Below are 72,089 nucleotides of genomic sequence, written 5' to 3' on the forward strand. Positions count from 1 at the left end.
TGCGGTCGGACCGATTTTTAGCAGGTTTTAGGCTATTTTTATATTTTTCACATTTTTCTCCATATCTTCAGTGTTTATGGTCCGATTTTCAAAATTTTTTCAGTTACAGATATCAAAATTAAATTTCCTGTCGTTTAAAGAAACAATCATGAAGGCCAGACTGCCTTTTTAGCAGGTTTTAGGCTATTTTTATATTTTTCACATTTTTCTCCATATCTTCAGTGTATGGTCCGATTTTCAAAATTTTTTCAGTTATAGATATCAAAATTAAATTTCCCATCTTTTAAAGAAGGCAACCATGACGGCCAGACTGCCTTTTCAGCAGGTTTTAGGCTGTTTTTTTTATATTTTTAACATTTTTCTCCATATCTTCAGTGTTTATAGTCCGATTTTCAAAATTTTTTCAGTTGTAGATATCAAAATTAAATTTCCCGTCTGTAAAGGAAATAACCATGACGGCCAGACTGCCTTTTTGGCAGGTTTTAGGCTATTTATAAATATATTTAACACTTTTTTCCATATCTTCAGTGTATATGGTCCGATTTTCCAAATTTTTAAAGTTTTTAAGGATTTAAAAATTAAATTTTTTGTTGTTTCAAGAAAACAACCATGGCGGCCAGACTGCCTTTTATCAGGTTTTTGGCTATTTTTATATGTTTTACATATTTCCCAAGATCTTTGTTTATTTTGATCCAATTTTCAAACTTTTATGGGATATCAGTATCAAAATAATTTTCCCCATTGTTATGAGCATCTTTTATATAATTTACTTTGACCATCGTCATCATACAAAATAAAACAAGGTTTCATATTTATCTTATCCAATAAATCTATTCTTGATTTTAGTAAAAACCTTTTAAATCTACCTGTACGTATTCCCATCTACGATTTTTTGTGCTTTGCTACTTATGGATGTTGTCATCCTTGTTTCTTTGATATTTATCAGGGATCTAATGGGATAAGATAATAGCCGATAAATTGATGTACATAAATTTTGATAATTATAGAGTTTTAGTTGGTTTCGAACTTGTTGTGCCCAAACTTCAATCAATTCAATTAATGATATTATTCCATATTTTATTTGTCAGCATTGTCTAATCTCTTAAGATATCTGAATTATACCTTACCACTTAATGGCAGGATTCTCCTTTGATTTTTAAGTCATCATCTAGAGTTGTTAACCGAAAAAATATAAAAAAAATAATTATGAAACTTTGGGGACTAGTGTAATAAACAGCCCAATGTCCCATCCCTCCATGAAAAAACTCGTTTATTGGTTAGCTCAAAAACTTTGGATACTTCTATTAAATTTTGATTGTTTGGTTTTAAAATAGGAGTTTTGACTAATAATTCATTTATTTCTTATCATTAACTGATAATTTCTCGTCCATTGCCTTATTCCTTTAGATTCCTGGTTAAAATGAAAATTTAGTATGAAGAAAAAACAAGAAAAATACACCTATAAAAAAATTAAAAAATATAAATATTGACGCTTTCACTTGAAGTACCATTGTGAGCACTGAATTTTGGGTCCGGTTTGGTAAGATTGTATAAGGAGGTGAGGGTGTGGGGGGGGGGGTGTTGCCATAATTACACTGGTACCCAAAGTTTTATAACAATATAACTACTTTTCAACAAATAATACTATTACCCTTATGTATCCTTATAATAAAGTAACAGGATGTGTGTTTGTCTGTGTGTTTGTCTCTACCGAAGGATCTCACCAACAACTGAACCGATCGGGTTCTCCTTTACAGGGTAGCTTTTCATAGGTCCCAGGAAAGTTTATAACTATTTTGGGGGAGGGTACAACCACCCTCCCAAGAGAAATCGCCCCTAGAAAAGAATTACCTACCCTCCCCCCCCCCCAAAAAAAAAAAACTAAATTAAAAAAATAGGTTTTGGAATTAAACTCCCCCTTCCTCAAGTGCCCCCAGAGGCCTCTAGGGGGCGTAGCCGCTATCCTATTATATAAAGTAATAAGCGTTTTTTGTCTGTACCAAAGGATCTTGCTAACTGCTGAACTGATATTGTTCTCCTTTACAGTGAAGCTTCTTATAGGTCCTGGGAAGGTTTTGAACTATTTTTGGGGAGGGTGTCTTCACCCCCTCCCTCCCAAAAATATTTTAAAAAAATTTTTGAAACTAAATTTTAAATGGGATGAGATCGACGTTCCCCCTACTTCCTAAGTGCCTCTAGAGGCTTCTAGGGGCTTAGCGGCTAGTATTGTATAAAGTAATAATTTTTTATCTTCTGAATCTTAAGTTCTAAAAAACTAATAAACTGATTGAGTTCTCTATTTCGGGTCTATTTCGGATAAGCTTTACATCAGTCAACAAATGAAATACTGTATTTATAATACTTTAGGTACCAGTGTAATCAAGAGTCCAATGTCCCCTAACTCTCTGGTAAAGGCTATTACATCGTTTTTAATATAAACATGACATTACAAGATTAATCTAAGACATGTTGGCCCTGAAGGTCCCAAGCCCAGAGCTAACAAAATTTTTATTTAGCTTTCTCTTACTAAATTAGAAAAATTTGAATCTTTTATGACAAACTTGTTAAGACATTAGTTTCTAATAAAGTTGACCTTTTATTTGCTTTTGACACTTTTTATTTTTAGGTTTTCAATATTTTAAAATATAACTAGCGGCAGCGCCCATAGCATCTAAGGGCTATGTATTCAAAGGTTTTGAAAAATAGATTAAAACCATCTTGAAGTCTTGAATTAGAATAATAGCTTAAAACCATCGCGGGACCATGTTATAAGCATCTTTATAAATATGTCCTAACAATGTAAGATGTCCTGGAGCAGTATCATGCTTATTCAGTTATGCCACTCTTATACAATTGTTAATGTTCATTTCAGACCTTCAATTTTATGGATGTTGACATCCTTGTTTCTCTGATATTTATCAGGGATCTAAATGGATAAGACAATGGCCGATAAATTTAAATACATCCACATTGATGGTTAACATAATTACCCATTCTGTAGATTACAATTAGGGTTGGAAACGTTTGAACACTAAAGATAATAATGATAGATTATTGAATTTTGATTAGTTAAGTTTCAAACTTGTTTGTAAAAAGGTAATTTTCATCAAAATATCGTCCATTGTCTTAGTCTTTAAGATTCCTAGTTAAAACGAAAATTTAGTTTAAAGTAAAAACAAGAAATATAAATCCATAACTGCAATGCTCTAAAACAAAATATTGGCGCTTTCACTCGAAGTACCTTGATGAGCACTGAAACCTTCAATTTTGGGTCAGGTTAGGATAGGTTGTATAAGGAGAAGGGGGCTGGCATTTTTCTTGAAACGTTTTTAATTTGAGGCACATCTTTGAGCAAATAAAATGAAGTTTTCAACGCATTATTCTAAAATTATTTTTACTCTTACAATTATACATTTTAAAATCCACGGAATGCTGTTTAGTGTATATAATATGATGCTATAAATAACTATTTTAGTGTGGCTACGAATCTAAGTTTTCCCTCTTGATTTGATATGTTTTGAGTCAAAATGAAAAAAAAATATTATATTGTAGAAAAACAGAAATTTACTTGCGCGATAACTGTTTACAATATGCACAATTACAATTATAAAACGGGACCACTTTTGTAGATTAAAATAATTGGTGTAAAAGTTTGAACACTGCCTTTTTGTAGACACACCATACCCAGGGATGTAGGGATCATTGAGCAGTAAATTACATTTTTACCCAAGGAGTGAGGGTACAGTGACTATATTTTCAAAGGTACCCAAAGTTTTATTACCATCCTCGCCTATATTTAGCATAAAAACTTTGGGTACCTTATTTAATTTTGATTGGTTGGTTCCAGACAAGTATTGCCCAATCAATGATTTTAATATACAATAGGGGTTATTTTATTTTCAGTATGGCTTTGAAACCTATTTATATCCGCAGGATTAGAACCGGTTCAAAGCCATACTAAACAATTTTATATGAATATTAAAATGAAAAAACATAACATCAATACCAGATTTGTAAGCCCAGGACTTCGGCTCCTCAGGGTTAACAAAACCGTAATTAATCTTTTAAATTTACTATCCGCGGAATGCTGTCTATAATACGATGCAATAAATAACTATTATCATCATTGGGGATGTATTTCAATTAAACATTCATTGTCTTATCCCAATTAAAATTGTAACTTTCACTCAGGATACCTTGTTGAGCACTAAATCCTAAACCTTTGAAATTTAAAGGACAACTCTAACATGCCTAAATTAACCAAAAGGTATTGACAGACATACAGACGTAAACAGATGGACAGACAGACAGATGGAGAGACAGATAGACAAATGGGCAGATTGACGGAAAGACAGACAGACAAACTGACGGACAGACAGACGGACACATACTTTTAAGAATATTTTGAGTGTTAATTAAAATTATGCATTAAATTAAATTAAAATAGGCACGTCAGAATTTTTCTATCAATTTCAAAATTTGTATGGTGATTCTTGTGGTTGATAGGTAGACTTCAGAAATCGTAGGAATTCTATAATTGTTACCTGAATGTCCGTACGTCCATTCTAAACAGCTAATTTTTGTGTTATATAATTTTTTGATTGATCTGATTTTTGAAATACTGATTCCTAGGACAACAAAGTATAATTTTTGTAAGCCCAGGACTTCGGCTCCTCAGGGTTAACAAAACCGTAATTAATTTTTGAAAATTTTTAAGGGGGGGGGGGTAATTTGTCGTTTGGGGGGGGGTATTTACCCCCTCCTAACTGGTTAGAAGTACCTGCAGCACCCCCAAGGTAGGGGTAAATTTTACATGGGGGGTAAAATGAAAAATATTTTTGCACCCCCAAATTCGTAATTACCCCTTTACCCCCTTCCCCCATTGGACGACCTTACTTGTTTTAAATGGTTGTTATTTTAAATTCATTACATTCAAACTTAAAGTTTGTGAATACGAGTAGACAGATTTAAAGATAAACCTAACCCTTCTACTATTTTTTTCAAAATAGATATGTAGCGGGAGTGTAAATATGTTTAAAATGTCAAAAAAGTGTATAGGACAATTGAGAATGAAAACTTCTGTTTTTAAAATATATATTTGGCCTGTACAAAGATGTTAGTTTGATAAAGTAGTCTTGGGTTTAGATGGATTAATAGCTTTTAAAAGTATTTTTTTAAAGGGAGGTGGTATTCTAAGTGCTAAAGTTTTTTTGTAATTTTATCTAAAATATGTTAGATATAATTTCTTTCCAATGTTTTAAAATTCAAATAGTACACAAATGAGTAGGTTTTTATCCCCATCCCATCCCATTTCCTTTACTTTATTTCTTTTAACCAAACCCCAGCCTTATATTTTGACTCCGCCTATTTCCTTCCTTACAACCAAATCGTTTACAATAATATCATACGAATATCAATTAACAAGGATGACAACATCCATAAAAGCGAAGCACTGAAACGGTAGGACAAACGGACATTAACACTTGTATAGTGTCTGAAATGAATAATCAGAATATAAAAGTATAAGATTCGAAGCAAAATTGTAAGTAAATTTGTTGAAAAACTGCTTGATACAGGATAATGTTTATGGACATACTTACTCTTTAGGACTTGATTATAGAGTTGCTTCGCTTAAAATATTGTTCTTTGTTATACCAGGAATCAACATACCAAAAATCAGATCAAACGGATAATTAGATCACATAAAAATTTGTTGTTAAAAAAGTAGAAAAATCAACATGTTTAAAATGGACGTACGGACATTCTGGTAATGATTATAGAGTTGCTACGCTTTCTAAATCGTACCTAGTTATTATAGTAATCACCATGCAAAGTTTGAAATCGATAGGACAATTCTAACATGCCTAAATTAACGAACAAAAGCTAACTATCTCGGACGGACGTACGGACGGACGGACGGACCGACCCTAATTATAGAAAAGCTTCGCTTTTAACAAGGATGACAACATCCATAAAAGCGAAGCACTGAAACGGTGGGACAAATGGACATCAACACTTGTACAGTGTCTAAACTGAATAATCAGAATATAAAAGTATAAGAGTCGAAGCAAAATTGTGAGTAATTTTCTTGAAAAACTGCTTGATACAAAATAATGTTTATGGACATACTTACATTTTTAGGACTTGATTATAGAGTTGCTTTGCTTATAATATTGTTCTTTGTTGCCCCAGGAATCAATATACAAAAAATCAGATCAAACAGCTAATTAGATCACATAAAAATTTGTTGTTAAAAAAGTAGAAAAATCAACATGTTTAAAATGGACATATGGACATTCTGGTAATGGTTATAGAGTTGCTACGCTTTATAAATCGTACCTAACTACTACAGGAATCATCATGCAAAGTTTGAAATCGATAGGACAATTCTAACATGCCTAAATCAACGAATAAAAGCTATCTATCTCGGACGGACGTACGGACGGACGGAGGGACTGACGTACGGACCGACCCTAATTATAGAAAAGCTTCGCTTTTAAAAATCATAAAATTAAAACCAGTTTTCTTTGTATGTGTGTGTGTGTGTAGCGTTAAATTACAAATAGACTGCATTCCGCGGATAGTAAATCCAAATATTAATTCCGGTTTTGTTAACCCTGAGGGGCCGAAGTCCTGAGCTTACAAATTTAGCATTATTATTGTGGTTTTTCATTTTAATATTCAAATAAAATTGTCTACATTACACATTTTTCCAGTATGGCTTTGAACCGATTCTAATCCCGGGGATATTAATTGGTTTCAAAGCCATACTGAAAATAAAATATCCCCTGTTGTAGATTAAAATTATTAATTGGGCACTACTTGTCTGGAAACAACCAATCAAAATTAAATAAAAGTACCCAAAGTTTTTAAGCTAAATATAAGCGAGGATGGTAATAAAACTTTGGGTACCTGTGAAAATATAGTCCAATATACCCTCCCTCCTTGGGTATAAATGTAATTTAGTTTTCAATTATCCCTGGGTATGGTGTATCTACATTAGATGAAAAATGTTTTATAAGCGAAGCTTTCAACATTGGGAGGGATTTAATTTCACTGGTACCCAAAATTTAATTTCATCTGTACAAACAGGCAGTATCCAAACTTTTCCACTGCTTATTTTAATCTACAAAAGGGGTCCCATTTCATAATTGGATAATTTTTTTCTGTATGACTAAAAACCTAATTAATCAAGAGGGAAAAATTAGATTCGTAGCCACAACGAAATAGTTATTTATAGCATCGTAAGCAGCTTTCCGTGGATTTAAAAATGTACAATTGTAAGAATAAAAATATTCTTTAAAACAATGCTTAGAAAACCGGATATAATACGATACGATAAATGATTTTTCAATATGACTTAGAACCGCTTTTAATCCAGCGGATATTAATCGGTTTCAAAGCAATACTGAAAAGTATTTTACTAGACCTATATATACCCCTACCTTATATATACACAAGAAGTTTGCAACAAGTATATTTGTATTTTTCTTTGTTTGTTATGGTTTATTTCTTTAAAGTGTGATTTTATCAACATTGCATTATTAACATAATAAAACTCAAACAATCTCATTCAATATTTGAATTTTAAAATGTTTACAGCATTGTCAACATAATAAATCAATAATATTAATTTGCTTTCACATACAAGGCTTTGAATTAAGGATTTTAAGGATATAACTTTTAACTTTAACACTCGCTCAATGTTTCACTTTAGGCAGGTATAACCAAACTGAAGATCTGACCCGCACACAGTGGCGTAACACACACTCCTACACACACACACAAACACACATATACAAACAAACTAATGCAACCATCGCATTGAATGCTAAATGTACATTTACACTTTTAGTGCTAACAAAACTCATGGATGGAGTCGTTTTACGGGCGTCATCTTAAAATACAATATTGTAAAACTGACCAAGCCTGACCAAAGTTAAATTCTGTGTCACCTGCCTACAATGCTTCTTTACGGCAATAGCGGCAATTTTGAACGGCGTAAACGCGGTTCGAAACTTTTCAACCCATAAAAGTAGTCTTGGGAGTTATTTTAAGGACTTGACTTAGAAATACTTTTTCAAGAACTTAAAGCGCCCTACAAAAGTTGTTATTTGTAGAATCTACGTAAGACGCACAATTACGGCGTTAGTGGCAGATATAAGTAACGATTTTTTTGTTTTCATCAAATGACGCGCCATGCCACACAAGTACAAGAGCTCAATTATGTGTTGATGTTCATAAATATTCCTAGTAATGTCTACCTGTGTAAGTAGGCAAAAAAAAAGTAAAATGTTATTTATTGTGTCATCTTTGTGGTAAATTACTGATCAGCCACATAAATATAAAATTCTTACTTGTCAGCAAATTACAACAATTTGGTCTGACTTGTGAGTTAAAAGTGGGTAGAGTAAATAAATCCTCAGTCATTTATAGTAAATGTTGCTTATATCATTTGAAGTGAAGTATAATGAGGAGTAATAATTAATCACAAGGGCATCCAAGCTTATTTATTGATTATTGAGTTGATTTATCTATTTATGGAAGCTAGACAATGAATTTTGATTTAAACATTTTTTTATACATTGTTTAGACACACCCAGTACATTGTTTAATTAACCCATTAGTGCCAAGCGCCACTTTTATGGACCGATCGAGCTGAAAATTTCAGGGAAGCTTTATTATGGTAAAAACGGAATTCCATTTTTTTTTTGCTCTAGTGGCGTCCACAGGAAAGTTGCAAATAAACCCGGTTCGGCTTGGTTATAAATACCCATTGGGCATAGGGACCGGTTTTTGGGTGGTTTCCCTCAGTATTCAAACCCGATTTTTACTAAATACTCAGTTTTTTGGCCCAAAAAATAAAAAATGTAATTTTTGAACGTCCAAAATGAGTTGTAGAGTGGCTAAACTTCGATACGATCCGTAATTGAAAACTACATAACCTCATGTAACTTATATAGCTACAAGTAAGATATGAAACGATTTATATCACATTTAGTGTTTTGGCTATAGGTGCCACCCTTTTCAGTTTAAAAAGCCTGTTTCTAGGAGTTTTAAAACTTTCATATCTAATGGTTGAAAAGTTAAAACCGGGTGATTATAACCGAGCCAAGCAGGGTAATAAAACTAGCAGGCTTTTTTAACCAAGTCGAGCAAGCCTATATAGAACGTAAAAAAACGATAAAAAATTCATATAAAAAATAATAATTTGAATAAAACAAATTCACAAATGGATGCACTTGCCAATAAACTTTAGATTTCACGAAAAAAATCAGCAACTTTACTTGATAAACAAAAAAGTTAGGAGGGGTATTTTGAAATCACCTTGTTTTTCTTTGTTTTTAAATTTTGTTGAGCTATACCGGCAAACGGAAGTAAGCATAACTGCCTGCTCCAGGGGGAAATGAAAACCAGGGTAGTAGAGGGGGGATTCATACTGAGAATGATGCAATTGAGAAACTGGGAACCGGTTATTTTTACAATTTTCTGTAACTGGGCTTTAAAAACCTGTTCGTCACTAATGGGTTAAAGGGCCATTGCAAACCATTTTTATCATGGTTTAGAACTGTTTTAAGCTGGTGGAACTATATAGTCTTTTGTTTTTGGGTGGTAATACAAAAACTTGAAAGTGGAAGTAAAAAAGCACACAAAGTTTGCCAATATTTTTTTAAGGATTTTATTTTTGGGGGTTAAATTGGACAGATTTTTAGAGGTCCTAAGGCACCACCAAATTAATTCCAGTTTTGTTCATTTTATTCTGAATTTTGATGGTTTATGGAGTTGAGTGTATAAACATTTTAACCACTAATTTTAATCTACAGAAGGGGTAATTTAGCATGTCATATTAAGGAATGTGTCTTATCTATTTAGATCCCTGATTAGTTTCATAATTTTATTTGTTATCTTTGCTTAAGTGAATGCTTTTTATTACACAACAACAACATAAGTTTTAAGTACCATGTATATGTTGTAACATAGAATATAGGCCAACATAAACTTATTGTTGGAGGGATAGGACAATTGCAGATTGATTTTTATACATTTTTATATAAAAAAATCCAATCACAAGCTTGTATTCAATCAGTCAATAGTTAAATAGAAATTGTGAAAGAAAATTCCCTTTCGTGAAATTTTGTTGTATTTTCACTGCAACTTTTCTCCTCTTTCTATTCCTTGTGGGGCCAATTGCCTAACCTTGTGGGGGAACAACCTAACATAACCTATAAAAGCTACTGTGAAAATATGGCAAAACGCCCCTTTGGTGGTTTGCCATGAAAGGGACCCCAAAAATTCTTCTATGCTTGATGTTTCAGACGTTAATTTATTTAACTAATTTACAATAGAATTGTCATTGGTATGACTGCAATCTGATCTTGGACAAAGTAGCCTCCGGACAAAGTAGCCTCTAGGGAAAGTAAAAGTTAAGACTGTAGGAGACTTGGTGTTGCTTTAAGTTCTGAACCTCTCCATGCACCTTGCAACATACTCCACTTAAGAGTTAGGTGTAAAGTGTTCATTCACCCATCAGTCAACCAACCCTTTGATTGTCTGAGAAGACCTACAAGGTAATGAGTTGCGCCTGTTTTAGGCCAAGGCATTCCTCCTAAGTGCTGTGGACATGACCTTTATTAACAGTGGAGGCTACTTTTCTAAAAGAAACCCTGCAAGAAAAATTATTTTTTAGTACAGTGAAAATTTTGAAAGATTTGCATTGCTCTTGATGGAAATTTCAATATTGAAGCAAAAGTAAAAGCTTTTTTTGTCAGAAACTTAGGCTGCCAGTAACTAATAATATTTTTACAAAAAATACACCTTTTCATAGTCAAAATCTCTTTCAAAAATTCGGTTTAAATTGCATTTGTACTCATAAAGTCATAGCGGAAAAGAATGAAACTAATGTCAGTAATACAGATGACCAGCTGTGATTGGTTGTTCAGGGAACTTAGCGAGGACTTAGACTTCTGATTTGTTCTTGATCTACCTATAACTTTATATTATAAAGGATTCCTTTTTGAACAATACATACGCACACTGGTAAGTTGTACAAAATTATTCAAATGGAATCTAATAAATAGTGATATTTGTACTAAATGTTATGTAAAGAATGATTCAGATCATGCAATTTTTTTCTGCAAATTCCCGAAATACTTCGCCCATTGTCTTGCTATTTTTCTAGATGAAATTTACTTCCAAGGTTGCCCTGAGTTCATTTTCCTTAAAGAAAATTTCTTTCTTTTTAACATCTTTTATGAATGCTTTAAAGGTGACAATTTTGCTCAAATTTCGATGCTCATTTTAGCAGCTAAAGACAAGGCGCTAAAAATTAGTAAAGAACCTTGTCTATTAAGATGGAATGAAAACAATTATTTTTCTCAAACATTGCTTTTAGCTCAATTCTGTTCAAAATTATTAGATAAAGGTCTCCAAATATAACTAGTTAATTTTTTTACAATATATTATAATATCGCTTGTTATTAACAATTTATGTGCTATTTTATAAACTGTATATATTAATAATTCAAGACTATGTGATTTAATTATGTATAGTTTGTCCTTAAAGGAATAAATTATTAAATAAGACAAGACTTAGACTTCTGATTGGCTGGAAAGCCTAAAGGCTGTCATTCTTACATTACAGTACTACCAGTACAATGCAAATTAAACTGAATTTTTTTCAATGATTTTGAATATAAAGAAGGGTGTTTTTATTATGAAAATGATAACAGTTACTGGCATCCTAAGTTTCTGCCAAAAATAAGCTTATAATTTTCTTTATATGTGATGTATAACTTTTTTGTTATTGAAGCTGGAGGCTTCAAATTTTGGGTATTGGGTCTACTCATGGTGGTCTTTCAGTAGTTAAATTGGTATATTTTGTGCAGGGTTCCTTTAAGTATTTGTCCCAAGCTGCTTTGTCCTAGAAGCTACTTTGTCCAAGGCTACTTTGTAAAAGATCCCAGCATTCACCACTTTTTTTAATAACTCTTTACAGTTGAATATTAACTATATATGTAATATTAACAGAAGATTTTACTTAGAAACCTAGCAACTTGGAGATCTTTACAAAAAGTCTGTAAGTCAATTCAAAACATATTTCAACATTTTTTATCAAATTTTTTGCATTTAATAATTATTCTACTCATCTAATAATAAACAAACAAATAATAAGCTAGCCCCTACCATAATTAAATTATAAATTATTTTCTCAAAACATTTTATTATTAAGGGGAGATGGAGGGTTTTAGTACTCAACAAGGTATCCTGAGTGAAACCACAAATTTTACAATACATCATACAATACAATGGAAATACATCCCCAATGTTATTGCATCATAATATAGACAGCATTCCAGAGATAGTAAAGTGAAAAATTATAATATTGATTCTTGTTTTGTTAACACTTAGGAACTAACAAATCTGGTATTGATATTTGTATAAAATTGTCTAGAATATATTATGTTACATGATTTTCCAGTATGACTTAGAACCGGTTCAAATCCATCAGACATTAATCAGTTTTTAAGCCATACTGAAAATTGAATTACCCCTGTTGTAGATTAAAATTATTGATTAAATTAATTGAAAAATGTGCACTACTTGTTTGAAACCAACAAAATACAATGAAAATACCCAAATTTTTTAAGCTAACCAAGCTAAGAATGGTAAAGAAACTTTGGTTACCTGTGTAAATACAGTCCAATATACACTCCCGCCTTGGGTATAAATGTAATTTACAGATCAAAGATCCATGGGCATGGTTGGTCCACAAATTGGAAAAAGAATGTTAAGGTTTTTATTTAATCTAAATTTTTGCATATTTGACTCATATAACAAATCATACTATTTCTTGATAAATTAATTATAAGCAATCAATGAAAACTTTTACTTATTTGGCTTATATACCAAATCATGCTATTTTTTGATAAATTACTTAAAAGTAATCAATCACAATAAATGCTTATTTGGCTTATTTACCAAATCATGTAATTTTTTGATATATTACTTATAAGCAATCAATCACAATAAATGCTTATTTGGCTTATATACCAAATCATGCAATTTTTTGATAGATTACTTATAAGCAATCAATCACAATAAATGCTTATTTGGCTTATATACTAAATCATAAAATTTTTTGATAAATTACTTACAAGCAATCAATGAAAATGATTGCTTATTTGGCTTATATACCAAATCATGCAATTTTTTGATAAATTACTTAAAAGTAATCAATCACAATAAATGCTTATTTGGCTTATATACCAAATCATGCAATTTTTTGATAGATTACTTACAAGCAATCAATAAAAATAATTGCTTATTTGGTTTATATATAGGGATGCATATTCTGCATAACTACTCTGCTAAAAGGGGGAGAGAGAAAATAAAAAATAAGTGGTTGGGGGAAAAAAGTTAACTAAAAACAGTTTACTATTTTCCTCCCCTTCTTGTTGAAAAAAAAAATATGTGGGAGAGGGAAAAAAATTAATGAAATATAGAGTTCTTTAAATATTTTTTTCATTCATCATGCAATTTTTTGAAAAATTACTTACAAGCAATCAATTACAATAAATGCTTATTTGGCTTATATACCAAATCATGCTATTTTTTGATATATTACTTATAAGCAATCAATAAAAATGCAAATTACTTATAAGAAAACAATCACAATAAATGATTATTTGGCTTATATACCAAATCATGCAATTTTTTGATAGATTACTTATAAGCAATCAATCACAATAAATGCTTATTTGGCTTATATACCAAATCATGCAATTTTTTGATAGATTACTTATAAGCAATCAATCAAATTTATTGCTTATTTGGCTTATATACCAAATCATACAATTTTTTGATAGATTACTTATAAGCAATCAATCACAATAAATGCTTATTTGGCTTATATACCAAATCATCCAATTTGTTGATAAATTACTTACAAGCAATCAATCTTAATAAATGCTTATTTGGCTTATATACCAAATCATGCAATTTTTGGATAAATTACTTATAAGCAATCAATCACATTTGTTGCTTATTTGGCTTATATCAGCCAAATCTTCTCTTTTTTTCATAAACTGCTTACAGGAAGGAAGGGATTAATTATTACTCCTCCTTCTTTTTCTTCACTTCAACTTATATAAGCCACTTTTACTGTAAATGACTGAGTATTTATTTACTCCACCCTCTTTTAACTCACAAGTAAGACCAAATTGTTGTAGAATGCTGATATAAGTAAGCAATTAGTATTCTTTATGGCTTATCAGTAATTTACCACAAAAATGGCACAATGGCACATTTAAGTAAGCCAAAAAAAATGTTAATTGCTTACTTACACGTTTTGAGATTACTAGGGTTAGAGTAGACAAAAGTAAACTTCAATAAATAAATGTATATAAATATTGTATTTGAAGAAATTATGTAATTTCTTTTGCTTTAACTCGGAAATAACTTAAATTTTGCCTCTGTTAACTTCTAATGTGCATTTGGTAAGTACGTCTTGCTGTTTTGGAGGAGCGAAGCTACCCTATTTTAAAAAAATCTATAGAACTTCATAACTTTAGTTAGGATAGGAATATTTTAACAAAATCAACGTCTATGTAAATATTTCTTCAATGCAAACAATGTTTGTGAACAAGAATATAGCGTCAGGTGCACCCATTTTGAGTCCCGGCATTTTTAGGTAGGTCCAGTATAAGTAAAATAGGACGCTTATAAGGCATATTTTCAAATATTTTTTTTTTACAGATATAAACAACAATAACATAATTTTCAAAACACTTTTGATTTTGTGTTAATACCTTTATTCTAGGTCTAGCTATCTTCATTTAAAGTTTGTATAAGAATATAAGCATAATTACTTAAATTATATTCTCTCTCAAACGTATATTTCTCTCTCTCTCTCTCTCTGATGCATATAAAATGTTTTTGCAATATTATAATTAATCTCCAAATTTGAATTTCTGCTGGACCAAAACCAGTTAGAACTACAAATTTTTTTAGAACACATGAAATTTAGCAAATTTAATTGCTAAAATAAAAGTATTTTTAAGTCATCTTTATTTAACGACTCCTTTATCCCTTAACCCTTTACAGTCGGGCCCCTTGCCGCACCTTAATCAGTCAGGGGGAGGGCGTTTAACACCCCCCTTTTTATCTCAGTTCCTATTAGAGCTAGAGGGCTAAATTTTTTTGTGCAAGTCCCCTGTTTGATAATGAATTTCCGACCTTTTATAAGTCTAAGTCAATTTTCGCTTCCTTCACCCTTTTATTTAACAACCTTTGTTTTTAGGTCCTTTTTTACTTAAAAATTTCAACCGGCTGTAATTTTCTTATTTTTGAAGCTAGAAGAAAATTTTTTTTCCAGAAAATGTTTATCTTTATGTAAATTTTACATTAGAAATATCTAATAATAAATTTTAGCGGCCGCAGCTGTTTTTGGCAGCTGCCAGCCGCCGCAGTCGGTGGTCAGCGGGAAAACGGCAGCGGATCTTCATGAAATTTTAATACGTTATGTAGACATGTCAGAAAAGCTTAAGTTTAAAATTGCGGCCACAGGAGCCTTTTAAAGATTTCTGGAGACCTGGAGGATCAGGACCTGCAGGATCATACCTGGAATCTGAAAGTGACTTGAACACCTGTATTTTATATAAGGATGTACTACTAGAGGATTTTTTAGTATTTTGGTATGATAAAATGCTTTGTTTTAGTCAAAATAAATATTTTTGCTCTTTACCTGGATGACCCTGCCAGGTTTGCTGGCATCCTGTGCCCGCCAGGATGGAAATATTCAAAAAATTCCAACTCTCAGTTATGTGTCATGCCCATACTTAAAAAGTTTGGGCTCTTTATCTTTCACACACAAAAAATGAGATAGAAAAAACCGGATGGGGGGGGCATTCAACGCCCCCCCCTTCCGACCGTTAAGGGTTAAATGTCCATTAAAACCGCGTGAACGGCAAAAATCGTTAAAAATCACGCCAACGGTGGCAAATAACGGCGAAACGGTTCGCCAGAGGCAAATGATGCATAAGTCAAGAAAGATCCGCCTTAATAAGTTTGAGAGATGACTTTGGGCTCTAAAATGACTCCTCCCCCTCTAACGGGGGAAAATTTGAAATTAACAAGAATGAAATTGTTCAAACCATGCAATGTAAAATGCTCAATTACTCAAAAACGGACAAGAGGCCCCAGGTTGTGAAAACTGTTTTATACACAATACATGTTGTATATTGATATTATTATTGCAAAACCCGGGGCCTCCTGTCCGTTTTGGGGTAAAATGGAGAAAACTGATTTTTTTGGGTTAAAAATCTTAATATTTTTGGTGAAATTTTCTCACAAAATGTCAATTTACACCATCAAAAAAATATTTTTTAAAATTTTTACTTTAATTAGACATTGGTACAGGTATCTGAAAAGTACCTCAATAATTTTTTTTTTTTCATAAGATGAACATAAATGTATTTTTTGTTGCCTTGAAAAAATTGTGTAAAAAAATCTGGAAAATCATCAAAACTGAAAAGAAATTTTTCACTACCTTTTTTAAAAATGGCATAAACCCGCCAAAAATTAATATTTTTTAAAAATTTCTTTTCTAGCTGTCTACTTACAGCCATTATTAGGTCCTAGGATAGATAAAAGTCGATTTTAGATTTTTTGGATGTCCCGATTTTTTTCAAAAGATCCCACTGTGGTTAGGTTATATAAACCGCAATAGGGGTTTATAAAAGTTCAATTACAACAACGCTCTCTTATTTATTGGCTTAAAAACCTCAGAGGACTTTTATTTTATCCTGATTGAATTTAGGGTCACAATACAGCTTTTGTATTTGTTGGCGTAATAAGTTTTGGGACTTTTATTGAATTTTGGTTGGTTCCTTATGTTGATTGTCAAAACATTACATTCAATAATTAATCTACAGAAGAGGTAATTTTTTGAATTATCATTGTGGTCATTGCCATATCCCTTTAGATACCTAAGAGAAATGTATAAAGATTAGTATCACGACATCCAGCTATATCTGATTCAATACTAAACATTACAAACATTAACCCAGCTAGCACAATAAGAAATCTTTCTATCTACCTATCAATACCAGGGAGGGAGGGGACATTGGACTATAAATTACACTGGTATCCAAAGTTATTCTTACGTGTTCTTTCATCCGTTCAGTTAAAAAGTTTTGGTACTTTTATCAAATTTTGATGATTTACAAAAAAAATCTTCCATTGTCTTATCCCTTTACATTCCTGATAAATTTTAAACATTAACCTTTTACAATAAGAAATCAGATTACAAACAATTGAAAGTGAAAGGAAAGTGTTATTAAAAACAAATTTTAGAAAATATGTTTGGCTTCGAAACCAATTAATATCCAAAGGATTAAAACTGGTTCACAGCCATACTGGAAAATACTGTATAGCATCGTATTACAGACAATTTTGTAATGATATTCAAAAAAAAACATAAATTGATACTAGTTATTTAGCCCGAGCTTTCGGCTTTCATTTTGATATCCGCAGAAAGCTGTAATTGATACGCTTCGTAAGCGTACCTAACTGTTATAAGAATCATCTTATTATTTAGTTTAAAATCTATGGGACAATTATAACATGTTTAAGTTTACAAATAGAGCTATCCATAACGGACCTACTATAGCTTTAAAAAATATTAAATTAAAATCATTTATAGACACGAAATAAGGAGGTCTATACACGAACATAACTATATCATAAACTATAATTTCTTCATTATTTACAACAAAGGTAGATAGATTATTTCAATATTTATCACTAGCACTAAAGATTTTCACTATAATTTACCAAAAAAAAGATTAATTCTAATTTATATTAGAAAATATTGGTACCATTTGTAATTTTCTAGAGGAGATTTCTCTTCGGAGGGTGTTGGTACTCTTTCCAAAAATAGTTGTAAACCTTCCCAGGACCTAAGAGAAGCTTCCCTTTAAAGGAGAACCATATTTGCTCAGCAATCAGTAATATCCTTCCGTACAAACAAACAAACATCCTGTTACTTCATTACATCTGTATATATATTCTTGATTAAAGCTTACTAATAAAGAGGTTACCAAGGTTTCTTGTTTATATTAGTAACTACTGATGTCAAAGATACTCTATATAATTATTAAATCTGTATATGTATCCTAGATTAAAGTTTACTAATAAAGAGGTTACCAAGGTTTCTTGTTTATATTAGTAACTACTGATATCAAAGATACTCTATATAATTATTATATCTGTATATATATCCTTGATTAAAGCTTATTAATAAAGAGGTTACCAAGGTTTCTTGTTTAAATTATTAACTACTGATATCATAGATACTCTACATAATTATTATATCTGTATATATATCCTTGATTAAAGCTTATTAATAAAGAGGTTACCAAGGTTTTTTGTTTAAATTGTTAACTACTGATATCATAGATACTCTATATAATTACTAGCAGCTATGCCCCTAGAGGCCTCTAGTGGCACTTTAAATGTTTTTGTTTATCAAAGTTAATCTTTTATGTACAATACCTCTTTATTTGACGTTGAAGTCTCCCATAAATTTTAAAAAATTTCGATTTTTTTGTCATTTCTCTTGGGAGGGTGGTGGTACCCTCCCCCAAAATAGTTATAAACCTTCCTGGGACTTATGAGAAGCTACCCTGTTAAGGAGAACCCGATCAGTTCAGCGGTTAGCGAGATCCTTCGGTACAAACACACAAACACTCAGACATCCTGTTACTTTAGTATAAGGATTATATCTGTATATATATCCTTGATAAAAGCTGACTAATAAAGATGTTACCAAGGTTTCTTGTTTAAATTATTAACTACTGATATCATAGATACTCTATATAATTATTACATCTGTATATATATCCTTGATTAAAGCTTACTAATAATGAGGTTAACAAGGTTTCTTGTTTAAATTATTAACTACTGATATCATAGATACTCTATATAATTATTATATCTGTATATAATATATATATTAGGGTTGGTTGATTTTGGACATTTTTTTTCTGAGGCCAAAGCGGGGATCTGCAAATGATTTGTATGAGTATAATAGACCTCTGGATGATTTAAAATTTATCCTAAGTCTTAAAACCGCTGACAACCAAACATTCAATTGTATAGCTATTTCTAAAAGAGAGTCAATTTTTTTAAATCAGAACTATGGCTTCATGGTGCTCCCAGGAAAGGCATTGAGGAGTAGAATCAGGAACTTTTGACCGTTTCAAAAAATCTTGTTCCTAGCCTGAGAAAATCTAAAAAACCTCTACAAATTAGACAATTCTCAATAAACCTTAAATTTTTTTGTTTTTTTAGTGATTTCTAAGGCTAGGAACGAGATATTTTGAAACGGACAAAAGTTCCTGATTCAGCTCCTCAAGGCCTTTCCAGGAAGCTTTATGAAGCCATAGTTCTGATTCAAAATTTTTTTTTGAATGTCGTCTTTGCATATTTATAAGTAATGAAATATATTTTTTATAGGTCGCGTTCTAAAACTCAATTTTTTAAAATTATTTTTCGGCCAGAAATGTTTTTAAGGTAAATTTTATCTGTTGCATATCCCCTCTTTGTCTAATTCTGATATGAACCCGCCCTAATATATATCCTTGATTAAAGCTTACTAATAAAGAGGTTAACAAGGTTTCTTGTCTAAATTATTAACTACTGATATCATAGATACTCTATATAATTATTATATCCATAGGCGTCCAAGGGGGGGGGGGTAATGGGCCATTTGGCACCCCCAAACGATTTTGGGGGTGCCACCCCCAAAATTTTGTGAACAATACCCCCCCCAAAAAAAAATTACCCCTACGATTTTGGGGGGGGGTATTTACCCCTCCCCAAACCATTTTGGGGGGTGTAATTACCCCCCCAAAATAAATGTTCTTTAAAAAAAAATTTTGGGGGGGGGTATTTACCCCCCCCGAAATTGAATGTTCTTTAAAAAAAAATTTTACTGATAGTTTATTTTAGGATAGGTTATATTGGTTTAGGTGATTGCCCCACATGGTTAAGCAATTGGCCCCCCGCAGAGGCTAGAAATAGGAGAGAAGCTTGTGTGAAAAAAACGAAGAAACGCCCCTTAAAGAGCGTTGCCACAAAAGGGACTATACCCCAATATAGTCCAACCAGTTAAAACAGTTTTTAACCATGATAACAAAAAATTTAATAGTTTGATTATGTTTTATTTGCTTGGGCCTTTATAAGGGCTAAAACCATCCCGGGGATCTATGATGTAATTGTAAAGCACTGAAGATTCCATAAAATAGATACCTAACTAAATTAAATATTTCATTAAATAATGAAAAAAAATTTCTTTAGGCGATTTCTTTTGGGAGGATGTCAGGAAGTCTCAAAACTAGTTATAAAACTTACCAGGACCTATAAGACGCTTCACTTTAAAGTATAATCATATTGGTTCATTGGTTAGTGAGTTAATTATTGTATTTTTATGTTCTAAAGAATGAGATACTACTATATATTTGAATAGTAGTGGCGCCCTTAGCATCTAAGAACTCGTGTTTTCTAAAGGGTAAAAAGGGAGGAGAAAAATAGCCTAAAACCACTCAAAGGATTGACCTATAATAGTGTGGAACCATCATGGGATCTATGTGAAGCTTTCCTAAAAAGGAGAACTCAGTATTAAAAGTAATGAAATCTGAAGCTATAGTCAAATAAACCTTACTTACTACTTTATGTTATAGGATAGTACTTATTAACTTAATAGATTAGGTAGGTGCTTTTTTTACATAATTAAATTACCCCCCCCAAAAATTTTACCCCCGGGGTAAATTAGTTTGGGGGGGGGTAATTACCCCCACCCCAACAGATTTGGGGGGAGTATTTACCCCCCCCCCCAACAGACTTTAGGGGGGGTAATTACCCCCCCCCAAGCTTCGCGCGCCATTTTACCCCCCTCAAACACGAATTACCCCCCCCCCCCTAAAATTTTTTACCCCCCCCCCAAAAAAAAAGCTTGGACGCCCCTGATTATATCTGTATATATATCCTTGATTAACCCATTAGTGCCGAGCGCCACTTTTATGGGCCGATCAAGCTGAAAGTTTCAGGGAAGCTTTATAATGGTCAAAACGGAATTCGTATTTTTTTGTTTTGCTCTAGTGGCGTGCACAGGAAAGTTGCAATAAAACCCGGTTCGGCGTGAGTAAAAAAACCTTGCGGCATTAATAACCGTTTTTGGCCCTTTTTGGTGCTTTCCCCCGGCATTAAAGCCCGTTTGCGACCTAAATACCCGGTTTTTTGGCGCGAAAAGTTAAAAATGTAATTTTTGAACGCCCAAAGTGAGATGAACACTTTTTAGAACTTTGATACGATCCGTATTTGAAAACTACACAACCTCATGTAATCTATAGAGCTACAAGTAATATACGAAGCGATTTATATCACATTTAAGATTTTGGCTATAGGTGCCGCCGTTTTCGGTTAAAAAAGCCCATTTCGAGGAAGTTTTAAAACTTTTGCTAATATTTGTATTGATAATAATGGGAGGGATATTGATAATGTAATTGTTGAACGTCCAAAGTGAATTATAGAGAAGCAATTATTCTATTACTATCAGTAATTGACAAATATATAAAAAAATGTAACTAACTATCTATCTATTGTATTATCATTGAGGACCAACATCAATTTATCGTCCATTGTCTTATCCCTGTAGATCTGTCTATCTATCTATCCATCCATCCTTTTATTTATCTATCTATCAATTGTAATATCATTGAGGACCAACATCAATTTATCGTCTATTGTCTTATCCCTATAGATCTGTCTATCTATCTATCTATCCATCCTTTTATTTATCTATCTATCTATTGTATTATCATTGAGGACCAACATCAATTTATTGTCCATTGTCTTATCCCTATAGATCTGTCTATCTATCTATCTATCCATCCTTTTATTTATCTATCTATCAATTTTAATATCATTGAGGACCAACATCAATTTATCGTCCATTGTCTTATCCCTATAGATCTGTCTATCTATCTATCTATCTATCAATCCTTTTATTTATCTATCTATCAATGATATTTATCATTGGGAAATAAAGAAATTTTTACATTTGAAGAGAATAATAAATGATAAAAAATATCTAATATATCTAATGGTTGAAAAGAACCCATTAGTGCCGAACCGGGCAATAAAACTTTCGGGTATTTTTACTCACGCCGAACCGGGCCTATATAGAACGTAAAAAAACGATAAAAAAATCATATAAAAAATAATAATTTGAATAAAACGAATTCACAAATGAATGTAGTTGCCAATAAACTTTAAATTTCACGAAAAAAATCACTAACTTTACTTCATAAACAAAAAAGTTAGGAGGGGTATTTTAAATCACCTTGTTTTTCTGGGTTCACACATTTTCGATGAAAGATTGTGGCCGACATAATAGATAGAAACGCTTCTCTCTGGGGGGAATGGAAAAACAGCGCAGTAAAGGGTAGGCTCAAGCGAGCATGATGCAATCTTAAAACTGGAAACCGGTTTATTTTGGCATTTTCTGGAACCGGGCGTTAAAACCCGGTTCGTCACTAATGGGTTAAAGCTGACTAATAAAGAGGTTACCAAGGTTTCTTGTTTAATTTAGGAAAGATTTTCTTTTAAGTAGCCTAGTTAAATAATAAATTGATTAACTTTTTAATTCAAGTATAAGGTACTATTCTGATTGTTTATTAATAAAATGAAACATTTAGATTTTAAATATTACAAGCGGCTGCGCAGTTAGCATCTCGGTTTTCTGTACTAGAAGAGGTAGGAAAGAACAGAAAAATATCCTAAAACCATCTTAAGACCTTAAACTTAAAGTAACATGGCCTAAAACCATCCCAGGACCTCTGTTAAACTTTCCTTTAATGAAGAACTCGATCGGTTCAGTAGTTATCAATGTCTTTAGCTACATACAAAAAAAAATTACTACTTTAAATAATAGGATGAATCTAAACGTTTTCATCCTTGTTTCATGTTAATCAACACTTGGGTAAAATTTTGTTGGGGGTTTAATAGACTAAAATCTATTAAAATGAAGGCCATGCACAATCAGCAATGGGTTCAATTATTACAGATACTCAAATTATAAGTGCAAGTTTAGGCTAATATTTTGATAGATTTTTGTCTAATAAATTTTTTTAAAGCCAGGGATTTAAAGGAAAAAGACAATACCAGTAAATTCCAATTACATCCTCAATGACGATACAAATAAATGATGAAACATTTGGACACTCAACTCAATGAACCAAAAAATTCATTAAAAATCCCCAAAGTTGTTAAGCCAACGAACAAGAAAACGTTATCAAAGAACTTTAGAAACTAGTAAAATAAACGGTCAAATGTCCCCTACCTCCTTGAAAATTGCTGTTTTTTTTGTGTTCTAGTACTCTTAATATTATATACACTAGAAATCTAATCTAAGGTTGAGTTTAAAGGAAGCCTGCAAGAAATACCCCGCTTTAACTGCTGAAAGACTGCCACAAGTAGATCAAATACCCGAAATTTGAAGCCTTCAGCTTCTATAACAAAAAAGTTCTAGGCATTTTAAAATGACATTTTATGTACAATGAAAATTTTGAAAGAATTGCAATGCTCATGTTGAAAACTTTTAAATTAAACTACATGGCCTAGAAACAAAATTATAAGCTTATTTTTGTCATAAATTTAGGTTTCCAGTAACTAATTATATTTTTACAATAAAAATACCCATTTTTATAGTCAAAATCATAAAAAAAATTAAGTTTTACTCGCGTTGTACCGAATGTACTGTAGCCAATCAGAAGGCTGAATCAGCTTAACAACCAATCACAGCTAAGCTTGTATTAGTTTACCCCTTTGTTTCCGCTATGATTTTCGTTTAAAAATGCAATTTAATTCGAATTTTTTTCTTAGATTTTGACTATGAAATGTGGTGTTTTTATTGTAAAAATGTAATCAGTTACAGGCAATCTAAGTTTCTGACAAAGATAAGGTTATAATTTTGTGTCTAGGCGACGTAATCTAATATTGTTTTTTCTTTTATGAGCATTGGAAATCTTTCAAAAATTCCATTGTACATAAAATGCTATTTTGAAATGCCTAGAACTTTTTTGTTATTGAAGCTGAAGGCTTTAAATTTGGGGTATTGGGTCTTCTTGTGGCAGTCTTTCAGCAGTTAAAGCGTGATATTTCTTGCAGGCGTCCTTTAAATACAAATTTGTTTATTTATAGGTACATCTAATTATCTAACTATCTATGTCTTGTGTTGTTGAAACTAATGGATGTAATTTGAGATATGAACATTAAGAAGGCGTTGCCATTTATCTGGGAAAAGGAATGGTGTTCCTAAATCCTCTAATTGCAGGGATCTAAAGGGATAAGACAATGACCTATAAATTTATGATAGACAAATTTACCCATTCTGTAGTTTACAATAAGTGATTGAAACGCTTGGACACTCAACAAAATGAACCAACCAATAAAAAATCACTTGAAGTTGTTAAGCAAAAGATAACGTTTTTATAGAAATTTGGGGACTAGTGTAATAAAAGAGCTCAATTTTCCCTCTATCTTAGTTAATTGTTCTTTCTATTATGTAAGTAAATTATACTGGCCCTCTAAATTCTGTAGGCACGATCTCTATTTCGTTGGAAAAAAATACTTTATGGACTCTTATTGTAGAAATTAGAGTAATACTTTATTTTTTCTTCCACAAGCGGCTACGCCCCTAGAGGCCTCAAGGGGCACTTGAGGAGGAGAGAGTCGAATTTAATAACCCAATTTCTTAATTTAGATTTAAAAAGAAAAAGTTAAAAAAAAAATTGGGGGGGGGGCGAATGTTTTTTTTTGGGGGGATTGCCCCCCCTCCTTATTTTTAATTTTAGTTAAAAAAATTAAAAATTCGCAGGGGGAATTTTTTATTTTTTGGGGGGTTGGGGGTGTCCCACCTCCAAGAAAATAGATATAAACCATCCACGGGACCTATGATAAGCTACCCTGTTAAGGAGAACCCGATCGGTTCAGCGGTTAGCAAGATCCTTCGGTACAGACACACAAACACACATCCTGTTACTTTAGTATAAGGATTATCTTATTCCCTATCAATCTAATTCTCTCTCTTGTGCTGTTCAATTGTATAATCTATTCAGGGAGAGAGGGGACATTGTGCTGTTTATTACACTAGTCCCCAAAGTTTTATAGTAACGTTTTATTATTCGTTTACTTAATAAATTGGGCACTTTTTATCTAATATTGACTGGTTGGTTTATTTAGTTGAGTGCCCAAACATATCAACCACTAGTTGTGATCTAATTATGTGTCTTATCATTGTGGATGTACATTAATTTATCGGCCATTGTCTTATCCCTTTATATCCCTGAAACGATTAATCTATATATAAATGTAGATACACATTAACAAGCTACATATATAATAGCCAAGGACAGGGACAGATAATGGAAGATTTTTATTACTGGTTGTTCTTTATTCGGTACTCTATCTAATATAATATTACTGACTGTTTTCTATTTGATAAACTCTCTAATGTAATGTTTTACTGACTGTTCTCCAAATCATAAAATTTCTTATTTCAGATAATAAGATGATGATCGCCTTTAAGTTTTGACTTACTGCCAGTAGCAAAGCTATTCCATAATTCACTTCCATTGTCTGTCCGCCTGTAAGTCAGTCTGTAAATGTTAATTTCTTGGCTGTCATTTAAGATACACTAATGATTTTTTGTGCAGATTCACCTCAACTAAGAGTTTCTGGCATTCAACTTATTTGGTCCGTAAAGCTATTTGATATGTTCAGTTTGAATTAAATCTTTGAATATGAGTCTCTGTGAAATATATTAACAAACTACAAACCTAATAGCATTGTCAAAAAATCCGCTAAAATGTTCCACAGAAAACAGCTGATTAAGATACTTAAAATCTTGCAATATTTGAAATTATTTAGCAATTGTCATCTTTGAAGCCCTATGATTACAGGACCTTTTTCAAAAAGTATTATGTACAAATTGCCAAACAATTGTTGGACAGTATATCATTTCCTTCGAATTGCTTGAATTTTTTGTTAAGATAACTAAATATATCGTGCATTGCTGATTTATAAAATTAGTTGGATTTCACGGATGTCATATGATCAAATTTGTATTTCGGATTGAATTTATTATGTTATTTATGTTAATGGATATAATATACGTGGATATATTGACAGAGAAATATGTGTCGTCAATTTAGGTTGCTAACATGGACCTTATGTATTGGACAATTCGTTAATCCAGTAAGAGGGAGGGATGAGGTAAAAAGGGTAGATGGGTGGTATCGTTATTTTAGCCAGCTGTGAGTATCACTATATATGAGTACATGAAAATCTGGTTACAATCTCCAAGTAATTATAGATCGATGTGCAAGCTATTAATACTATTTAATGTTTATATGCCTTTATATTGTTGGAGATTTATTTAGCTGGGTATGATAATCAGTTAGTTTTGTTGCGAAGCTTCTTTATAACTTGCGTGTGTACGTATCAAGTTAGATTGCAAATCAGTATTCTGAGGATGGGAAGGGGTTTTATGCGCTAAATCGGAAACCACCATAGGGGAGGTCTATATGACCTACACTCCTTAAGCCCCCTAAACCCCCAATACCCCACTAGAAAAGGGTTAAGTTATTAGTATGCCTCTATGTACATACTTTCATTCATGTAATATTTTTTTTAGGAATCCAAAAGGATAAGAAAATGAACGAAAAATTATGTACATCCAATTAAATTATCATTTCAAACGTTAGGTCTTAGCTAGTTTGTACAACAGAATCAAGATTTTTATAATTCCCATCATTTTTAGCCAACCAACGTGAGAACAATATTCATGTACATTTAGATAGATAGATAGATATTAAGACTGCCTTTAGTTTAATTTTTTCAGATACAATAAATGTATAAGTATAGATGTATAATCCAGACAACTACTTGGTCCAAGTTTCAGAGATCCTTATAGTCTGCTGGCAAATTTTTTTCTGTTCTTTTGTTTGGATTATGCTGCGTTTATATACAGACGCTATTAGCTGATTTAAAAGACCCAATACAGAGTCCCCACCATCTAGCTCTTGCCCCCTCTATTCGTTTACTTTAGTTTAGATACTTTATCTATATTACTTCATTTAATCACTGGCTGATAAGAACAAAGATATAGATAGAAAGTTTTACATTTTAGAGCGGGGTTCTTACACAGCATACAATTAATACGGGCTGAAAAAATTGATTAATGAAAAACAAAATTAACCCTCCTGTGGATTAAACCTTTTTGTGTAAAAGTTTTGATAAGCTAGTTTGTACAAATCAATGGCAAGCTGGCAAGCCTAAAGATGAGATTTATAAAACTTTTGGGACTAGTATATATTCTACAGTCAGAGTGGGGTTGTGAAATCATTAATCATATTTTAAAATTTAATATTTCTATTGGATATGATAATTAAAGATACACAATTGATGTACAACCCAAATTAAGATAAACAATGTATCCTCGTGCGCAAATTTGAAAAGAGAAAAGTGTGAACATCTTGTATTAAAAGAACCCAAAATTGTTCAGCCAATAAATAAAAAAAACTTGTTTATAAAACGTTGGAACCCAGATGATATTAAATGTTTTGAGGTGAAACTAATTTTTTAAGTGCATGTTTAAAGTTGATAGTATATTATCATGAATCTTATGCTAAGATTGCCACATCATTTCTAAATCATCTAATTGTGTGCATATTAAACTCTGGGTGGTTAATCCATACTTAGATATCTTTTAGGTCTTATCTGATTAATAAAATTGCATATAGTGAAATTTGGCATTTTCCTATAAAGTATTATCTGGAGGTACAAGTTTTTGCTGGGATCTAAATGGATAAGACAATAGCCCCTTATAATGATGTACATCCCCAATAATGATACACAAAATTACCCATTCTAGTGGTTGATAGGTTTGAACACTCAACTTAATGAATCACCCTTCAAAATTTTAAATATGCCACAAAGTTGTTGTTGAGCCACTGAATAAGAATACGTTACCTTAAAACTTTGGTTACTAGTGTAATAACAGTCAAATGTTGCCTCCCTCCATGGGTTTGCTGGCTTCTTAAACTGCCAGTATGGGAATATTCACAAAAAAAAATAATTTTTAATTGTGTATAGTTAAGGAGGGAGGGGACGTTTGGTTGTATATATCACGGGTACCCAAAGTTTTGTAACCATCATAACTTAATTTAATTGAATTTTAATTGCTTACTTTTAAACTAGTGGTGTCCAAACTAATTAACCAATAATCTTAATCTAAAGAATAGGTATTTTAATTATTGATGATTTTAACATGCCTAAACTAAAAATTATAGTAATCTATTATGAATGTATGTACAGGCCCAAAACATGAAATATTCACTTTAAAATTAAATTTCATAGGGAGGTGTAAGTTACTGTATATTGATAGTAAACCGTGTTCAAGAACATGAAAATGGCAAATCATTAATATAATTTTAATATTTTACAGCCATAACATTTCTTTTACATCCGTAAAAAGTAATTAAAACTTTTATTTTTTGTTTTTAAAATAAAACTATTCATTTAACTTTATGTAAAATACTATGGATCTTAAGGGATAAGACAATGAATGATTAAATAACGTACATCGCATCTCCAGTTTATTCTTATTGGCGGAAAACTTAAAACACTTCTGTATAGTTAAACGAGGGATTTAACAAAAGTCCACAAATTTAAATATATTATAATCATGCAGATCTCATACAAATTTGTTTACATTTTTTTAAAAATTAGATTATTGAATAAGTCTAAATTAGTAAATTTTCATAGATTAGTATAGATATATTTTCCTAATTCAAAAATAATGATCTAGTCTAATGTAGATGTGTGTATATTTCTTTTTAAAGTAATAATATTAAGCAGGTCCACGTCCAATAAACTTTTAATCTCGAACATGTCTATTAATGAGGTGTTTATCTATAATTTATGAACCTGGTAATACTGATCAAGTCCAAAGAAAATATATTTTTATAAAGTTTAAGTTTTGAACCAGTCTAATAATGATGGGTGTAATTTTTTATGAAGTTTAAATTTTGAACCAGTCTAATAATGATGAGAAAGTTTAGATTTTGAACCATCCTAATAATTAAAAATGCATGTATATTTTTAACTAGAGTTGGCTCAATATAACTATATCGCTATTGGCTAGTTTTCTATAAGTACATATCTATTTATCTATTTCTCAATAAATCAATTTTCCTCCCCCGCCATTACTATTTAAAAGAAAGAAGTAAATATTTAGTAATTTAAATGATTTTAAAAAGATTTTTTCAATTATATTTTTTTCACATTACCATCACCAAAGGGTTAATATGATTAAAATTTTAGTTTTAATATTTTAACACAAAGGAAGTGTCGCCACAATCGAATTCTTTTAAAATACAGTTTTCCTAGATTTACTCTATTATTAACGTATATTTTTTATTTATGAAATAAGGATTAAATACTTTAATGTAATTCAAATATCTACATGAAGTGAAAAACTTAATTCATTCCATAAACAAATAGGTTAAAGGTCTTATCGCTTTGGTCAATGAGAGTTTAATGAGGATTATTGAAGCACTATGAGTTTTAAACACTTTACCATTGGAAGACTCGAGCTCATTTATAGACGTTTATTTCCTACATAGATCTGCCATGGATCTTGATGCAATAAAGCAGGCTGATTTGTAAATGTTAAAAATTGGAAGATTTCATTAAATAAAAGTAATCGCAAATATACTTAGTAAATAAACTGTAAATTTTGAACCAGTCTAATAATGATGCGTGTATATTTTTCACACAATTACAACAAATTCTACACGACAAATTCATCTTCTGTTGCCTTACACAGAAAATTCGCCGACATCCGTAATTCTAAAAATAAAAACAGTTTCTTATGTGACACTCAATAGATCTTTAAATAAAATGTAACCTTACTATAATATAGGATTAATTTTGACTATATGTCATTTTATTGTTCATTATTACCGCCTTTGCTAATATAGGTCCCTAAGATACCTAAATTTTAGAAAACGTTTTGACATCCTTGTAAGGGAAGTACAGTAAGTCATATGGGGATATATATTTGAAAGATGTGGAAGGGCAAAAAATTGCCTAAAACCACACCTAGACCTATTTATAGAAAATAGCCCAAAACCATATCAGAACCTTTAAGATGCTTTACTGTAAAGGAGAACCATTTTGGTTCAGCGGTTAGCAAGATCCTTCGCTAAAGAAAAAAAAGCTTACTATTAGGATATGCAAGTACTGTAAAGATTATAAAAAAATCATTACAATAGAACAAGTTTTATTTAAAAATGTAGCCGTTCATGAGATCTTACTCGGCAGAAAAACGTGCGCCCTTTGTCTGAAGGAAACTAGCGGTATGGGCAGGAGGGGGCAGAAAATAGCCTAAAACCACCGATGAAAAAAACCTAAAATGAAGAACTCTATTTGTTCATTGGTTAGCTAACAAACATGCAAAAACCTTACACTTTATGTAATATAAATCATATTTTCAATTCCTACCAAGATCCGGCGAATATGACCAATTAAAATAATGATTTGCCTAACTTAACAAGCACAGTTATTCTTGTCACAATTAAGGTTTAAATTAATCTTTAAAACTTAGTTCTAAGAATATATTGTAACAATAATCACACAATAATTACACATCAGATTGAAAAACATATTCTGTTGTGATTATAAGGATTAATTTAGCATTAGAAGCAGCCCTAATTGAATTCTCAGAAACATCAATACAGTCATCAAGAAAAAAAAACAGATACATTGCTTTCTCTTTTAGATGAATGACATATTTGAAGGAATTTTGGTAGACATTAATATGTCTCATCTCCCATGATCTGATAAACGAACGGACATTCTGAAACAACCATTCCAGTAATAAAGTTGTGCAGCCGGTAATAAATTTTTTTAAATACTAGCGGCTTCGCCCCTAGCCTCTAGGGGCTGTGCCCCAAGAGGTAATTAAAAAAATGTAGTACATGTGGTGGATCTTCATCTTCATCATCAAAAAAAATTGATGATCTTCATCTTCATGATATCCATCATAAAAAAAATGAGGGGGAATTATTTTACTTTTGAGGGGGTTAAGGGTGTCCCACGCCCCATGAAAATAGCCTAAAACCACCACAGGACCAGTAGGTATATTCCCTGAAGAGTAGAATCCAATCGGTTCAGTGGTTACCGAGATCTTAAGGGACAGACGGACAGACAGACAGACGGACAGATATCAAGCTACTTTGTATTATATTTTGCCTTACACAAATAAGGATAAAAAATTGTTCACTTTACATAAAAAATATGATTTTCATCTCAACCTAACCTCACCTAAAATATTTTTTTCTTTTTTCAGACGTAAATTGTATTGTAATAGAAGTTAGAAACTTCTTAGGGGAACTTAAGGAAGTAAAGTCGTCCACCCACCAAATTTTAAATTTAAGAATTTTTTTTTAAATGGGGGGATTAATTTTATTATAGGGGCGATTTTTCTTGGGAGAAAAGAATAGAAAATCCAATCAGTTCAGTAGTTTATAAGATCTTAAACCTCAGACCAAAAAAAAACATTACTGCTTTATGTAATAGGATTATTATAGTCAAACAATTTAAAATATCAATGAAATTATATCACAAATAAATGAGATACTATAAATAACCAAGTAATTGACCTAAAGACTAAAATAATCAAATGATTTTAACAATTTTGTCTTTTTTATTGGGAAGCGAAGCTAAAATGTATATAACTACTTGAGTGTTGCACCAGATTTTTATGTACTCAAATAAAGTGGTACTTGCAGCTAGCTAAAATAATCCACGACCAATCCTTTATCTCCTTCTCTTTCCTCTTACTGGATGAACGAACTAACCAATAAATGGCAACCTAATTTGACGACAAATTTTCCCCTGTCAGTATCTCCAAGTATATTCTACATACATTTAAAAATGAAATCCAACTGTAAAGCAGTATAAACATAGTTTTTAAATAGGTTTGCCCCCTTTATTTCTATTTTGTGGGGGCGTGAAAATCCTCCATATTTTTGTTGTTGATTTTGTCAGATTCTAAAGGTTGAAGAGGACATTGGTCAGTAGATTATAATGGTAGTCAAAATTCTATTTTCGGGTTCTTTCATTTGCTCAGATTATGACGTAAAAAAATAACCAATGAGAGGCCACTATAAATTTTACCATTGGTCAATTACAGTGTATATTGGCCTCTCATTGGTTATTTTTTTTTGACGTCATAATCTGGGTCAGCCACCTTAAACAGGTTCGCATAAAATAAAATCATGATAATTGTATACAAATACTTTTTTATAAACAATCCTAATCTATAGAAGGGCAATTTTGTTTATCATAATAAGTGGTTTAAATCAATTTATTGTCAATTGTCTTATCCCTTAAGATCTCTATTACTAGTCTTACTTAGAAGGATAATTGTAGAAAATGTTGGTTATCAATAAATCGCAGAAATAACAAACGTCGGAGTGGACAATCGCTGGAGTGGAAAAACAGCGGAAATGACATTTAACCTAGCCATAACTATTTAAACCATATGCTTTAGTCCTGTGGGGGCTTATTTGTATATTCACATCATAACCTGACCTCTACATAAATACTTAATTAACTTAATATTATAGAAACGCCTGAGTTTGTCCACTCCGACGTTTGTCACTCCGGTGTTTGTCCTGGAACCAATAAATCGGCCAACTAAAGAGTTTAAAATAAATAGATAAATTGACATAATGATGATTACAAAGTACAATACGGAAACAATTCTAAATAAATAGAATAGCAAAGTATTATAAATAGATACGTGTATGTAATATAATGTATTTACAAAATAATAGACATATTATTTTAGATGTGTGTGGGGTATTATTTTATTCTAAAGGATAGACAATAGACGACAAATTTAAATACATTCAATCATTATAAGAGTTATTTATCGCATCGTATTATAGACATCTTTCCGTGGTTATTAAAATGAGAAATTTTACGACTAAAACCAGTTTTTAGAGGGCCCGATCTAATAAAATTGCTAGATTAATTTTATGATTTTTATTTTGTTATTCGTGGAAAATTGTCTGTAACACGATGCTATATATGCTTTTTCAGTATGGCTAAGAACCTATTCTAATCAACGGACATAAAATTACCCCTTCTGAAGATTAAGATTATTAGTTTTAAAATTTTAAAACTGATAGTTTGGCCCAAGCAACCAAGGACAAACAATTTTAAGAAGATAAATGGGAGATATGTAGTTTTCAAACTTTGAGTATCATTATAATTTACATTCCAAGTTTCTTTTTTTTAAAAAAAGCTTTTAAATAATTCAACCAAAAATGTCTAATGGAGAAAATTTCATGAATATGTCTTAATTGTTGCTTTTTTGAAAATAGGAATTGCTATAATTGCATGGGTAAGGCTTAGACTTCTAGCTGATTTTTAAAATTGTTAAACTTTTATTTCCTTGATGCTTAAAGCTGGCTGACGCATGGCTGCCGAGCACTGATCAGATCTTTATTATGTTTGAATTGTGATTGCTGAGCTGATTATGGACAATATTATCTTTGTTAGTCTTTACTATTATGTCTACTAGGTCAAACTATTCTCTCATCCATTCTCCATGGGGTTGCCCCTCTCACTTGTAAACACAGTAATATCTGTCAGGGATACAGGTATAAGCTGCTTATTATAAACAGAAACTATCTAATAACAGATTATTAATTAGAGACAACTTCAATTAGGGAGAACACATTTTCGACTTTAAAGTAACATGATGTTTGTTTGTTTCTATGTATTGAAGGATCTCGCTATTTGCTGAACCGATATGGTTCTTCATTATAGGGTAGCTTCTCATAGGTTCGAAGCAACTAGTATTATATAAAGTAGTATAATTTTTCTGTCTGAAGCTTAAGATTCATTAACTACTGAACCAATTGAAGCCTTCTTGTATAATTCTTAAATTTAATTTATGATTTAAGTCTATATTCTATTTGTCTACCCTTGTAGAGCTCCTAGATACTAGTCTCGTAGCCGCTAGTTTATAATAAGATGATAATAGTTATTTATTGCATTGTATTGTAGACAGCTTTCCGTGGGTATTAAAATGAAAAAAATAATATATTTAAACCAGTTTTGATATTGCGTGCTATTAAATCTATGATTTTTAATTTCATATTCGTGGAAAATTGCCTTTAATACGATGCTATCCACGATATTTCAGTATAGCCAAGAACCGGTTCTAAACCATCGGATATTAATCAGTTTGGACGCCATACTTGAAAGCCAGGATGGATTATTGTATCCCTATTTCCCTGTGCAACACATGTACGCGAGGTTAAGAGAGGTGAAGAGGCTTTCAGATTAGTTGCAAATAAACCTTTTAAATTGCCGTAGATCGGCGGTTTCCTTTTAATGTACCTAGTCGAGCTAAACCCCTCCCCCCCCCCCTCCCCACGTGGGGAGTGTTTTTGCTGGATGTTAGTCACAGAAAATAACCTATTTTCCACCGCTGAAGATGATTAAAGTCCCTCCACAGATTTTGACGTCATACGATAGAATAACCAATGAGAGGCTAGCATAGAGTTTACCATTGGTAATTACAGATTATGACATCATATGATAGAATAGCCATTGAGAGGCCAATATACACCGTAATTGACCAATGGTAAAATCTATGCTGGCCTCTCATTGGTTATTCTATCGTATGACGTCATAATCTGTGGATGGACTTTAATCATCTTCCCTACCGCTTTTATTTTCCAATTATTTTCAGTAGGGGGGGGGGGGGTTAGTGTACGTTAGGCACTTTAAGGGAAAGAACCAGTACATTCATATTATTGTACATCATAATGATATTATATGCTTCTTTTTATTGTTGTTAATGGCTTCGCCCCTTTAGGATGCATTCAGGGCGGAATGGGACACTGCATGGACTGAAAATTAAACTGGTATCCATAGTTTTACAAAGATGTTATTTTCATTCATTACCTCAAAAATTAAGGGGACTTTTAAAATTAAATTAAATTCCCTCCACAGATTAGGACGTTATACGTTAGATTAACCAATGATAGGCCAGCATAAATTTTACCATTGGTCAATTACAGTGTATACTTTCCTCTCATTGGCTATTTTATCGTATGACGGCATAATCTGTGGAGGGACTTAAATCAACTTCAACAAATCTTTATTGGTTGGTAGAATTGCGTCATTATCTCAGGTAAAATACAGACAGGCAGACATTTAGGAGTATGGAGTAGCTTTGCTCTATTCAAGAATGACAACATCGTTAACAGTGAAGCTCTAAAAATGACAAAAAGAAATACCTTCATTTTTATAATTTGATTATAGAGATGTTGTCATAATAGTTAAAAATCAGACTTTCTTGCAACTATTATAGAGCTACTACGCTTTTTGGCTGTTATTTGAATCATTACGCAAAGTTTGAAATAGACAGGACAATTCTAACATGTATAAATTTACACAAAATGAGCTATTCGTTACAGACGGACGGACCGACCCTAATTAAAGAAAAGCTTTGCTTTAAAAAAATTGTTATCTTAATATGTATTTTAAATGAGGAGTAACAAATGAGAGGTTAACAAGAATTTTAATTTATACTTGCAAATACTAAATATGTAAGAAATATGCATTAATAAAGAGTTTTTATAGTACAACTAATTTTCTATAATTTGTTTATAGTTGCTTGAAACCCCACACCTCCTCATATTTTAAATAAATTTTATTTTCATAAATTTTGTTAATCATAAACGGGTCGGGTGTAAGTCCATAATAATCATTAGAATAAAATAAATTTTTCTCGTATTCATTCGAATTCGGTGGATAGGAACCGGCTCTCATCCATACGAAAATACTATGTCTCGCATCATATTATATCCAGCTTTCTACGAATATAAAAATGTACAATCATAAGATAAAAACCATTTTTTTAGCCCGTGCCTTCGGAACCTCGGGGCTAAAAAAAACTTGTTTTAATCTTATAATTTACATATTATATCCGCGGAAAGCTGTTTTTGGTGGTTTTATATTTTAACCATGTAAAAAATGAATACTTATTTTATACAGATTAAAATATTACACTAAAACTTATAATTAGAGCAAATTTTACATGGTTTTAAAAGTGTGTTATTTAAAAGATAAAGATTAAATTGTTAAAAATAACAGTGTGTATGTAATGACATATAATAATATGATAAAACTATTGTAGTACTAAGTACATGACTATCTATCTATATTTATCTTATGTATGTATGTCATAACATAGAATAATATGATAAAACTATTGTAGTACTAACTACTTGACTATCCATCTATATTTATCTATGTGTGTATGTCATAGCATAGAATAATATGATAAGACTAGTGTAGTTCTAACTACATGACTATCCATCTATATTAATCGCCGTGTATATATCATAAGATAGAATATTATGATATAACTAGGGTAATACTAACTACCTGACTATCCATCTATATTTATCTATGTGTGTCATAACATAGAATAATATGATAAAAATAGGGTAGTGCTAACTACCTGACTATTCATCTATCTTTATCTATGTATGTATGCCATAACATAGAATAATATGATAAAACTAGCATAGTACTAACTACCTGACTATCACTCTATATTAATCTATGTGTGTATGATAAAACTAGGGAAGTACTAACTACATGACTATCCATCTACATTTATCTATGGCTGTATGTCATAACATACAATAATATGATAAAAAGAAGGCGTTAAAATTGCTTTGTGCATATATGGGAAACTCTATATTTCCGTGACTTTTGGGGTGTCCATATAAAGCAGATAAAATAATTGTTTTTAATATAGCAAGTTTAATAATAATATAAATTTTCAACAAATAGCCTAAAACCTCCCCATAACTAATGGTGTAGCCTAACAAAAAAAAACAAGTATAACAACATCCATAAGTAGGGTAGCACAAAAAATCATGGACTGGACAAACTGACACAGTGAGCCATAAAGCAGATGTTCAGTTATCATAAGAATGTAAAGAAGAGAGAGAGCACATGGAAAACTCAAAGAAAAATCACGAAAACTTAAAAAAACGTTTGAAGCATTAGCGAAAGACAGACGGACAAAACATTGTAATATATGCATGTGTTATAGGAATCTTTACGAAAAAAAATCAGCTGTCTATTTTTAATAGCAACCGAGAAAATCATTTTTTTCACATAGCGTTATACACTGACAAATTGCATTATAGAGTAGCTACGCTACTGAATAGTATTTCCTGTATGAAAGTATGGACACCTCACAAACATAATCTACCACAATTTTTGGTGAGGTTAGAATTACGTATTCCTTCCACACTCAAAAATGTTCTAGGACGGTTTCTAGTTTCAATATTTTATTTATAATCACAGTACCATTAATCCTTAGATGTTTTTAAAATATGATGTGACAGTATAGTTTAAAAAAATTGGCAGAAACCTTCTTTAAAGATTCCATATTATTATGTAGCACCGCAGCTAATTTGAGAAGAGGAAAAAAAACAATCCTAAAAATAAATGATAATCCCATACATGATATATGTATTTGTTTTGTTTTTTCATATGAAGACTTTATATAGAGGGGAATTATTATTCTGCGTAATAGCTTAAAACCTTTTGTTGAGGACAAGTGTAATAGACCACCTTTAAAAATTGAGGACATATTGTTGTTTTGTAGATTTTAAGTTAAAGCTTCATCTAAAGGAAGAAAGGGTTAAAAAAATGAATCTCCCCATCAAAGTGTCATTGTCCCTACTCTCAATTGGGTCATTGCAAATCAACCAATGGTGTATAAGATATTAACACAGCCAAGTAGCAGAAAACAATTTGCTAGCAGGCGAAAAAGGTCATTGAAAAGGGTAGGGAGGTAGTTATCTTTATAAACATCTTTACTATAGATCTGTTCTAATGATAATCATGTACATCAAAGGAAATTATCTTTCTGCATGTTTGCTAATCATTCATATGATAAGGTTTGTACGTTAAAAATCCAAGCAAGGTTTATTTAGGACTATTTTTATAAAAAATAGATGGGCTGGGGTAAATCCTAAATTCTTATTTAGGCGAAGTCTCTATAGGGGCGAGGGATAGAGACAAAAATAACAAAACATTACTTATATAAAAATGTTTATTAACACACTAATATAACCTGTATGTATATATATAATTAGAAATCTAAAAATTATACACATATCTTTTGTATATTTTTTGCTTATTTTTTGGTTAAAATTTAAAAAAAAACATTCACTTTACCATAAATAATATTTAACTTGAGAAGGGGTAATTTTGTGTATCTTAATTATCATTCAATATCTTATCCCTGGGAATACTAAACTTCCTAGCGTTTAAAGAATATTTTTCATTCTAATATGAGAGCCAAATGTTTGGCAAATGAGATTGTTCATTTAATACAACTAACTTAAAGCGCAGCTGAGTATTTTCCATAAAAATATCTTATTTTTGGTTCAAGGACAAACGCAGGAGACTCAAACATTGGAGTGGACAAACGCAGGAGTATTAAAATATTAAGTATTTCTATACAGATTAGGTTAGGTTAAGATATAAATGAACAAAAAAGCCCCACGCAGGGGTTAGGCATTTAAAAAAAACTATAAAATGGTTTAAAATAGGTTAGGTTAGGTTAAGTGTCCACTCCGACGTTTGGGACTCCTGCGTTTGTCGTAGGACCTTATTTTTATGAAGTTATTGACTACAACTTTTTTTCTTCCCATAGATGGACGAAAAGACATTTCGAGGACAAAATGGCCATGCCATTTTAGGTTTACTTGCAGTTGAGCCCCTATCATCTAGGAGCTCTAGTTAGAAAGGGTATAAAGGGTGCAGAAAAAAGCCTAAAGCCATCAAACTTAAACTTAACTTAAATCTAAAAACAAAATAGCATAAAACCATTCAAGGACCTATGTGATGCATCCCTTAAATAAAGAACTCAATCGTTCCGATAGTTATACAAATCTTAAGCTTCAGAAAAAAACCTTACTACCTTATAAAATAACTAGCGGCTACGCCCCTAGAGGCCTCTAGGGGCACTTGAGAAGAGAGTTGAATTTAATAATTCAATTTCTTATTTTAGATTTTAAAAGAAAAAGAAAAAATAAATTTAAGGGGGGAGGGCAAAAATTTTTTTGGGGGGGAGGGCTTGCCCCCCCCCTCATTTTTCATTTTAGTTTTAAAAAAATTAAAAAAAAAAATTTTGAAGGGGGAAATTTTTCATTTTTTGGGGGGGTTGGGTGTGTCCCACCCCCCAAGAAAATAGTTATAAACCTTCCCGGGACCTATGAGAAGCTACCCTGTTAAGGAGAACCCGATCGGTTCAGCGGTTAGCGAGATCCTTTGGTACAAACATACAAACACACAAACACACAAACACACAGACACACAGACACACAGACACACAAACATCCTGTTACTTTATTATAAGGATATTTTTGTGGTATTGTAGAAACTTGCTACATGGCAAGTGTATAATGACATAGTTCTCTTGTTTTAAATTGCTTAATTTAGGACGAGGAATATTGCATTTCAGGGACCTAAAGGGATAAGACAATGGCCGATATATTGATGTACATCTCTAATAATGACATGGTTAAAACATTTGGGCATCCAACCTTATTATCCACCAACCAATAAAAGTCTCCCAAGTTGTTAATAATAAATAAACTCTGAGGACTAGTGTAATAAACAGCCCATTATACACTCCCGCCCTGATTGCATTTGCTTATAAACTAAACAGGCGATTTTCCTCAATGTACCTTTGAAGCCCTGAACCCCAATGCCTTACAGATGCTCGGGGGACTAACCCTAACCTAACCTGGATTATAGTAACACATAAACAAAATAATGCCTGCCCATATTTCAATTAATTAGAGAAGATAAAGGAGGGTTTTTGTGTTTAACTAGACACTAAGTGAAAACGTTAATAAACACGTACAATTATACTCATATGAAGCGCAACAAAACTATATTTAAAAGACAATTAACTATTAATCAACTAATAATCTAATCTTTATGTTAACCCTTAACGGTGGGGGGAGGGGGTGTTGAACGCCCCCATCCCCTCCGGTTTCTATTATCTCATTTTCTGTGTGTTAAAGATAAAAAGCCCAAACTGCTTGATTTTTTAAGTATGGGTATGACACCAGTTTGAAATTTTTAAGTGAAAAGGACCTAAAAACAAAGGTTGTTAAGTAAAAGGGTGAAGGAAGCGAAAATTGACTTGGACTTACTTAAGGTCGGAAATTCATTATCAAACAGGGGACATGCACAAAAAGATTTAGCCATCTAGCCCTAATAGGAACTGAGATAATAGGGGAGGGGGCGTTGAACCCCCCCCCCCCCCGATTAAGGTGCGGCAAGGGGCCCGACTGTTAAGGGTTAATCAACTAATAATCTAATCTTTATGTTAAAATCTTAATTTCGTAGTGTTCTTCCTGAAAGTGTCTTGTTGAGTACAAAACATCTACAGGGGGGGGGGGGGCAGGTATTTTATAGATTGTTGGTATGTCAGGTTAGGTTATATAGGGTACTAAGTAGTCTTGCAGGGTTAGAGCCTTTAATTGGGTTGGGCATGGAAAAAAAATAACTCCCTCTCTCAGTCTTTTTATGACATATACTCTTTCTATATTCTTTTTAAAAGCGAAGCATTTCTATAATTAGGGTCGGTCCGTCCGTACGACCGTCCGTCACACAGGGATAGCTTTTTTCCGTTAATTTAGGCATTTTAGAATTGTCCTATCAATTTCAAACTGTGCATGGTGATTCCTTTAGTAGTTAGGTATTTAAAAAGCGTAGCAACTTTAATCATTACAAGAATGTCCGTACGTCCATTTTAAACATGTGGATTTTTTTTACTTTTTTAACAACAAATTTTTATGTGATCTTATCATCCGATTGATCTATAACTTACTTTGTACGTTAGCCCTTTCAAAAATTTTGTGCTTAGTTTTTTTTTCACATTTTCAGCTGTTTTTAATAGTACTTAAATTAGAATCTACCATTACAATTTAACAATTGATGTTACAATGCTATGAATACAAATTTTTTAGATAAAAGGTGTGAAAACTTATTTTTCTATTAGAAATAATATTTTTGAGATTGTTTGCTTTTGATCTAAATTGCTACGTAAAGAAAGACAATTTTTATTCAACTTATTTGTCCGTCAAAACAACAGTAAAAGATTATATTGATTTTTATGTGTTTTTGGTCTGTCCCAACAGATTTGGAACTCATTTACAGTGAAGCATATTACAGGTCCTAGAAAGATTTTCAACATTTACCAATAGAAATTTTCCCTGAAAAATAACATTTCTCCCCCCCCCCACAATTTTTTAGATTCTTTTAAACAAAAAACTGAAAAATCTACCCACTTTTCCCAAGTACTCCTATATGATTTTGAAATGTTTGTAAACAAAAATCTCGTTCTCACTTCATTTTTATACAGCCTAAAATGTTTTAAACTTTTTTCTCGTATTCATTTGAATTAATCCGGTGGATAGGAACCGGTTCTCACGAATACGAAAAAACTATGTCTAGCATCGTATTATATCCAGTTTTCTACGAATATAGAAATGTACAATCATAAGATTAAAACTAGTTTTTTTAGCCAGTGCCTTCAGCACCACGGGGCTAAAAAAACTAGTTTTAATCTTATAATTGTACATTCTATATCCGCGGAAAGCCGTTTATAATACGATACGAGAAATAACTATTCTCAATTAAATAGCTTGACAATGAAGTAAAGAATTTATTTCTTGCTTAAGACTCCGAATAAAATTTTCATTGGTTTGCTATTGGGCTGTGAAGGGAGGATAGGGGGCAGATTTGGAAACATATTCTTGAGAAGGAATATTCACAAAAAATAGGCCTAAAACCATGGTATGACTAGTGAAAATATTCTCTGAAATGCAGACCCCAGCATTCAACAAGATTGTAAGATTTATCTTTGGATGGATGGACAAACGTCTGTATTATAGTTTCAGTATATTCTCTATTTCAAAATTAATTAGTTCAAAATGTGTGCCATAGTTTTAAACATAGGACAACAAAATTAGATTTCCAAAACTACATTTTTGGTAGCGAAGCTACTAATTAATTTGAAATGTCCGTCTGTCCATAAGAAACGTTTTCGGGGAAAGGTGATTTTTTCGGCTCCTATTCAAGATATATACTTGGTGAAGATTCCTATGATATATGCCCATCTAATCTATACATTGTTTTGTCCATCTGTCTATTATTTAGGGTGCTAGATCGATTCCTAGATTTTCAAGTTTTCGTGACTTTTTCAAGATACAGGGGGATGCGTGATTTAAAGTTTTCGTGATTTCCCTATTTCATCAAATGTGATGTTTATTGTATGACAGTGCTCTATAGTAAATTTATTCCCGATTTCTATTCATAATTTTTGAGCTTCGCTACTTATGGATTTTGTCATCCTTGTTTTTAATTTATTTAGAAACGGGATTGCTACTCAAAAGTTTTTCTCCATAGCATTTATTCTATTTATGGTGATTCCTTATGAAAATTATGAAGTATATAATAAGGGGACGGGGACTAAGAAAAAAAAATAAAATATTAAAAAATGGAAAACCTATCCCTATCACAGGAATGGATATATTAATACTTGGATGTTGCATCCGATTTTCAAATAGTAAAATTCAGCTAAAATAACTCATACTCCCCCTTATCCCATTCCTCCCTTCCTACTGGATTAATGAACTAACTGACCAATAAGTAATAGCAAGGAAAATTGACAACAAACTTTTCCTTGTCAATATATCCATGTATATTATAAATCCATTGTCCCAGGAGGGGACATTGGGCTGTTTATTACACTAATCAACAAATACTTTAATAACTACTAGCGGCTTCGCCCCTAGCCTCTAGGGGCTTTGCCCCAAGAGGTGATAAAAAAATTAAGGCGAAATTCGTAAAAAATTAATATTTATTGTTTTTAGTGAGAGAATGTTGCTATTCTTTCATTCAAAATAAATGCTGGAATAAAAAATATTTTTGAACAAAGGACCATGGAAATCTTCTGCAAAAAAAAAAAAAAAAAAAAAAAAAATGGGGGGGGATTTTTTTGTTTTTGGGGGGGTTGGGGGTGTCCCACCCCCCAAGAAAATAGCTTAAAACCACCACAGGACCAATAGGTATATACCCTGAAGAGTAGAATCCGATCAGTTCAGTGGTTACCGAGATCTTAAGGGACAGACAGACGTACAGACGGTCAGACGGACAGACGGACAGACGGACAGACATCGTTCTACTTTGTATTATAGATTTCTTAGCTAAACAACTTTGGGGACTTTTGATAATTTGATTATTAATTTTTTGATTGGTTTATGAGGTTGAGTGTATTAACGTTTCAACCACTAATTGTAATCTTGTGAAGGAGTACTTTTGGTTGGTTCAAAAACTTTGGGGATTTTTATTAATTTTGATTGATTGGTTCATTAAGTTGAGTTTCCAAACTTTTCAATAACTAATGGTAATATACAAAAGCGGTAATTTTGTGTATTATCATTGGGGAGTTACATCAATTTATCGGCCATTGTCTTATCCCTTTAGATCCCTGTATCCCAGGACATATGGACGCCCACGCAACTAAAGCTGAGCAATCTTTTATGCATATGACAACTAAATTCATCCCATATATATTATATATTTAGAAATATACCTATTTGTAGTTTTAACAAAACAACAAAATATTTGTTTCATAAGGATAAAGTATTTTTGCACTTTCCACCTTTAAAACAATTCCTTATATCAAACCCCCCTTTCCCCAGAATTTGCTGGGTAGTGTTTGTTTATGAGAAAGGGGGAGGGGATATGAAAATAATACACATAAAAGCTCATCTCGGTGCTTAAAAAAACTAGTTTTAATCTTATAATTGTACATTTTATATCCGCGAAAAGCTGTTTATAATACGATGCGAGAAATATTTAAATATTGAATGTTTGCTTTTATACGATATTGGTTGTAATCTATAAATGCTAATAGCCATAGACCTCAACCCAAGGCCAGTGTCAAATGAATTTTATGCGTTGATGCGCACTTTGGTCTTATTTGGGTCAATTTGAACATTTTTTTAAGCAATCATATTTTATAATTAGGGTCCTATTCCTATAACATATTGGTACAATTTAGGAAACGTAGCAACTCTATAATCATTCAGTACGTCCATTTAAAACATGCTGTTTTTTTACATCTTTAATAACAACTTTTTAAAAAAATTCTATAGTTTTTTTTTATCTTCTAAAATCTATAATTTTCTCCTAAAATAGATTTTTTCTTTATTATGAATTATATAAATTATCATAAATAAATAATCTAAATTTTAATCCACTGTGAATTAATGTTTTGTATTTATTCATAATATTCTGAGCTTATTTCACGGTCATCAGATTTGAGAATCTACAGTTTTTTTATATTTTATGGGAAATTTTATGTTTACATCAATCCTCAGATATTTTTGCAAAAGAGCAGAACATATAAAAAAGCAAAAAATATTTTGAGGATGAGTTGGAGAAAATAATTTGAAACTATAAGTTTTGAATTTTCGTCTAAACAATCTTCACTAAATAAGTCTTGATAAAATTAATTTCAGTGAGCATAACTAATATTATTAAACACGTAGACTACTAAGGGGGAGGGTAATGGGGTGTTCACCCTCTTAAACAATAAAAAACCTCATTTCATCCCCTCAAAAAGCTTTAAAGTTGTTAGTCTCAAAAAAGTTTCTTCATCAAAATGACTTTCTGAAATGCAACTAAATATTTCAAAGTCTAGCTTCGAAACTGATTAGACCGTATTAGAACCGGTTCTCAGCCATACTAAGATAGCAATGTATTAAGGACAATTTTCCACGAATATCAAAATAAAAATCATAGAATTAAAACCTCGGGGACAACAAAACCAGTTTAAATCTTACAATTTTTCAATTTAATATCCGCGAAAATCTTTCTATAGTACGACGCAATAAATCACTGTTTCTTAGTAGTTTTATAAAAACACATGTTCTAAAAACATCCATCTAAACATATGATGTAAAGATAGTAACTAAAACACCTAAGGGGTATAAAAATGATAGAGCACACTAACAATTTTTGCCATTATATTACAGTCAACAGACATTCTTAAACAAAAATTAATGGGATTATGGAATGTTTGCAAGTTAATGTATATAATATTATGATAATGGATACATATGGGAAATACATAGAAACATGTATTGACAGGGGGAAATTTGTAGTTCATTTAAGTTGCTGAAATGGACCTCATTTGTTGGTCAGTTCGTTCATTTAGTAGGAGGGGAGGGGATGGGGGGTTGTTTTTTTGGCCAACTGCGAGAATCACTATACATGAAAATCTGGTGCAACATATAATAATAAGTAATAATATATTGATTAATATGATATATGTTTTAATGTTTTTGCTTTTCAATCGGGCTTAGTTGGTTTTAGTCTATCCTATTTTTAAGTTAAAAATCTAGAAATGGCGCTGCCCTAGATACATAGACCCTAGGAGTGAAACCACTAGTGTAACTGTAATCGATATATTATTACTTGGATGTTGCACCATATTTTCAGGTACTCTAACTAAGTGATACTCACAGCTTGCTAAAATATCAATAACCCATATTCCCCCCTTTTATTCCATTCCCTATTCTCCTAATGGATGAATGAACTGACCAATAAATAAGGTCCATATTAGCAAGCTTAATTGACGACAAAATGTCCCTATCAATATATTCACGTAAATCATATATCTATGGTAAAATGATACTTACAACACTGCATTGTATTACACAGGAATGAAGGGGACATTGGGCTGTTTATTACACTAGTCCTCAAAGTTTTATCATAACATTTTCTTATTCGTTAGCTTAACTACTATCAGGGACTTTTATTGAATTTTGATTGGTTGGTTCATGAAGTTCATTGTAATCTACAAAAGGAGTAATTTAGTGCATCATCATTGGGGGTGTACAACATTTTATCAGCCATTGTCCTATCCCTTCTGATCTCTGGATATTACATGATGCAACACAATGTTTTATAATGAATAGTGAGATTATGTATGAATCAAAGAAACGATGATAATCCAGGTTACTTTTTTTGTACAGTACATTTATATTGAAAACGAAGCTTTTCTATAATAAGGGTCGGTCCGTAGGTCCGTAAAGGTTAGCTCTTTTCGTTAATTTATGCATGTTAGAATAGTCATATCAATTTCACATTTTGCATGGTGATTCCTGTAGTAGTTAGGTACGATTTAGAAAGCGTAGCAACTCTATAATCGTTACCAGAATGTCCGTACGTCCATTTTAAACATGTTGATTTTTAACTTTTCTAACATCAAATTTTATGATATAATCATTTGTTTTTTATCTGATTTTTTAAATACTGATTCCTAGGACAACAATGTACAATGTCATTAGCGAGGCATCTCTATAATTAAGTCCTAAAAATATAAGTATGTCCTTAAACATTATCCTATATTTAAGCAGTTATTCATAATTCCACAAATTTACGTAAAACTTATAAACATTTATATTAACTATTTGTTATGGCTCTTATAATCAACAGTGTACATTCTCAGTGTACTGTGTGACTGTCATCAAAGATGCACAAAGCTATTTGTTATGGCTCTCATAATGTTGACCCCGTTAAACATTGTTCCTTGTTTTTACAGGGAATTTAGGGACAAAAGTTGAAAAGACATATAGATTTTTTTTATTATACATAACTTTGAAGTTTTTTGTTTGATGTTAAATAGGCTATTTATATTAAAATTTATGTTCTAGTTATTATAAGGGTTGTTAATTTGTAGATAAAGGGCAGGTAGCTTTTTTGCAGTATGAAATTTGCCTCTGAAAATATTTCAGGCAAATTCTTTGATTTATTCGCATTTACTATATATTTGTGTTTTTTTCTCTCTTATTTTTTGACATTTTTTAACTTGTTTGTGTTTCGCTATTTAAGAATGTTGTTTAATGGATAAATATATTAAAGTAACATCTCAACCAAAACAATGGAAGGGATAGATTTAGATTGGTTAAATACAGGGACTAGGCAGTGTGATTCTGACATACAATTCTTAGTGAAAATTTCCCCACAACCCTCTTTCCTTATTTGCCCCCCTTTTTACCCACTTTCCTTCAGCTACATCGAAAAACAATTTCTACGCAAACTCTATAACTCTACAACACTAGAGGGAGAAGGGGTTAAATAACTGTATCTCCCCATCGCAATCATCTTGTGCAACTTTCCTATTAGGTCATTGAAAATTAATCAATGGTATCGCTTATATTAACACAGCTAAGTAGCAGAAACTTATTTAGAAGCAGACGAAAGAGGTCTTTTAAAAATGAAGGGAGGTAGTTGTCTGTATATACATCTATACTATAGATCTGTTTCTACAACATCAACAAATATTTAAATCTGTATTTGGAATTATTGGCTGAATGGCAGCCTCTGGGTTAAATATAACTTTTAAAAAAAAATTATGTATTTAAGTTGTAACATGACATAATGAAGGTTGCTCATTTGTTTAGATAGAATGAGAGGCAAGCATAAATTTTACCATAGGGCAATTACAGTGTATACTGGCCTCTCATTGGCTATTCTATCCTATGACGTCATAATCTGTGGAGGGACTTTAATTATCTTCTTTAGAAATAATATATAATAATTCTTAACGAAAGAGCTAATTAACCTATAAAACTATGTAAAAAATAGTGTAATTATTCTGTTTTTCAATGAATTATTTTACATATATGCAGCATTAAAATGTTTAAATTCAGCTAATAGGACATATATGCATCTTAATTGTGCTTATTTAATCCAGAAAAGTCTTTAAATTCTTGTATTGTAGCTATATTGTTGGTGTAATGTTCAATAATCATTTTTCCAGTATAGCTTCGAAACCGATTAATACCTGCTGGATTAAAACCGGTTCTCCGTGTCTGTCTGTCCCCCCGTCTGTCAGTAACGCTATGGGGGAAATGTAACTTTCTTGGAAACTATTCAAGAAAGAAAACTGATTTTTTTAGAAGATGGCATGATTTTTTTGTGCTTTGCTACTAATTGTCTCAAAATCGCAGTATTAAAAAATATAAAACTAACTAATGGGTAAATTTAGCCAAATTATATGAACATCTAACTCATATGCAAATTATTTTATGCAAAATAATTAGGTATACATTAAACAATGTATCTTCATCATATATTTACACAGAAAAAACACCCAATTACTAAAATATAGGCTTATGGATAGGGTTAAGATATCCCCGAGTGCAAGTTAATATACTCCAACAATAAGGGCTGTGACCTTATTACGATGGTAGTAAGTCAAGAAAAAATTATAGAGGAGGTACGTGCTTTATGGAAATCTATCCACGGTGTGGGGACTCTTTGCCGACCTCCAAATAGGGTATATGAAATCAGCTAATAGCGTCGAAAATATAAACTCAGTTGGTCCCTACAAACGTACAGAAGCAATTAGCTAGCAGACCAAAAGGTCACCACCACTTGAGCCAATTAATTTTTTTTTGGATTATACATAGAAAGATTATTTACAATAACTCATCTAAAATTATTCATAAATATAGGTTATTATTCTTATGTTTAATTGGCGTTATCCTCTTAGAAAATTTTTTTTTCAATTTTTTTTCAATTTTGTACACCCCCCCCCGCCCCCCCCCCCCCCGACTACCGACGAACAACTATTTTAGGTTAGGTTAGGTTTTAGGCTAGGGAGCCGAGCGCTGCGGCTAGGCAGGCAAGGGGGCCGAGCGCTGCGGCTAGGCAGGCTAGGGAGCCGAGCGCTGCGGCCAGAGTTCATAGTTCGCTGTCGGGGGGAGGAAGGGAGGGGGGGGTACTCAAATTTTCAATATTGAAAAAAATATTTCTAAGAGGATAGTACCGTTTAATTTTATAAATAAGTAACCATGTATTATGCACAGTGTTTTGCCAAGAGCTTCGAAAATTAAAAAAACACCATAAAACCCAAATCTAGGAAGGTTGTAAAATAGACAATTTTCCAGGGGGTAGATACATCCACCTACAATCTACATAATCTAAATAGTCAAAAGTCTAACAAAAAAATATTGTACAATAAGCGTAGAGAGAGATAGAGTGGGGACAATGGTCTGTTTATTACACTAGTCTCCAAAGTTTTATAATAACGTTTCTTATTTGTTGGCTTAGAAACTTTGAGGACTTTTAATTAGTTTTGATTGGTTTGGTGTTCAAACGTCTCAACCACTAGTTGTAATCTACAGAAGGATTAATTTTCAATATTAACATTGGGGATGTAAATCAATATATCGGCCATTGTCTTATCCCTTTAGATCCCTGAGAAATAAGTGATAGATCCGTACGTCAATTTAGAGGTTTCAGGGTTAATAACGGTTAGGACAATTGACGATAAATTCATATATACCCCCAATAATAGTCATTTATCGTTTCGTATTATAGACAGCTTTTCGTGGATATTAAAATTAATAACTATAAGATTAAAACTAGTTTTGTTATCCCCCAGGGTCCGAAAATTCTTGGAAAATTGTCTGTAATACGACAATATGCATGAATTTTCAGAATAGCGAATAACTAATCCAGCGGATATGCATCGGTTTCGAAGCCAAACTGGAAAAAATATTATTGGTTAAAAAGTTTAAATACTGCAAGTTTGTACCAACCAATCAAGATTTGATGAACGTCACAAAATATTTTAAGCAAATGAACAAGTGAACGTGTATATAAAACTTGGATACGATTATAATTCTCGGTCCAATGTCCCCTCACTTCCTGGGTTAGAATTTTGTCATCATTGCAGAAGAATGAACATCAAAAATTTGCCCTGAATATGCTCAAAATATTTTTTTGGGTGCTGTACTTTCAAAACAACAAATATTTTTAATTTTCAGAATTATTTAAATTTATCACCAAACTGTTAAATTTTATACAAAAACCTATCTTTTGTTCTGATAAACTGGTTTGTATCACAAGGCTTTGAATACAATCCCTTTGATTGTATAACCTTTATTTTAACATTTGATATAGGATATACGTGGATATATTGACAGTAGAAAATTTGTCGTCAAATTGCTCGGACCTCATTTATTGGTCAATTCGTTCATCCAATACAAAGAAAGGGGATGAGGTAAATTGGGTGGATGACCCTGATCCTTTTTTTTAACCAACTGCGAGCTTCACTCTATCAAACTACATGAAAATCTGGTGCAACATCCAAGTTAAAATACTATATCAGTTGTTATAATCTTTCCATAGTTGTAGAGTTATAAAATATACAAAAAAAATCCTCGGTAAATTTTGATGTTTTCATGGAACACTTCAGCTTTTGATATTTTAGAGCAAACGTTAAAATTCCGCGAAATATGCCGGGCCTTTCAAATTTTCCAGATGGGGGATTTTTTATACTTGCTCGCCCCTATTCTTGGGGGTATAATTTTCATACCCATACAATTTTTATACAAAGGCGAATTGTGAGAATTTGTGACTGCCTAAATATACTATAATCCAAAAAAAAAATAATGGTTTGAAATAATGTTTGTTCCTTTAGATCTCGCTAACCAAAAGACCATTTTATTTCTCTTATTTAAAGAGTATTTATTTGGTAAAATAGTTTAGGGATTTATACTTACTTGGAAAGAACTGACCATCAAATAATATCCATGTTAGAAACCTAAACTGTCGACAATTCTTCCACTGCACTGTCATAATATCCAAGTATTTCATTTTTTTGTGAACAGGACTTATTTTCAAGGCAGACGTTATAATTTTATAAATACATTTCAATTTAACGTTCATAATGTGTCATAAAAAGTATAGATAGTTATCCTTTTGACAATCAAAAAAATTAAAATTTTATTTTTTTATATGTTTTAGCTTCAATTAAATGAAAATAAAGTTATAATTAAATTTTCAGCATGGCTTAGAAACCGATTAATATCCGTTGGATTAGAACATGTTCTCAGCCATACTGAAGAATAATGTGTAGCATCGTATTACAGACAATTTTATATGAATAATAAAAAATATAAAAATCATAAAACAGATATTACCAATATATATAAAGGATTGTCTGAAGTGTTAATATTCAAATTTTCTTTGTCTTTATCTAAATTCATCTAATTACGAGGCATCTCACGTACTTCAATACTTCTCCCATTTTTATTTGGACATTATTTAACATTAATTTATTACCAATTGCAGATTTAAGACATAAGAAAAGGCTAGCTTTAGAAAATAAACAATCAATTTTAGCAATAAAAGGCTTAGTTTCCAAAACAAAAGAAAGGCCATTTTAAAATATTAAAATGGCACAAGAAAATCTTATAAGGTACTATACTAAAAATGCTGTAATTTTCCTATTTATTTGATTTTAAAGATTATTGATTGCCTTGAAGATTAAGCATAACTTCGTGTATCATATAATTTACCAACAAAATATGGATATATGTAAAACCTTTATTAAAACTTAAATTCTTTAATAGATTTAATAATTTGTTAGGCTTTTCACCAGCTAATCTGCTCTATGATTTACTTTGTCTATTGTCAGTCAGTTCGTAAGGCTTAGGGGAGAAATTTGAATTTGTCGGCTTTTATTTAATACAGACAGCTGAAATTGTTTTATATTAGATTGCCTGTAAAAAAATATATTTAGGATATAAAACTTATATGACATTAATATACTAATTTTTTAAAATCATTTTCTTCTCTAATTCTATTCTTTGTTATATTACTGATCATGTTTTCCATAAAGTACAGTCTGCTTTGTTAATCTACCATGTTTTTTTTGTGGATGTTGTCATCCTTGTTTATAGATTGATAAAAATATGAAAATAGATGTATAATCCAGACAACTACCTTAACCAAGTGGTGGAGACCCTTTTTGACTACTCGCTAATTTTGTTCTGTTCTTTTGCAGGGACTTAGCTGTGTTTTTATTTTCGCTGCTATTAGCTGTTTTTAAAGACTAAAGAATTAATACAAAATCGGGTAGAGTTGCATGCTTCCTCTATTCTTTTACTTTGATAGATTGCCTATCCCCTATTCCTAATTTTTTGCATACTAAAGTAGGAGATAATGCAATTACTTGACCAAATGGATATGATATAAATGGAAATATTGACAGGGCAAAGTGTCGTAAATTTAGGTTGCTAATTTGAACCTCATTTATTGATCATTTCATTCATCCATTAAGAGGGGAAGGAGCAAAGGAAGTGGATGGAGGGTATTCTTACTTTAGCCAACTGCAAGTATCACTTTTTTAGAGTACAAGAAAATCTGGTGCAACATCAAAGTAATAATATATCGATTGGAATTACTTGACTATCTGCAAGCATAATCTATATTTTTCATCTTTGTAAATAATAATAATAAATTTCAGGGCACACCAGCCGCAGCTTAATTCATTCAAACAGTTTTATAGAGAAAATTAAACAGCATCAGCGTCAGGCTGTGGTACTTTTTAAAATAATCTGCATTCGCAAATTATTTTATACCGTAAATTTGATACAACACCCGCGTCAGTTATCTGAAGTCATCAGTATATTATTACTTGGATGTTGCACCAGTTTTTTTATGTACTCTAATAAAGTGTTGCTAGCAGCTGGCTAAATTACAAATTCACCCCCTGATTACTTTTAACCCCCATCCCCTCTTTCTCTTATGAATGAACAAACTGACCAATTAATGAAGTCTATTTTAGTAAGCTGTCATGTACCCACATTTATCCTATATCAATTTCTGTAGTTTCATGCAGTTCAACTTCACTAATAATTCGCAGTCATCCGCAATAAAAATGGACGGCTGTCGGACACTAAATTTTTCTTTAAATATTGTGAAAAATTGGTGTAATAATATTTGAATAATTGAGAGGTGGATAACAAGAATGTACATTTACAACAACAAAAAATAGTATCGCATCGTTTCATAAACAGCTTTCCTCGGATATTAAAATGAAAAATGAATAATTTTAACCAGTTTTGATAGTCCCGAGTGGCTGAAGGCCTTGTCTCACTAAACTGGTTTTAATTTTATGATTTTTATTTTAATATTCATGGGAAATTGTCTGTTATGCTAAACTATACACGATTTTCAGTATTGCCTAAAACAGGTTCTAGTCCATCAGATATTTATCGGCTTCAATACCCAACTGTAAATGTTTTTTTATACAATAAATTCTCAAAAAATATGGGAAAGTACCAGCTGAAAAGATTCTATGCAACAACCACAAACAAACCAGTTCTACTTGATGCAAAGATGATGGCTTGATGTACTTTGCAATGCAAATGCAAAATAGCGAGGCTTGTTATGATAAGGTATGTTCGTTTGTCCGTTAATAGTATTTTATGTTATTATATACTTTTCTGCTTAATATCTTATTCAACTATATATAATCAAAGTTTTACAATTTTGCTCTAAACTTTTACTCTAGTCAATGGAACCATTTTTTAAAAATATATATTCCATTATTTATGAATAGTCATTATGCATCTAGAGGCCTCCAAGTACACTTGAGGGAAGATAAATTGGAAAGTCGAGGCTCAGTTTTGAATTTACTTTGAATCTTTTTGGGGGGAGATAAATTTTTCGGGGGGCGAATTATCTCGGGTTGGGGGGTAAATCTTCCCTTGACTTACTGTGAGAGAGAATCTTCGCTACAGACAGACAGACAGAAATGCTGATACTTTTATATAAATTTGTACAAAATGTAAATTCTCAGCTTTCATAATTATTGTTCTTGTTTAAGTTTGTTCTACCAATTAGGTTAAATTTTGCTACCAAAATAAGCAATAAATCATTTTATTTATTTTCCAGAATGGCTTAAAAACCGATTGATATCCACTGGATTAGAACCGGTTGTCAAACATACTGAAAAACCATGTATAGTATCGTTTTACAGACAATTTTCACGAATATTAAAAAAATACGTGGATATAATGCTAATATGAACCTTATATATTGGTTAGTTTCTTCATCCAGTAGGAGGAGATGGGGTAAAGGGGATAAATGGATGGTATTGTTATTTTATCCAGCTGCGCGCTTCAGAGTACATGAACATCTGGTGCACCATCCAAGTAATTATATATCGATTAATCCTGTCTGATCTATAGAGATATGGCAATGAACAGATCTATAGTATAGATGTATATACAGACAACTACCTCCCTTCATTTTTCAAAGACCTTTTTCGTCTGCTTCTAAATGATTTTCTGCTACTTAGCTGGGTTAATATAAGCGATACCATTTGTTGATTTTCAATGACCCAATAGGAATGTTGCACAAGGTGGTTGCGATAGGGAGATACAGTTATTTAACCCTTTCTCCCTCTAGTGTTTTACTCTAATTGGTAATGAAGAAAAATGATCCTTATTCAATTTCTAATTCCTTTGATAGGTGGTGAATATTGAGAGGGAGAAAGGATTTAAGTTAGTTTTATCCGCCATTGCCCCCTCCCTCTTCTATGGTAATCCGTAACAGAAATGGTATTAGATAATTAGTTACTAAAATGGAATAAAACATTTTTCTAAATTAATTGATGTTCTATAAAGGTTAGGTTCACTAAAATCCTTTATATTCGTTTCAAGGGATGTAAATCTTTTGTTAACATGTAGGCCGATAAATTTATAGCCTCCAATGATGACAAACAATATTACGCTTAGTGAATATTAAAATCGTTGCATTGGTTAAAAAGTTTGTACACTAAAAGTTTAGAAACAGCTTATTAAAATTTGATAAATGTAACTAAAGTAAATATGACCCAATGATTAAGAAAAATCCATTTTAAAACTTTAGATAGCAGTTTTATTTTCAGTTCAAAGTCCCCTCCCACCCTGCCTTAGGCTAATTTTCTGCCAAATTACTTTTTTCATAATTTTCATGTTTATGGTTCTCTCCTAATAAAGATCAACAAAAGAAGTTTAGTTTAAAGGAAAGCTTAATTACATTAATTTATTTTAAAACTATCTTTACTCTTTCAACATTAAAGTAAAAGAATAGAGGGGGCATTAGCTATTTCATAAGACGCAGACCCTGTCCCGTTATTGTATATCAACTAATAGCGTCGAAAATATAAACACAGCCGAGTCCTTACAATTGAACAGAAAGCAAATTTGCTAGCAGACAAAAAGGGTCTATATAACTTGGGCCGGGTAGTTGTGTGGATTATGAATCTACATATACTTTTTCTTTTATTATTTTAACTGACATATCCTTCTAAAAAAAGGCTTAAAACCGCTCATAAAAAAGGACATTTTTACTATTTTAATTTTTAAAATGTTTGTAAAGTGAAAATTCATATAAGAGCTACCTTTTAAAATAATCCAGTACAATAATACAATTTTAGGTTTCTTTACAAGCGCTTTTTTACAATATCCTCCCAGCTTAAAATAGATTTAAAGCAACCACCCAGAAGAAGAAAAGAAAAATATATCAGATTAGTAAAATAGTAAAATTGTTGTTAATGCTGTTCCAGAGACTTTAAGGGATAGGCAAAAGACGAGAAATTTATATATACACAATCATGATATAGAAAATTGTTCCTTGCTTTGGGTAAAAGTAATGGTTGAAAAGTTTGAACACTGCTGTTTTCTGTCCAAAGTGCAGTAAACTAACAAATATGAGTTCATCATCCTTATAATAAAGTAACAGGATGCCTATCTGTTTGTTTGTTAGTACCGAAGGATTTCGCTAACCGCTGAACTGATGTGGTTTTCCTTTAAAGGGTAGCTTCTCATAGGGCCTGGGAAGGTTTATAACTGTCTTGGGAGAGGGTAAAACAAGCCGCTAGTTATATAAAAAGTAACCGGATCTCTATCTGTCTGTTCTAAGGAATCTTACTAGCCACTGCACCGATACGGTTCTCCTATACAATCTCGCTTCACATAGGTCCATGGAATGTTTATAGCTATTTTGAGGATAACTTCCCCTTTTTTTATTAAAATTAAAATAAAAAATTGGGGGGGGGGGGGGGTCTAATTCAACCCCCACCACTTTAAATGCCTTTACAGGCTTCTGAGGATGAGCCGCTCGTGTTTATGAAACTAATGGGATCCTGTACTAATTTTTTATTGCACTTTCCTTTTCCAGAAATGGATTAACAATTAGGATTAACATGGATTTTAATTTGTGAACAAGACAAATTTCTTATAATGCTGTCCAGGGATATGAAGGGATAAGACAATGGCCGATAAATTGATTTGCATTAACAATAATGAAAAACAAAATGACCTCTCCTGTTGATTACAATTAGTGATTGAAACGTTTATACATTCAACGAATCAAATAATATACAATTAACGTCCCCAAAGTTTTCAGCCAATGATTAGGAAAACGTTATTATAAAACTTTGGGGACTTATGTAATAAACAGTCCAATGTACCCTCCTTCCTGAATGCTGTGTCAGGATCTTTACAGGGATAGAGGGAGTAATACAAATCCGGGAGGTAGAGGCATTAGACCGTTTATTACATTAGTCCCCATAGTTTAATCAGACAAATTTCATCTAATGCTGTATCAGGATATTGAGAGAGTATTAAAAAAAACACTTTTTTTATTTCTTAAAGGATCATTTTATCGATGAATGTTTGCACTTTTGATGCGTATTTATGTGGCTTTTATTTTCCTTATATTTAAATAAAATATAATAAAAGAACGATTTTTTTCCATAGAATCGTAGCTTTAAAAACAAAATACATTTATAATGATAAAAAAACAGCGACTTTGAGAACACTCAAAAAGTTCTTGCATCCCTCCTTAAACAAAATTTGAGGGGGGTGTGAGCTTTCGGGTGTTAGTCAAAATGAGGGGTGTTATAATAGCAAATAGCCACTAAAATTATGTTTATAAAAGTTTAATTAATTTTCGTTTTTGTTCATTTTGTGAATAAACTTAGTATAAAACTATTTGTAAACTCGAAAAAAACATCATTATACAAACATGCCATAAATAGAATAGATGCGCTACTAAAAAATTCAAACATATGAAGCTACAAAATGTTTGAAAAGTCTCGCCGCACTATTTATCAAAAGGTGTAAACATAAGCTTTAACAAAACAGATACACATCATATGAAAATATGTATATCAACAATTGAGTTTACTTATAGAGTAGCCTCATTAATGCTTTCATAAATTTTATAAAGATTTTTTATTTAAAATTTTTGGCTTTTTATGTTTTTATCTATTTTAAGGAGTGGGGGCAATTCAACAGTCCCAAGAGAAACTACCCATGGAAAAAGTCCACTCCAAAAATCAGGTATTTTAAGATATAAGACGATGGCCAATAAATTGATGTACATCCCCCACAAAATTACCCCGTTTGTTAAAATTAAAATTAGTGGTTGAAACGTTTGAACACTCTAATTGTTAAACCAACCTAAAACATTCAGAAAAGTCCTCAAAGTTGTTTTGCCAAACAATAATGAAATGTTATTTTTATTTTTGGGGACTAGTATAATAAACAGCCCAATGTCCCCTCCCTCCCTGGGTCATACCCCTATAAAATTTCTTCCATATATGGGCTTATAGATCTATGGTTGTTCTATTATTCATTCGTCTGATCTATTAACCATAACCCACACACAGACACACATATACACACAGAAAATCTAAATATAACAACACAGACTCTGAATCTTCTCCCGCCTTGGTCTGGCTAGGGTGCCTCCAAAAACCTTGGAAACGCCACGACTAATATGTATATTAAAAAAACAATGAAAATTTTGTCCAAAATAGCGTTACAATAAAAAAATAATATTTTACACAATAAAAGATTAGTAGCATTTTGTTTTGATGATAACTAGCAGCTACGCCCTAAGCATCTAGGGACTCAAATGTCTTCAAATGGTTAATCATGGGCTAGAAAATAGTCTAAAACCATCCAAAAGGTTACATCTACATATAAAATAGCTGGAAACCATCTGAAGCTTCACTATAAAGAAGTATCAAAATCTTAAGCTTCAGACAAAACAAACGTACTACTTTATGTAATTGGATGATAATAGAATTCGATTTTGATTTTGCAAACACCCTAGTGTTGTCTGTGTGTTTGTGTGTGTGTGTGTGTGTGTGTATGTGTGTATGTGTGTGTGTGTATGCAAACCTAAGTTAACCACTAAATTATCCTTATTTTGATCAAGGATAAACGTTTAAACTATTTTCATATGTATCTCTCTAACTACTTCCTTATATACACAGGGATATAGAGATAGGACAATGGGGAAGAGAAAGGGTTGTAAATTACATATATTATATTAATATGTTTGTACTAGATCATAGTGACAGCTGGTCTAACATGATTCCTAGGAAGGTTTTATTTAGCTCCCCCCCCCCTTCCATTAAAATATTTATCTCTAAAAAAATGCGCTTGAGAGGGTAATCAACCCACCTTTAATTTTTTTCTCGTATTCATTCGAATCCGGTGGATAGGAACCGGTTCTCATCCATACGAAAAAACTATGTCTAGCATCGTATTATATCCAGTTTTCTACGAATATAGAAATGTACAATCATAAGATTAAAACCAGTTTTTTTTAGCCGGTGCCTTCGGCACCACGGGGCTAAAAAAACTAGTTTTAATCTTATAATTTTACATTCTATATCCGCGGAAAGCCGTTTATAATACGATGGGAGAAATAATTATTATAATTTTCTTAGAAATTGATTTATCATTACCTGGTTTTTACACCAGATTATCATGTATTGAAATAAAGTAAAACTTGTACCAATGTACATGGCTAAAAGAAGGATACCCTTATCCACCCTTTTACCCCATCCCCTTTATACTGGATTAACGAACTAACCAGTAAATGATGTCCATATTAACCATCTAACTTGACGACTATATCCGCGTGTATTCTATGTATATCCATTGGTATAAACATTTTCTCAAACTATATTCTTGTCCCTATACCTCTGATAATAAAAAGGAACATACACACAGGATAAAATCATTTTTAACAACATATAACACTCTTAAAATATTTCATATCATTTTCATATTTTAAATACAATCGCTAAATTATTACTTGGATGTTATACCAGATTTGCATGTACTCTGAATAAAGGGATGCTCGTAGCTGGCTAAAATAACGATGTCTTCCAACCCCTCCTACTTAACCAATAAATGAGGTCCATATTAGCAACCTAAATTGACAACATTTTTTCCACTTTTCTTAATCTATAATACAAAGTAGAACGATGTCTGTCTGTCCGTCTGTCCGTCTGTCCGTCTGTCCGTCTGTTGTCTGTCTGTCTGTCCCTTAAGATCTTGGTAACCACTGAACCGATCGGATTCTACTCTTCAGGGTATATACCTATTGGTCCTGTGGTGGTTTTAAGCTATTTTCTTGGGGGGTGGGACACCCCCAACCCCCCAAAAACAAAAAAATCCCCCCCCCATTTTTTTTTTTTTGCTTAAGATTTCCTTGGTCCTTTAACGAATTTCGCTTTAATTTTTTTTATCACCTCTTGGGGCAAAGCCCCTAGAGGCTACGGGCGAAGCCGCTAGTATCCATATATTGTACGACTTACCTATATATTGTGACGTAACTATATGCTAAATGAACTATTTTTATTACTTCACAGCGAAGAATATTCTTGTTTGTTATATGAATCCTCATGGAAACTTTAAAAATTGATCCAAAATTTTACAGTGTAGTTTTTTTTCTTGAAAATAAAGATGAACGAATGAGAGTGAATTTGTGGTATTCGGCAACCGTGAGCCATGTCTATGGCACCCCTGATCTGGGGTTCGGTGGAGGGTCAATGGCCCTCCCCCGAGTCCTGGGGAAGGGGTCTAGTGACCCCCTCCCTACGCTTAGAATTAATGATTTGAATCTGTCATGTTTATTATGGTTAACTGTATTCTTAATTCTCCCCCACCCTTTCCAGGGATGGGGGAATCATTATTGCCCAAACTGACCATTGTATATGTCTTATTTATGCTTTTATGTTATGATTATTTATTCCTATCCATGTAATTATTGTTTGTTGTATATAACTCCAGTATCTCTTAACCCTTCAATAAAGTGACAACTGAAAGTAGATGTTGATCATTATCTAGTGAAAGCTAGAGAAGCGTAGCTTCTCTATAGTAAGGTGTCCACGTCTGTCACACTGCCGTAATCTAATTGAACTCCGGTGTCTGCCATTGATCCTCGGCGGATACCACAACTTTGGTGACAGCTGTGTGAGATTACGGCGAACCACAAGTGTAGAGCAGACGCGCATCTGAGGCTAAGGTACTCCCAGCAGTGAATCTGGCAAAACTGACGCAAGCAACCTGAATTACCCACCCTGGACAGCAAAGTTTAACTCTGCATCCGGCAGTTGTGGAAGCAAAACAGCGAAATCTGACGAATAACCGCAAGCAGCGCCGATATCTAACGGAGAATTGAGCGCCAAAAGGGCTGAAACAGGCCTGCGGACCGGCTGAAACAAGCCAAATACGTGTAGACGGCTGAAAATAGGCCAACTTTACTGCAGGATCCGAACCAGTGGCGCTAGCAGGACGGGACATTCCCTGCCGCCGATAGGCTGAAACATGCCACATAGCTGCAAGCTGCGAGCTAACATACGGGTGTAGTGCACCAGAACAGAGAAAAACTACGTCAACCCCGAGTATCCTGAGAAGCTACAACGCAGCCACCCATCTAGAAGACAGATATTATATCACATTTGCAGGGGATTACCACCCTAATGTGATGGCCAAACAATAGATTTATGAGCAAAGCTTGGCAAACAAATTGTTGTGTTGTGATAAATCTAAGAATAGAACAGGCTTGGATTACTGTGTATTGTGATAACAGCTAAAAATAGAACAGAGTTGGTCAACAAATCTGTTATGCAATTGTGATAAGGACAGCAATAAAAGCTAGATGTAATATAATCAAAACAATCTCAAGCCCACAGCACAAAAACAATACACCCCTTATTCCAAGGGAAGGGGAGGGGCCCCTCTCCATTTGAAGGCAAATACAATCAGGGTTATATAACAGATAAGCCTAAGATTAAGAAGCAAAGGCCCCATTACACCTGCACACAGTTACCCCCCTCCCTCACAGTGGGAACGGACGGAGTTACCCCCGTCCCCTCACGCGCTTCCCCCTTCCTACCCACACTAGACTAAGTCCGTCTGTAGTGTGGAGCTAGCGATCGGATACACAGAGCGCCATTCACGGGTAGCGCAACAAAGTGCGGAAAACCTCATAAATCCAACGGACGAAGCGGACCAATGAGGAAGCGAGCTGAGGGGTGAGAGCGCGTTTTCCCTGTGTGCGCGGATTTGACGGCGCGAACGCGCGTTACAAGGACAGAAGATTCCACGCACACACACACACACACACACACACACACTTTCACACCAGAGCGGAGCTACTCCATAGCATCTAACAGGGGTATTTTTAGCAAATAAAGAATTGCAAGTTTCTTTCCTCCTAGCTCTAGTGTGATAAGGGAAAACCCAATCAGTTCCTGACAGCAGTTCAGACCCTCAACATCTATCTACCTCAACACCTAACTATTGATAAGTACAGCTAAGTTATATCTTTGCAACTAAAACTCCCAACCTAGTGATACAAACAGTGTTGGCTGTTAGGCTAGGAAGCCTCAAGTGACAACCCATTCATTGTAGTCCTGTATAACTTTGTGCCCGCCGTTTCACCGTTGACCCAATGGACCAGCATCAAGTCCCAGGAGGTGACCAAGCCCCAGGATGGCTCCAGGATGACCCTCAGCCGGCCCCAGCCGAGTACCGCAAGCTGATGCTGAGCAATCTGCCGGAGTTTAGAGGGCCGCCCAAGCAGTCCTGGTCGGCACATATCCGCCGACTGGAGATGTCATGGGCGGCTTACCGCGTGCCACCTCATGATTCCCTCAACCGCCGCAACGCCCTACTACTGTCATTGGTAGGGCAAGCGGCGGAAATGGCGTCCCATCTGTTTGGCGAGGCAGGCCAAGCCTTGACCTACGAACAGGTCAAGACCGAGTGTGAATTGTTATTTCGCCCTGCTTTTGAGTCCCAAACGCTTAAACAAGCGTTTAGGGACTACAAGCAACACTCGACAGAACCTATACAGGCGTACATATCAACAAAGTGCGCCTTGTATAGGGACGCCTACAATCATGAGGATCTTGAATTGTTGGTGGACGAATTAAACCGTGGAATTCGTAACGCCAATGTAAAACGCCTCATGATGAACCATGAAATTGCGAGTGTACCTGAGTACACTCGCAAGGCCATGTTCACCGTGACCATGGTTACTAAGCAGCTGAAGGAAGGTGTGTGCTTAGTGGACTCGACCGACGGGCTGACTGGATCTGCCTGCATCCAGTTGCCCCAATATGACGAGTCGGAGCCAATGGAGATTGGCTCCTTGGCTCCGGGTCTCCACCAGATGGGGAAGGTCGCTCCAGATGACAAGGTTCCAGGCCGCTGCTACCGCTGCCAGGGGAGAGGCCACCGAGCTCGAGACTGTCCAACGCCTGTGGAAGTTAGCCTAGAGGAGAGGCGCACCCAGCCACGCCGTGACCGTTCTGCCAAGTGTGAGCGTTGCCACTATGACGGCCACACGGCGGCCGAGTGTAGAGCTGACTGGGCCCAGGTAGCCAGCCGCAGGCGCACCGCCGACAAAGGTGCCCCTCCAGGGAAGCCCAGCAGAGTGGCCCATATGGAAGGGAGCGCGCCCCCAGCACCACCACCGCAAGCAGCCGCCCCCAGAGCTGCGGACCGAGCCGATGGGATGCCGCAGTTCGGGACTGTCCCAGCTAGGATCAACGTACTGGGCGGCGCGGCTGAGCCCAACCGGGTTGGCCTAGGCTTCAGTCTTAACCATCTGGGGCCAGAGCTGATACAGCCCAACAACATAGCCGAGCCAGAGGTGCTGAGGCCCCAGCCTTTCAGCCTCAACATGATGGAACCTGCCCGACTGAGCCTACCCAGCAACAGTGGAGTGGCGCTGCCCAGCGTCCCTGAGACGGTGTATGGGGAGGTCCTGGCAGCCGCGGAACGAGAGAGGCAGGAGGTGCTAGCCAGCACCTCTGCATCGATGTATGGGACGCCACCCGGCGTCGCCACCTGGGATGATGGGGGGGTGCTATCCAGCGCCTCCCACCGTGTGCCTGGGGCGACAACCGTCGCCGCCACCGAGATACCTGGATCCTGGAACGAGCCAGCCTCCAACCTGATGTCTGGGGCGACAACCGTCGCCGCCACCGAGAGACCTGAGTCCTGGAACGAGCCAGCGGTCCCAGAGGAAGGGGTGACACCCGTCACCCCCAGCCAGCCAGCGCCACCAGCCTGCAGGGAGAGCCCAGCTACATGCCAGCCAGCGCCACCAGCCTGCAGGGAGAGTCCAGCTACATGCCATCCAGAGCCCTCTACCAGCCAAGGGAACCCAGCGGCTCACCATCAGGATAAGTTGAATTTGTTAAATGTATTGAATCCAAAACCTTGTAAACACCCAGCCTTGCCTGTGCCCCCTGCACTTGAGGCTGGGGAGATTGAAAACTGGGAAAATAAGGACTTGCCTGTGCCACATGCACCTGAGTTCCTAGGGCAGGGGAGGGCATTGAGTAAAGGCGAGCCTGTGCCACCTGCACTTCAGCCCCATGCCACTGGGCATGCCTTGGACCAGGGAAGGGAGCACTTAGGGCTAGGGGAGCCGACACCCAGGCAAGTGCCAGTCGCTTGCCAGTCTGTCATTGGGGAGGGTATCGGGGTGCCTCGGCCGCATACAGATAACGCTCAATGGAAATTTGTGTCTAGCCAGGAGCAGCCCAGCCGTGTCCAGCCCCAAGAAGCAGCCGTGACCAGAGCCGGAGATCCCCAGCCGCGTGCACGAGGAAGATGGTTACCTGGAAGCCTCTCCCATTGGTGGATGGTCCTGTGGGGCCTCCTGCTGGCAGCCGTGTGGCCTACAACCAGCTACGTCCTGGTGGGGTGGGACTGTGCCAACCCCACCCATGTCACGTCTTACAATAAAGAAAAGATGTGTGACACGGAGCCCCTACACCAGGAGGTGCCCCTGGGCCATGACATCCACGTCCTGCAGCAAGTCAAGGTGAGGGAAACCACTGGGTTCAGCTGTCAGCTCACCGTGTCCCAGTGGACATTCAGGTGTGGGGTATGGGGTCACCTCAAGGTGACCTCGGTCCCCACCCTCATGAGGCCAACCAAGATAGACCCAGAAGCGTGCCGAGACCTGGCCAGGAACCGAGTATACACGTTGCCAGGCAAGACCCAGCCACTGACGTTCCAGCTGAACCACCCCCTGTTCTTCACCATTGATATGGTGGGCGCCCTCGTCAACAGCCCCGAGGGGGTGGGTTGCGAGGGGGAGGACGTCCACTTTGAGGGCCAGCTCTACCGCAATGAATTAGTGCTCCAGGAGCGGCGGCTGCTGGTCAAGGAGGAGACCTATGTGGTGGAGGATGGACGGGTGGAGTCCCAGTCTGACCACCTGACCCTCGATTGTCCCCATTCTGAGCTGTCCTGTATCACTGGGGAAGCAACCTACGTGTGGGACCACCTGGGAAGAGATTGCCCCTTGAGGCTGATCCGCAGCCTCCAGCCCAGCCTGGTGAGGGATGCATATCTGGTTGACCATCAGGCCCAGTTTTTCATCAACATGACCAGCCCCACCTCAATTGTGAACTGCGACTTCGAGGCCCATGCCACCAACCATCCAGCGTTGTTTGTGGCAGCTGACCCAGCCGCGGCTGCGCTGCCCCGAGTGTCGGCCAGGGATGTTGACGTTCCCCTTCAAGCACAGATCCATGCAGGTTATATTGGATTTACCCTGGAAACACGCATGAGAAGCACTGCAGCAGAAGAAGTAGCGGCCAACTGCTGGAAGCTCCAGCAACTAGATCCGGCCCACCCGGTGCGTGTCCAGGGGAGCACGTTCTCGGTACTGAGGGGAGACATCCTGCTGCAGCTGACCTGCCAAAGGCACAAGTATGTTGTCCGTGAACACAAGGAGTGTTGGGACAAAGTGCCAGTGGAGCCCACAGGTTTTGTAGACGCTGTGACGCGGGTATACAGTGAGCACGCCACCAAGATTCCCTGTTCCTCCACCTACCCCCTGACTGTGCACGCGGAGGAAGGCTGGATAGAGTTAACCCCTGCTCCCAAGAAGAGGCCACCCCCGCTGGATACGCCTAAGCAGTTGTTGACAGACCCCTTAGATGACTTCAGTTCAGGTGGTTTGTATTCACAGGCTGAGTTGAACGACTGGCAACAACTGCTGGCGTTCCCAGCATACAAGAGTGCCATGCTGACCGGCCTATCCTATGGCTCCTGCGTTCAGCAAGGCAGCTGTTCGGCCACAGGAGACCATGGGATAGTGTCCTACAACATTGACCGACTGGCGGAGGAAGGAGAGGCAGCCCTGGATGTCTGGGCAGGATTTAGACAAGCCATCCACGAGTGGGGAGATGGCGCCGCCATCCTGTGCTTGCTGCTGCTGATCCTCAAACTGCTGGGGGACCTAACCATCATTTCTCTGGCAGCAGCACAAGGAGGAGTCCGGGCAGCCCTGAATGCGATATCACAAGTGTTCCTGTACCACCCAGCCTTGTATAAGAAGGCGATGGCTAGAGCCAGGCTCAACCATGCCAAGTCCCGGGACTTTTCAGTGGACTGGGATGCCATTCCCATCGGCAGGGAAGCAGCCGAGGAAATGGTGTCTATGAAATCAACGGACAGCGGGCATGACCGCCCAGGTAGGCCAGGACCGCCCTCTGGCAGACCCCGCGGCCCCTCAGGGGGACAGGCCGCTGCTCAGACAATCAACCTGGCAGCCAGTGCCCCATCCGCTGCCAACAACAACCCGCAGGTCCCACTGCTGACCGTTCCAGCAACAAATGTGCCACCACCAAACCTGATACCTGCCGGTGCTGACCAACGTATCCAACCCAAGTCAGCCTCTGCCTTCTATCCCACATTGGGAGCCCATCAACCCTAAGAAGATACTCACCACTAGGATTCCATTGAATCATTATCGTTTGTATATATTTTAGCCCTAAGGAGCGGGCCGAAGGCCTCAACCACTGTCGGAAGTCTGGCAGGGAAACCATCTCCCAGCCTTCCGAGGGGAGAGTTGTGGTATTCGGCAACCGTGAGCCATGTCTATGGCACCCCTGATCTGGGGTTCGGTGGAGGGTCAATGGCCCTCCCCCGAGTCCTGGGGAAGGGGTCTAGTGACCCCCTCCCTACGCTTAGAATTAATGATTTGAATCTGTCATGTTTATTATGGTTAACTGTATTCTTAATTCTCCCCCACCCTTTCCAGGGATGGGGGAATCATTATTGCCCAAACTGACCATTGTATATGTCTTATTTATGCTTTTATGTTATGATTATTTATTCCTATCCATGTAATTATTGTTTGTTGTATATAACTCCAGTATCTCTTAACCCTTCAATAAAGTGACAACTGAAAGTAGATGTTGATCATTATCTAGTGAAAGCTAGAGAAGCGTAGCTTCTCTATAGTAAGGTGTCCACGTCTGTCACACTGCCGTAATCTAATTGAACTCCGGTGTCTGCCATTGATCCTCGGCGGATACCACAAATTTATGGAAAATAAATATACACGTAACAGAGCTATCAGGGATAAGACAATCAAAGTTTAATTGATATTTCTCTAACTATGCTTCTGAAACCTTGTAAATATTGGGGAAAATATGTATGTAGAATAATTAATCTCCAATTGTTCCATCCCTCCCTGTGTATAAGTATATATAATATTTTTATTTATTCCTATTATAGATATTAAAAAATATCATGCAATGCATGATTGTATATTTTTAAAAGCGAAGCTTTTTACAATATGGGTGAGTACGAGCGTTATGGATAGAGTTTTATTGTTAGTTTAGGTGTGTTGTCCTAAATTGTCCTATTGATTGCGGGGGATTTCTGCAATAGTTCGTAAAATTTGTTATTTGTCTTACTTATATATAATGATTTCAAGGATTTTCAGGTATAACATTATGATCGAAGCATCTTTATAATTAAGTCTCAAAAATATAGGTAGTATGCCATTAAATGTATTTTTGTATTTACACAATTTTGCAACAAATTTATGTACAATTTTGTCTATACTTATTATTTATAGTTAAAACCATAGCCGTTTATACTATTTTTAGCTTATTTTCGCTAAACAATCCTAAGCTAGACTGCCGAGCCCCGATATTCAGGTCATTTGTCTACCCAACTAATTTCTTTTAAGCAGGGATATGAAGGGATAAGACAATGAACGATAAATAGATGAACATTCCAATGATGATAAACAAATTACCTCTTCTGTTGATTAAAATTACACAACTAGTTATGAAACAACCAATCAAATTCATTAAAAGTACCCAGAGTATTTGAGTAACTGAATAAGATAATATGGTTTTAAAACTTTGGGTACCAGTATAATTTATAGTCCAATGTCCCCTCCCTCCCTGCTTTTAAGGAAAACAAATTGAAGAGAGAATTAAGGCGTGGGCTTTAAATTATATATATGAGTGTTTACTCATTACAGCAATCAGAAAATACAACTTAGAATTAGCTATTTCATGTATGTTCAGAATGAAGGGGTCAATAGACTGCAAAATAGTATGGTACCCAAGCTATTTCATTCGCAGGATTAAACTTTGGGTATTTTAATTAAAGCTTGATTGGTTGGTTAAAACTAGCAATATCATAATATGAATAAAAGATAGTTGTTTTACTTTAGTTTCTTGCTTTAATTTGAAGTATGTGTATATTAGACATCACGTATATGTTAGCAATTTTGAGATGGATTTAAACAGAACTTTGTTCAGACTTCTAATCTTCTTATTTGTTGAGCTTTGCTTTTATGGATTTGTTATCCGTGTTTTTACTGATTTAAGTATGGAAATAAATCAAACAAAATCTTCATCTAGCTAGCTATTATTGTACACAGTTTAGTTGCGAGATTGTAAGGGCACTTTAAATAGAAAACTGACACCAAATTATCCAAATAAGGTCCTGGGCTATTTTCATATTAGGTAGCTAGTTCACAAATTTAGGCAGTTGGAAATTTAAAAAATAAATATCATAAAATAAATAATCTATAATACAAAGTAGAATAGTGTCTATCCGTCTGTCTGTCTGTCCGTCCGTCCCTTAAGATATCGGTAACCACTGAACCGACCGGATTATACTCTTCTGGGAATATACCTACTGGTCTTGTGGTGGTTTTAGGCTATTTTCTTAATTTTTTTGATCACCTCTTGGGGTAAAGCCCCTAAAGGCTAGGGCGAAGCCGCTAGTATTATATGATTTTTTTGGGTAAAGCGTAAGATTTGAATATCAACTGAACCGACTGAGTTCTCCAAGATTCACAGAGGTCCCAAGATGATTTTATACCATTTTTTTACAGACTTAACTTTAAGTCAAGTCGAATACAGAGACACTAGTATATAATAAAGTATTAGTTTTATTATTTTTTTCTTCAGATAAAATAAAAGGATATCCATAGTTATTAAGTCAGCAAAAGTTTATGGATTTTTATTGTTATCAGAATATAATTACTTCGATAGTATATGCGCCATTATTCAAAACCATAGAACGACATAAGCAAAAAATTCTTGTCAAAAGAAGATGCTTTTAGGAGTCTTTTAGAATTATTACTATCGTAAAGTAGTTCAAATTGTCACATTAATCATCATTCTTGGTTTGCAATAGGACGATTTTAAATTTATCTTTTATGGATGGACGGACAATAAAGTTAGAGTATAGAGGGGTCGATGGTATATGAGTATATAGAACTATGGCAAAAACCTACAAACACATTCATATAGCTCGAGAAATTTGACAGCTTGGACCCAAGAATGGACGAGTTTTATACAGGATTTTTCATTTTTAGAAACAATGCCCTAACTTTAAAATTAAACATGTATTTGTGTTTGTCCTAAATAAATAATGGATATATCTTAAAATTAATGAAGTAAACAAAACAATTTGAGTGTTGTCAAAAAATAATAAAAACCGTAAAAATCTGGACTTTCTGTAAGATATTTTCACTTCAAGCTGCTAACAGATACAATCATTTCGGAAAGTAAATATCATTAACAATGTTTAAAAATAGCAATATTAAGTTTCAAATTAAAAGCAATATAGGTTTAATTTGTTTTTAAAATAATTTCCTTATGAGGGGGCTTTAAAATTTCTATCCCAGTACTAGATAGATAACTTTCTTCCTTTCCCCTTTCCGAAATATTAGAACTGTCCGTAGATCCTATGTAAATCTGCTGCGCTTGTCTGTTTATATGTTATATTTAGTAGTGAAGCTACTCTATAACTCACTTTATCAGTAAGTCCGGATTTTTTTTTCAATGAATTTGTAAATAAAAAATATTCTGTATTTGCCTTTTATAAAAGGATTTTACATCCTAACAATATGTAATATGTAAATTATTTCAAATTGTAGCTCTTTCATGACTCTATACATGCCTTTCTCTGCTTTTTACATCAGCAACCAAATGTTTGTAATTATTTTCAATTCCTGAAAATCATAAAAATCTGTACATTGCTATATTTTCAATATTTTATTTATTAAATCAACTGATTTTAGAAAGACATATTTTTTAAAATGCTGCTGCACTTGATATTATCATCCTTGTTATAATGTATTATAGTATTTGAATAAAAGGATTATTATTTTTTGTCAAAACTTTTTAAGCTAGCTTTGTAATAATGACGTTTAAATTCTGTTAAATTTACTGATAATTATCATCTAATATTTCATCGCTTATTTTCAAGGCCTTACTATTCTAATTATATATACATTATTATGTTTAATAAGAAAATTCCGACATTCGTCCCTGTTTATTATTTTTAAAAATTAGCTGTCTTTGAATTAAATATTCAAATAAAAACACAAACAAATTAATGGAAACACTTTTGAAAAGATAGCATTGATTTTAAATGATAAATATGCTCAAAATTTTTACAAAAACTAGGCAAAATATTTATTTTTTGTTGTTGATAGCAATATCTTATTCTTATAGTCATATTTATAAATAGCTTTACACTAAAATCTTTTGATTTAATTGTTTTAACTCTTGTACAATTGGTCAGATGACTTTAATTAATAATAAAGGTCCCCCAAATCCTTATACTAACAAGTTGGTGATTTTGATTATTTCTTCAAACCTTATTCCAATGACAGCATATGAGCTTTCTAGCAGCTAAGTGAGAAAGCAAAATTTATATCGATAAACAACCTTCTGCAATGTGTTAGGTCTTTGAATAAAGAATGTTTGTAGCTATCTGTTTATACATCTATACTCTAAATTTATTGGACGGACAAACCCAAATGGTGGAGGCGTCGCCTTTTAAAATCACATTAAAATTTTCTTCACGTGATACCTTTATATTTAGAAAATAAATTTAAATGTTTAAAGTATATGACCTATAGATATCTAGCTGACCCTATTAGCTTTAAAGAAATTCCGTTATGAAAATCGATATATTATTACTTGGATGTTACACCAGATTTTCATGTACTCAAATAGAGCAGAACTTGCAGAGGGCAAAAATAACAAAACTCACCATCTGTACCCTTTACTTTATCCTCTTCCTCCTACTGTATGAACGAACTGACCAATAAATTAAGTTAGCAACCATGTATATATATTCTATATTTATTGTTATGAAATTAAAATATGACTTTCTTTGATTAGGCTTGACATACAAATATTGCTCTATTTGGCTAAATACGTTATATAAATGCAAGCGTTACAGGATGTCTTTCTGTTTGTCTGTCTGTGTCTTTTGTACAAAAGATCTCGCTAACCGCTGGAATAATTAAGTTCTCCTTTACGGTACAGGGAAGGTTTATAACTATAATGGGGAAGGGTACCTTTACCTTTAAAAGAGAATCACCCCTAGAAAAAAAATACTCCTCTTTTCCAAGTAACCCTATAGATTCATTGTGAGCCGTAGGCGCTGGTATTTAACTAAAGTAAAACAAAAATAAAACGGTTACTGAAAAATGTATGATTCCACCTAATGCCAACACAGAAATTAATTCGGAAAAAAATCACGAAATCTATACGTGTTTTTCAACTGTCGTTGGGGGGGGGGGGGGGGGGGTTGGAGGGCAACACATCGTAAAATTGACGATCTCTCCATTTGCCCGCCAAATAGTATTTTAGATTTATTTCGCTTGTTGGTTATACCTTATTCCTGGTATGATTCGTTTGAAAGTCAGTTAATTAAGTGTTATTGTAAGTAATTAATATTGATAGCTACTCTATGACTTTAAAATACAAGCATTTAGCATTTTAGCCATCGTCCCTAAAAACTCGTTGAAATTAAGGAAATGAGGGTCTTCCATAATGTCTTATTTCATCCCTATGTGTTCTAAGTTTATTAATAACTTGTGGTAAATAAAGATAAATATCATATTACTATGGCGCGCCCCTCAGTGATAAAACTATTATTGTTAACAAACATTATCTTGAAATCGTAAATGTCTTAACTTATAAGCCAAATAGTCTTTTATATAAATCGACAATTTCACAAATAGAGATAAATATTTTGAAAGATAAAATTGCTTTTATGGTATAAGTTTTCATTTGGTGTAGGGTTCGAGCCTTTAGCACAACCGTCCCATATTATAGACCTGTTATGATTTGTTAGTTTATAATAATAACTAGCGGCTTCGCCCCAATACCCATTAAAAGTTACTTTTTGCCAAAATTTTAGATTTAGAATGAAAAAGTAAAAAAAATTCGGGGAGAGGGTTAGTCGACCACCCTCTTTTAAAATTTTAATAAGATTTTTTTTTGGTTTTGTGGGGGAAATTCTATTATGGGGGGATTTACCCAAGCAAATAGCTTAAAACCATGACAGAACCAG

Source organism: Acartia tonsa, chromosome 2, assembly GCF_053477335.1.
Source record: "Acartia tonsa isolate MP-2025a chromosome 2, ASM5347733v1, whole genome shotgun sequence".
Lineage (NCBI taxonomy): Eukaryota > Metazoa > Arthropoda > Copepoda > Calanoida > Acartiidae > Acartia > Acartia tonsa.